This window comes from Pinus tabuliformis, chromosome Q, assembly GCF_031772625.1.
Source record: "Pinus tabuliformis cultivar Carrire ecotype Pingquan chromosome Q, CPIR1, whole genome shotgun sequence".
NCBI classification, from domain to species: domain Eukaryota; kingdom Viridiplantae; phylum Streptophyta; class Pinopsida; order Pinales; family Pinaceae; genus Pinus; species Pinus tabuliformis.
Window position 1 is genome coordinate 452,785,633 of NC_142296.1, and position 72,089 is coordinate 452,857,721.

Consider the following 72,089-nt stretch of genomic DNA (forward strand, 5'->3'; position numbering starts at 1 on the left):
CAGATATGACACAAAAATAATAGAAAAGGATTGATATGCACACCTTTCTAAGAATACCACTTTGGGAGCTACCTCTCTTCTCCACTCCCAACGTGGACATGGAATATCGGTAGTCATGAAGCTCCTAAAAGCAAAAAATATCAATGTTCACACTCTCTTTCTTTCTGTCTCTCTCTCTCTGAAATGAAAGAAAACATACATAAGGATGCATGAATGCATCATACATCCTATAACAACACTATCATGGAGAAGAAAGTTGATGATCACATGGGATCAATTCTTGTTTGCATCAAAGGTGAAAATAGGAACAATCAATACAGGGTTGGAGAATGGAGAATGCCTCATATATTTTACATTTATAAGATACACACATACTAATAAGATGCACAACATATGAGTCCATAAGGGATAAACATAATTTATACAGAGGAAGGTAATGGAGATATGATATAGTAGACTCTTAAAAAAGGGTATGTTAGGATCACTTCCAAGCATAGGCACCAGCTGCTAAGTAAAATTCAACAATGATTGTAACCCTTGAGACATTAGAGTCTACTTGTGACTTCGCATGGTAGTGACAAACCAGATAGATCTCCTTAGTACAAAAAACCATTGTCACATTGAGATAAGAACAAAATCCAGATATTGACATATTTTTGTTATTTGTAATCTTTTGTATAGTTAATTTACATCCATCGATCCTGTGAACATGGGTGACTATCTGTCTCTCCATTTTATGGATAGAAAGGAAAGGCCTTGTATGAGCAATATGTCACTAACTAGCTTTTGTATCCACAACCAAAATATTTGCTACAAAAAGCAGAGCATACATTCCCTCTAGTCTTTGTGCAGGCTTAGAAGCGCCACTTTTAGCAAGTTGTATCAATGGCTCCACCAAAGGTATCATCTGGTTGAAAAATACAAAGCAATTAATTCAATTAATACCATCTTCAAAATAAATTTCAAGATGGGCATATTTCATTTAAAACAAAATATTTAAAGCTATAAGATCATTTATAACTTTAAACTTTTGAACCATTAGAGCTAGACCACAATATTTACCCGTATCAAAATCTTTGAGTTCTGGCGTGCTAATTTCAAACTACGAAGGTGTGCTCTTCGAAAATTTTCCTTCTCTTTAAGTCTCATAGCAAAGAAAAAAGCAACATCATGTACAAAGCCATCTGTTGATTTTGCAATCTAGGAACCCAAAAACAACAATATTGCAATGCGTGCCTCGACATCCCTGTATTTTTTTTCCAAGAAAGTTACTAAAAAAATAAATCAAATAGTATACTAGAAAAGAACATATCAAAAAATAGAAAAAAAAAAAAAAAAAAAAAAACACACACACAAACAAACAAACCTGCACAGTGGTTGTAGGACTAGGAGTTATGTTCATGCACATCTTGAGTCCTTGGATTTGTCATTCAAACAGAGAAGTTATCCATTGTTTAAATATTTTTTCTAAGTTTCTCCTATCAACTACCTCCATACACAAATATTCATTTCTCCTTCTGCACCACTAAACATCTATCACCATGTAGAATCCTAAGAGAAAATTCAGGTGCCATGTCAAGAAAAAGGACTAGGAAACCACATTTGCACTCCTCCAAGGGAATAATTATGGATTTCAAACATCAACATCATAGCCAGCGTACATAGGCAGAAAATTGGATACAAATGCAAATGATGAAATGTCCATTGGGACTGAAATCTCTTGTATAGAACCTTTTTCCATCACAAAGGCCTTGGACCAGGCAGCTAATGCTTCCAAAATACCCTCCTTGTTAGTATTAATGAATAGCAATGTGAGACATTCAAAGCAGAGCACTTGACCTTTGATTCCTTTCACAACTTCAATAACAAGGCATGTGAGTGGCATGTTTAGCATGTTGTTGCCATTTTTCTTGGGATTATGACTTTCTACAACAAGTTTCCCAGGGGGCACTTATGTTTTGAAAGTGAACATTGGGTGTTTATCCTTGTCCTCCACTCTATCTTACAATTTTTAATCAACTAGTATCCCTTCATCATAAATTTATTTATCTAGGCAGTTGCTAGTCTTTCTTCAACAATGGCCCAAACAACTAGTGATTATCCACATCTATAGTCACCAACAAAAAAAACACCATCAACACTTATTGCAAAATCACCAAATTTGGCTTTGAAATTTGACCTGTTATCCCTTTCCATATCAAGCTTCTCTGCAATAATCTATCAAACCAAATAAAAAACTAAAATTAGAGTGAGGAGGTAAATGGAGAAATTCTAAAAAATATGGTGTGTATGTCCAGTATCTTTTAGACACAGAATATAAATGTTGAAAATATGTGTATTCAATGTTATGGATTGGGAAGGTTGCAATATCACTGAATTACTCAATTTTCCAAAGAAGAAAACATAGTCCAACAATGAATGTTGTCAACTAAATTCAGATTGGACCTGAATCGTTACATTGTGCTTATCAATAAAAATTTAAAGTTTTATATCACCTTAGTAACAACTTTGATGCTTAGAAAAATATAGCTTACCTGTTCTAGTCCAAGAAATCCCATTGCTAAGAAAACAAGTTTTTCTTCTATAATCTCCTTTGTGCCCTCCATCTCTTTCAACTAGAACTTTCCACTCTCATCTTTTTCCCATTTGACCTTGATCAATTCAAGCCCTTTATCATTTCCATTGTCATCATCTATAAACCTTTTTGTCAACACTTCATATGACTTGGGATCTTTACCAAACTTGGTAATAGCTTCCTAGTGGCCATAATCTACTCAAAAAACCTTAGGCCACTACCAAAAAGTGAACAAAGACCCATAATCATGGAATTGTACTAGGATACAACATGCTATAAAATAATAGATAGCTAATTTTTATTTAGATGAAGATGAATAAAGACAAGCCTAAGGCCAAAGATTCCCAAGAGCATGAGAATTGGGGGGTTGTGGAAGGAGCTCCAAATTCACAACATTGCTACATCCATGTCTTATGGTTGTTGTTATACAATCAATTCCAGTGTCTCCTCCTCTAATGATAACCACCCTTTTCCATTTTGCAGAAATAAAATTTCCATCTTGCAATCCATTGTCCAACAAACTCTTGGTATTTGAATGAGGGAACTCCATAGAAAAATGTATTCCCATTAATTCATGGTCAGGCATAGGAAGATCCCTGCAATTTATATATATATATATATATATATATATATATAATAAATTGACACTGTACAACAAGGGCCTTGACTCCTATGGGAAAATTCTGAATTAAAATCAAATATAGAAAGTGTACCTTGGTTTTGTTGCACCACATGCCAAAAGAAAAACATCATTTTGAGTGTGAAGCTTCTCCACAGAGAAAAGAGAGTCAACTCCAACATTTGCATTCATAACAAAATTAACACCTTCCTCTACCATCAGATCAACACGTTGTTGGATAACATCAAGTTTGTTTTTCATATTAGGAACTCCATACATCGTCAGACCTCCAATTTATCAACACATTCATAAATAGTGACAGAGTGCCCATGATATTTATTAAGTTGATCAGCAGCAACCAAACTAGTTGGCCCACTTCCCACTATAACAACTTTCTTCCTACACACAATGACCCATCCATATCAAGATCTAGTTCACCAACATCATAGAAAACAGATAGATTATTTTCAAAATGATAAGCATCATAAGAATGACATTAATAATTATAAAGGAAAGACACATACCCCATCCTCTTCTCAAGTGGACGTGGAACCATATAACATTCTTTGAAATATTTATCAATGATGGCACATTGAATATTTTTAATAGATACTAGATTTTCAATTATTCCTAGTACACACAAACCTTCACAAGGGGCGGGGCATACACGTTCAGTGAATTCTGGAAAATTATTTATTTCTAGCAGTCGTTCCAATGCTTCTCGCCAAAGCACTTGGTGCACTAATTCATTCCACTGAGGTATTTTTTTCCCAAGAGGACATCCACTATTATCTTGCATGGAGGAAAAAGTTTCACACATTCAAAATACAAACAAGTGTACAATCTAGAAAAACAAAAAATATACATGAACAAGGAATGTAATTAAGAATCTTTGCAATATACAAAAAGGAAAACACTCAAACAATGAATATAAGTTATAACATATGAAGTTTGAATTGTATCACTACATTATGTTTCACTTGCTATTTTAATAAATAATTAGGGGAAAATAAATGATGTATGGACTTTAACTTGATGACAAAAGCGGGTTCCACAATTCATACACCTAGCTGATTGTGTCTTTAGTAGTGGCCCTGGCTTGTTTTCCTCAACCAATTCTTTCCAATCATTCATATGTGCTGCAACATCTCTATATGCAAGACTCTCACTCTCATACATCAGAAAACCACTTTTGTAGGTCCTCGTGCCACCACTTTCTGTTCACTTTGTTGCAAACTAGATAGAAATGTTAGCCCCATGACCAAGCCATCACCCTCAACATTTATACAATTTAATATTTGATGACATTGTAAAATCATTTGAAAGATTCAAGGATTTTATATGGTGGAGTTAATATTTGATGATGATATACATGTTATACAATTGAAATTAAAATAAAATAAAAATGAGTTGAACTACATGAAAATGTACCTTGTAAGCCCTGTCATTTTTTTATGTTGATTTGAAGCAAGTTTTTCCATCCTCTTCAATTCATTAAAGGCATATTTCTTCATCTTGTCAGCATCCTCTTCTTCCTTCATAGTATTCCTAGCCTTCATTTCTTGGAACACTCTTTTATAGTATCATGGGAATACTTTCACAAACTTTGGGAGGAAAGATTCAAAATCAACAAGGACTTCACTTGCCAACTAACTATTAGAGTGATGTTGATCTTGTTGTATCATAATCTTCAATTTCATGACATTGTCTTCCTCTTCAACATTTTCAAGGTCTACCAACTCGAGATTTCATCTTGAATCAAAATTTCCATCAACATTAAGAACATAGGAAATACCTCCACTCATTCCAACTAAAAAATTCCTCCTAGTTTCTCCTAAGATGACCACAGTTCCACTAGCCATGTATTCACATCCATCATCTCCTACTCCTTCAACCACTGCTTTCACACCTGAATTCCTCTCACAAAACCTCTATGCTACCATGCCATTGAAGTATGCTTCTCCATTTTTTTTCCCCATGTAGAGAAACATTACCAATGAAAATGTTTTCTTTAGGATAAAACTGGCTTCTTCTAGGAGGGTAAACCATGATCTTGTCTCCTGATAAACCCTTACAAACATAATCACTTATGTCCCCTTCCAACTCTAGGGTAACACCTTAACAAAGGAATTCCCCAAGGATCTGACTTACACTGCCTGTTATTTTACAAGAATCATGTCTATGGGAAAACCTGTCATATTGTATCTTTTTGTAACTTCATGGCTAGGCATTGTACCAAAATATCTATTGACATTCCTTATGGGCATCTCCATGTAAGCAGGTATACCTTTCTCTAGAGTTTCCTTTGAAATCGTGATCAGCTCTTGGTCCAAGGCCATATCTAGACCATAATCTTGGGCCTGAACACAATATTGAGCAACTTCTGGGCGAATCTCCACTACAGGCCGAAGTAGCAAAGAAAGATTGATATTTTAAAGCTTTTGATTACTGCCTATAACCTATTTATCCGTATCTAGCATATATGTATGGCTGCCCATCTCCTTTACAATTTTGAAACCAATCTCAAACATAAGTTCACAAACCTCTTTGGAAAGCATGAAGAAGAAATTAATGACATGTTCTAGTTCTCCTGCAAATTTTTCCCTTAAAATAGGATCTTGAGTAGCAATACCAACCAGACATGTGCTTTTATGACATTTGTGCATCATGATGCAACCTAGACTAATAAGGGGTGATGTACTAAAACCAAACTCTTATGCACCAAGGAGAGAAACTATGACAACATCTCTTCCTATTTTTAGTTGACCATCTATTTGTAGAACTGTACAACCATGCAAATCATTAGCCACCAATCTCTGTTGAGTCTCTGCTAGCCCAAGTTCCCATGGAAGCCCAGCATTTTTTATTCCTGTCCATTGAGATGCTCCAGTACCACCATCATGTCCTGAAATAAATACATGATTTGCATGGCCCTTTACTACACCACTTGATATCACTCCATCTCCAGCTTGAGAGACCAACTTGATGAGCACTAGTATTGTAGAAAGGATGCTGCAACTCCTAGGCTACCAGCTTTACTTATCAACCCAGGGTTCGTACAAACTTGGAGGTGATAGTGCTATATGCACAAGTAAAAGTGAAGGTCCTACCTGTTGTCACTGTTCATCTGGTGAGAGACCCCAGAGGTTCCAAGCCAGACTTCTATAGAGTCAGAAGAATCTTGATTCTTTGATGGAAGAAGAGAAAATCTACTCTAAGAGAGCTATTCTACTGCAGTAATGAAGAAAACAACAGGTAATTCTAAATCAAACCATATCCTAATTCACCATTTAAATAGCTATGCTAAGCAGAATTGTTAAATCAAAACTAACCTAATGCTACTATCTAAGTTTCAAAAGTAAAGAGCATCAAACCATACTAAGGTGTAAGCAAGGAAACTAAACTAAATCTGTTTTCAAGCGGAAGAGCAATCGAAGATCGAAATCAGTGAAAGGAGGACGTAATGAAGCAGCAGTGCACGGGAACCGTTGGATCAGTCAGATCAATGAATAGGATTAACGGAAGATGAGACAGAAGATGAGCGGCGGAGATCTTATTGCAGGCGATTACGTTAATAGATGGATGGATCGATCAACGAATAGGATTAACGGAAGATGAGTGGCGGAGATCTTATTGCGGAGATTGAGTGAATAGATGGATGAATAGGATTAACGGAAGATGAGTGGCGGAGATCTTATCGCATGAGAGGCGGAGAACTTATTACATACTTTTTATTATATTTTGTTTATGAGACGAGTTAGAGTTTGATATTTTTCTTTGTGGTCTAATGTGCATTTAATGCAGGATTAAAGGATAAAAGCAAGGAATTTTGGCAAAGACCTTGGTCAAAAATCGAATGGGATAAGGGAGAGGAATTATAGGAGGTAAATCCTCCTCATTTACTACCCCTCCATTCGAATATTCCTCCATCAGCTCGGAGTGCAAACAACCAAATCATGAGGACTAGAAGGCAGCCGAGCAAGTGAAAGTCAAAGCACCAGTTTATCTCGAGTTTGGGAGCCGAGCCTCCCTAATTTTAAGGAATTCGTTGGAGACTTCAGTCGTATAAGTAGAGAGGCCTAGGACCTCAGTAGGATTCATATTTTTGATTGTAAAACTTTACTCTATTTTCGAGTTGCAAGACTTGTGACAGTTTTTGATGTAATCCATTGTTTTGATAATAAGAATGAGTTTTGTTTCGAGCCAGCATTGAGTTAACTCAGAGGACTGAAGCTCTTGGGTTAGGGCCCAACCCTAGCAGCTAAGGCTCCTCTTTATTGTACATGTATGCTAGCATAGATTCATGGTTTAATCGTTCATTTTCTTAAATAGTTGCATTTTCATTACAACAGTGTAGTGCATAGATTCATGGCTTAATCGTTCATTTGCTTAAGTAGCCACATTTCCATTACAATAATGTAGAGTAGATTGGTTGTGTTTTAGTTTGCTTCCATTTGTGCCTTATTTCAATTAGTAGGTTAGCTAGGAGTTCTTGCATGAAGTTTGTTGTCTTGATTCAGTACAAGGTTCATTTCATTGTCGTAATAAAAAGTATGTAATAAGTTCTCCGACTTCCTTAAAATTAGGGAGGCTCGGCTCCCAAACTCGAGATAAAATGGTGCTTTGACTTTCACTTGCTCGACTGCCTTCTAGTCCTCATGATTTGGCTGTTTGCACTCCAAGCTAATGGAGGAATATTCGAATGGAGGGGTAGTAAATGAGGAGGATTTACCTCTTATAATTCCTCTCCCTTGTCCCATTCAATTTTTGACCAAGGCCTTTGCGAAAACTCCTTGCTTTTATCCTTTAATCCTGTGTTAAATGCACATTAGACCACAAAGCAAAATATCCAACTCTAACTCATCTCATAAACAAAATATAAACAAAAGTATGAAATAAGTTGTGAGAATAGTAGGTTTGACTAAGCTAGGAGGTGAATTAAGGCCCATATAATTACCCAATGATGAGGCTCATCATCACCCCCCTATTGACAGTGTTGCTCATCCTCTGAGCAACTTAGTCAATGTCCATGTCCTTTGACATCCCATGCCTATGTTGTGGTCTCTTCTTCTTGTTCATAGAAGCCTGCTTTCCTTTCCTCTTCTTCCCTCTTCCTCTTTTCCTCTTCTTCTTTTCTCCCTTCTAGCATCCCTAGGAGTAGTGGTGGGCTAAGTTTTAGGCCTATCCAATTGACCTTCAACCTTTGCATTGATTGCTTATACATAGGTGTCCTGTTGAGTGCCTCTCTCAAACTTTGAGTTGAGTGATATTCTTTGATCTTCAAGCTGTGTAGCAATGTGTTCCATCTCTTGAAGAAGGCATGTATACTATCATCTCCTAGCAGCCTAAACATATCCTCAAAATGTGAAATTTCTTGCTCTTGGGCAGCAAGATATCTAGGTGCTAGCTGAGGATCATTTGCCATTAGATTATGGGTGTTGATTAGGGCCTTGGGATTTGATTGTTCAGCTCTGATGAAAAGAGGTTCTTTCTGCTCTCTGGCCAATATTATTTTCATCTATGCATCCCTTGACTCCTCATGGTTCATCCATGATGCCAAAGCCATTAATTGCAGATCTCCTAACTCAACATTAGTATCCCAAAAATTCATTTCTATGAGGGCCATCTTGTGCAAGTAAAACTTAGCCATTTTGGCCCTATCCTCTAGTGTACTTTGATCACAAAGATAAATAAACCGCCTGTAGTCCTGAAATGGCATGGTGCCCCTTTGTGCTAGTGTTTTAATCTGAAATTGTAGGCATTGTTCTTTGAGATAAAGAGCATAGGATTTAGCTGGCATCCTACACTTGATGGCCTCCAAGGAGAGGTTGGCCATACGTGCTAGTTGGTTTTCCCTTTCCTGCAGCTATCCTCTCTGCCATGCATTTTCCCTCTCAAGTTGATCTCTCATTATTGCTTCTCTGTCCCTTAAGCCACTTAGCTCTTTGTTTTTCTTATCTTCTTCCTCTTGTTGTTCTTTCTCATCTCCATCAATTTCTTCCTTCATTTCCTCTTCTATTTCAACATCATCCTCCTTCTCTTCTCCTTCATCATGTTCCTCTGTATTAGTTTCTTCTTCATCCATCTCATCCCCATCTAGCTTTGTATCTTCTTCTTTTTGTTTTTCCTCCTCCTCACTGACAAAAGGACTAACATCATAGGTAAGGGTTTTGATGTCATCCTCTGCTAGTAAGTCTCTAAATATTGACCATGTTATAGGGATCTGGAGGTTTTGGAGGGCATCCTCAATGAGGATCATGATCAACCCATGGTGATCCAATTGTTGGGAATTCCCTTCCTTTACTTTGTTGCTGGAGTCTTTGAGTGATTGCATCAAGAAATAGGGTGTGTTGAGTCTTTGATGAACTGGTGTTTCTACCCCAAATCTTAATTCTTTAAGAATCCTAAAATGGTAGCCATAAACAACATTGTATCTATGGAATGGAAGATGAGGTGACAAGGTACGGTGAATGAGGTGGACGGTAATGAATGAGGGTGGCAAATGACCTGGAGGAGATGAGATGGAGTGGATCGATCAGGGTGACCCCCTATGGGTGTAGGGAGTGTACGGGATGTTAATCAGGCTTGAACCCCCCGCAGCAATCTCAGGCTGTAGATCTCGGTTCAACACCTTGATGTCATGATCAACTACGGGGGTTGAGCCTGAGTTATAACTCGTGCTCATTGCTCCCCCACAAAGGACTTTATCTACCTCTCGAACCCACACTTACTTAAATCTTGTGCTATCGCTCGAACTTTAATATGGGTCGGGGCCCCACCTTACATTGGATTTGAATGCCATCAAAACTAAATCACTTATTTTGGACTCTTGCATCTCCTTTGATTTTAAAAAGAATTTCCTTTTTTCCACCTCACTATCTGCTTTGTCGAAGGTGGCCAAGTTAACGGCCACCTTTTCACTTATAAACCAACTACCTCGTAACCCTTATAATATTTTATCAAATGATGAATATGAGTGAGTGAGTGGGATACTTACCTATGGTCTCGATGCCATGCTGCAGTTGTCGAGGATCAGAGGTGTTGCTTTGTTTATTTGCTGCATGGTCATTCTGCTTCCTATTATCTGTTGTCTGTTGTCTGCTGTCTGGAGCTCCTGGATCATCCTAGTGAAGACCTGTAGCTGATGATTGATATTCTATGGGATAGGATGCTACAGGACCTAACCAACCTACGATTCACCCTCAGATTGCTCCCTGTAGGTTTTTGCGGGATCCTGTAGAAAACACAGTCTTCGCCTAAATAGAAGCAATGAAGTGAAAAAAAAACAATGGAATTGATGGAGAGATGCATGGTAAGGAGTGGAGGAGATGAATATATGTGAGGCAGGGTTCCCTTTGGATCCTCTCTTTGCTCCTTGATTGTCTTTCTCGCCCACCTGCAAATAATAATTATGTCTTTTCTCCTTTTTTTTTTTGAAAAACACCTAGGCTGCCTCAGAGAGGTTTTCACCCTAGATGTTTGCCCTGGGCGCCTCAAGGAAGGTTTTCACCCAGGGATCTTCTCATTCTTTTTTTTTCATCATCGGGCCACCTCACGAGGTTTTCAGCCCAAAGATGGGACTCGGGCGCCTCATGGAGGTTTTCACCTAAATCCTTATTCTTTTTTTCTCCTTTTTTTGTTTTTTCAGTGACCTGATGAGGGAGGAGCTGGAACTTGCTCCACCATCATCACTGTCTTATTGATATTTTCAATGAACTCTTGTTTTGATAAAGGCCTCTTGTAAATTTTCAATCAGTGTCCACTAACAAGCAATGGAATGGATTCTTCATCTATAGTTATGATTTGCATTGAACCATTATCATGGCATATTTCCACCACATAAGGTCTGAGTCATCTTGTCCTTAGCTTGCCCTTGAAGTCTTTATACCTATAATCATCTAACAATTCCCAATCGCCCTCTTGAAATTGCTTCTCCTTAATATGTCTATCATGCCATATCTTCCTCTAAAGCTGAACTATCTCTATATGTAGGAGGGCCTGCATTCTGAATTCATCCAAGCCATTCAGTTGGAACAATCTTTCTTTCTGTGCATGACTGAGATCCAAATCTGTTGTAGGGAAAAGTATCCGATTCGGATGACCCTATCCCACTCTAAGGGTGATAGTACCTCAGCAACAACTGTAAAGAAAACTACTTAAGGTTTACTTCTTTATGAAAGCAAGAGAGAATGAAGAAATGCACTAACCGTTGCCTTGCGCTTAATGTCGAATCCAAACTCTTCTCTTTGCTGCTTGCTCCCAGCTCCTTGCTCTTTTGCTGGCCCAGCTACAGTGAGATCCTGCAAAATAACAAAGAAGGAAACTACAAGAAGCATGCAATCATAACTGATTCAAGGATTAGCATAAATCAAATATACAATTATCACAATACATTATTGAAACAAGTGCATATAGAAGAACCTCAATAGCTTTTATTAATGGAAGAAGTAAAGTTCTGAGAAGGTTACAACCATTGAAGGCCCCAATCCAGCAACACCTCCCAGCAGAAAGAATTTCTCCTCTTCACCTCCTTCAAGCAATCACCCAATAGTTCTATAGTGAAACCAACAGCATATCATTACTTTGCACAAAATTCCAGCCTCCCGAGCTCATAGGAGAGAGCTCAATATATAGATGAATTGAGAAAGGATGAGTCAGCTTGCAACTGATGTGTAGCTGCCTTGTGTCCTCTCTCTCTTCAGTTGATCTTCAGTTCTTGAGTCCACTTGGAGAACCTTGCTTCCACTTGGAGAAACAGAGCCTCTGACTCATCACAAGGCGAAATCCCTGATCCAAGTGTCATTTTTGGAAGATTCCAGAGCAATGACTCAGTGTGCCACTTGTCCCATCTCGCTCAGCGCAGGTGGCCTTTGTTCTACCTGCTTTGCAACGCAGGTACACCATGGAGGAGTTGAGTTTCAGTGCAGAAGCCTAGTGGAGCACCTGCTTTGATTTCAGGATTGCTTGTTTTTTAGTGTTTTCAGGTGGAGAACTGATCTGAGAGCTGTTGGTTTGCTGACCTTGTTCCTCTAGGGGTAGGAACATCATGTTTAGGGACTTTGGATCCCTTGGATTATTGACAATTCATGCCTGATGCTGCTAGGCACAAAATTGTCTATAACAAAATCTAGCTGGGCTGCCATCCTCATTGTGTTATATTCAAACTCAATGGACATAAAATCCTTTTTCCCATAGACCAGCTCAAAGGGTGTAAATCCAGTGGTGGTCTTCCATGTTGTATTATAGGTCCAGGTGGCCTCAACTAGTCTCTCTGCCCAATCCTTCCTACTGTTGCTCACTACCTTAGTTAAGATGCTCTCCAGTGCCCTGTTGGTCACCTGCACTTGCCCATTAGCTTGTGGATGATAAGGAGTGGAGGTCCTATGCTTGATTTTGTGATGACTGAGCAGTTCTTCAATCATGTTGGAGGTAAACTAGCTGCCTTGGTCTGTGACTAGCTCTCTAGGGTACCCAAATTTGTAGAATACATTCTCCCTTAGGAACTCAGCCACCTTCTCTTCTGTTGCTGCCTTAATCGCCTTGGTTTCAACCCACTTAGTCAAATAATTAGTGCACACAATAATGTACTATTTTTTCTTTAAAGGAGTTTTGATAGGCCCAATGAAGTCCATGCACCACTTGTCAAATGGCTCGAAAGTCACTTGAGGCTGTAGGGGAATTTCATCTCTTGGAGTAGGCTTTCCCATCCTCTGGCACCGATCACACTGACTAATGTACTTTTTTACATCCTGATTAAGAGTGGGCCAATAATAGCCCACTTGTAACACTTTGAATGTTGTCCTCTTTACTGAAAAGTGACCTCCACAAGGCCCATCATGACATGTCAAAGGATGTCAAAAACTTCCTCTTCCCTTACACACCTTCTCAAGATTTGATCTGGGCCAAGTTTGAAAAGATTGCCCCCAATCCAGGTGAAGGGGGCACTTTTCCTAACTATCTTGCTCTTTTCTTTGGAGGGCAAGTTTGGTGGGAACTGTGCTGATACCAAATAGTTTGCTATATCAGCAAACCCATGGGGACAAAACTAAAATAGAAAACAAATGCTCGTTTAGTAACTGGTCATCCACCATTCCTTCTTCACCTGCAGGTAGATTCATCCTAGATAGAAATTACGCAACAACATTTTCCTTACTAGGCTTATCAACAATAGTTAGATCAAACTATTGTAATAAAAGCAACCATCTTATAATTCTAGCATTCACATCTGGTTTGTTCATTAAATATTTGATTGCAGCGTGGTCAGTATGCACAAATGTTTGGTAGCCTGCAATGTAATGCCTAAATTTTTTTAATGAATGCACAATAGCCAGGAGTTCCTTTTCGGTCACAGTATACTTTAGCTCAGCCTTTGACAGGTTCTTACTGATAAAATAGATGGCATAGGGCAATTTCTCCTCTACCTAACCTAAGGCTACTCCTATGGCTTTGTGTGAGGCCACTTTGCAGCAAAGGGGATAGAATTCAAAGTGTTACAAGTGGGCTATTATTGGCCCACTCTTCATCAAGATGTGAAAAAGTACATTAGTCAGTGTGATCGGTGCCAGAGGATGGGAAAGCCTACTCCAAGAGATGAAATTCCCCTATAGCCTCAAGTGACTTTCGAGCCATTTGACAAGTGGGGCATGGACTTCATTGGGCCTATCAAACCTCCTTCAAAGAAAAAACAATACATTATTGTGCACTGATTATTCAACTAAGTGGGCTAAAACCAAGGCGATTAAGGCAGCAACAAAAGAGAAGGTGGCTGAGTTCCTAAGGGAGAATGTATTCTACAAATTTGGGTACCCTAGAGAGCTAGTCACAGACCAAGGCAGCCAGTTTACCTCCAACATGATTGAAGAACTACTCATCCATCACAAAATCAAGCATATGAGTGCCAGTATTACAACAAGGATGCTTCAACTCCTGGGCTACCAGCTTTACTTATCAACCTGGGGTTCGTACAAACTTGGAGGTGACAGTGTTATATGCACAAGTAAAAGTGAAGGTCATGCCTGTTGTCACTATTCATCTGGTGAGAGACCCAGGGGTTCCAAGCCAAACTTCTATAGAGTCAGAAGAAGCTTGATTCTTTGATGGAAGAAGAGAAAATATACTCTAAGAGAACTATTCTATTGTAGTAATGAAGAAAACAATAGGTAATGCTAAATCACACCATATCCTAATTCACCATTTAAACAACAATACTAAGTAAAATTGCTAAATCAACACTAACCTAATGCTACTATCTAAGTTGCAGAAGTAAAGAACATCAAACCATACTAAGGTGTAAGCAGGGAAACTAAACTAAATTTGTTTTCAAGTGGAAGAGCAATCGAAGATCGAAATCAATGAAAGGAGGACATAATGAAGCAACAATGCACGTGAACCGTTGGATCAATCAGATCAATGAACAAGATTAACGAAAGATGAGATGGAAGATGAGCAGCAGAGATCTTATCGCCGTCGATTATGTTAATAGATGGATGGATCGATCAACGAATAGGATTAACAGAAGATGAGTGGCAGAGATCTTATCGCGGAGATTGAGTGAATAGATGGATGAACAGGATTAACGGAAGATGAGAGACGAAGATCTTATCAAATGAGATCGACTGAATAGATGGATGGACAGGGTTAACAGAAGATGAGTGGTGGAGATCTTATCATAGGAGATTAAGTTAATAGATGGACGAACATGATTAATGGAGGATGAGTGGCGAAGATCTTATCGTGGGAAAAAAGTGCGGAATGATGGAGTGAGTTTTCGTAGGTGGTAAGAAGTTTCTCGCGCGCCCTCAAAGTTGTAAGTCGTATTTCTAATTTTCACACAATTATCCTAAATGACACGTCACATGGGAAAACCACTTTTCTCGCGTGATCTCGAGTAGATATCGGTCGTGCAAGAATTCGCGTGAGATTGCGCGATGACCATTGGATCATGCGGGATTGATCAACAGTGGAGATCGACCAAGCTAGTTGGTGATTGGGTGACGCGATATTCATTGGATCGAGGACACAATAGATCGATGGTGGATATTTGGAGCACATAAAGTAGGTGGAAGAATTCATGATAGCCATTGGATCAAGCTAGACATATCGACGGTGGAGATCTGGAGCGCATAAAGTCAAGCATTGAAATGAATCTGACGGTGATTGGTTAGGTTTGTTGTTGATCAGATGGTAAGGAAATCTAGGGGTATAATCTAATCAAGACGTGTTTTATTAGCTTCCGCTTAAGAATTTCGTGCTAAAGGAAATGAGCATATGAGGAAAAAGTGATGGAAAAAGACGACAATGAAATGAACCTTGTACTGAATCAAGACAACAAACTTCATGCAAGAACTCCTAGCTAACCTACTAATTGAAATAAGGCACAAATGGAAGCAAACTAAAACACAACCAATCTACTCTACATTATTGTAATGGAAATGTGGCTACTTAAGCAAATGAACGATTAAGCCATGAATCTATGCACTACACTGTTGTAATGAAAATGCAACTATTTAAGAAAATGAACGATTAAACCATGAATCTATGCTAGCATACATGTACAATAAAGAGGAGCCTTAGCTGCCAGGGTTGGGCCCTAACCCAAGAGCTTCAGTCCTCTGAGTTAACTCAATGCTGGCTCGAAACAAAACTCATTCTTATTATCAAAACAATGGATTACATCAAAAACTGTCACAAGTCTTGCAACTCGAAAATAGAGTAAAGTTTTACAATCAAAAATATGAATCCTACTGAGGCCCTAGGCCTCTCTACTTATACGACTGAAGTCTCCAACGAATTCCTTAAAATTAGGGAGGCTCGGCTCCCAAACTCGAGATAAACTGGTGCTTTGACTTTCACTTGCTCGGCTGCCTTCTAGTCGTCATGATTTGGTTGTTTGCACTCCGAGCTGATGGAGGAATATTCGAATGGAGGGGTAGTAAATGAGGAGGATTTAACTCCTATAATTCCTCTCCCTTATCCCATTCGATTTTTGACCAAGGTCTTTGCCAAAATTCCTTGCTTTTATCCTTTAATCCTGCATTAAATGCACATTAGACCACAAAGAAAAATATCAAACTCTAACTCGTCTCATAAACAAAATATAATAAAAAGTATGTAATAAGTTGTGAGAATAGTTGGTTTGACTAAGCTAGGAGTTGAGTTAAGGCCCATATAAATACCCAATGATGAGGCTCATCACAACTTTATGTTGATTCTACCTCCTGGATTAGGATTCTGCAGTAAAATCCATCAAAATAGTCAAATACATCTTTCTCACCTTCTAGCACTGCAAACCTCATATCTTAAACATGAAACCTTACAACATGCAAAGGCCCCCAACATTTGGTTCAGAGGAAGGCAGATGGTTTTGACCAACTTTTGTTGACGATCCTTTTAGGAGATGTACATTTCATTGTTTAGGCTAACAAACATTGGAAATTGTGTGTGGTTCAAGAAAAGAGGGATTGGGAAGAAATATAATACTCAAAGAAGCCTCCAAATTCTAGACATCCAGAACACACACATCAAATTATAGTCTACAGTTTAGATGAAATTTGTGCCTATGCATTTCATGTCAAAAACAAAAATGGCCCTACTAGTATTTAAGCATAAATTATGAAATGCATTTTGCACAGATTAGTTGATAGAACTACATATAAATTTCAGGAACAAAGCCTTTTAATCTTCAACTAGAATGCCCAACCCATCTCCTTCTAGGATATCCCAAGGCATGCCAAATTCTTAGACCACTGTAAGAACTGAATAAAAATAAAATAGTGCATAACAGAACAATGTGTACATATTCTTTAAAAAGTAAAACGAAAATTCTTCCTTTAAGTCATTACTCTATAATTTCCTTAAAATCATAAATAAGTTGTGCTAGATCTTCAACGGAATAAATATCATGATGTGGAGGGCTAATAAGCCCCACATCAGTAGTTGAGTTTCTTGTAACAGCAATATCACCAATGACTTTATGGCCATGAATTTCACCACCTTCACCAGGCTTTGCACCCTGTAGAGGAACATTTAAAATAAATGTTAATAGCAAATATCCAGTCTAATGTAGGAAGGAGCCTTCACATGCATGCCTGAAAGTATACCATGCATAAAACATAATAAGCCTAACAACATGTCTTGGAAATAAGTGAAAATCGTGATGTTATCTCAGAAGATGTGCTCTCCCAAACTACCACCAGTATCATCTATGAAGTTCATTCATGTCTAAAGAAAATACAAATGAGAAGTTGGTCAAATGGCCAATGGAGCAGCCTCCATCACAGATGGAATTCTCAAACTTTTGGGCACATATACACATGAATGCATAGATTTTCCAGTCATCTTGTAGACCTTGAAACTTGATAAGAGTGGACAAAATTTCGGGAAGCTCAAGCACACAACAGAGAAGTAACATAACATATTTGATGTGCCAAGTGACACTGAATGAAGACAACTTTAATTAAAATTTTGAACCACAGGAGATAGAGGAAAAGAAGTTTGAACCACAAAATTTTGAAAATTTGGCTACAGTTAATAAAGAAATTGATGTTTTTAGTATTTCATGGTGTTTGTAACAGTGATAAGTGTCTTTGAGATTACAAAAGTAGTGTCTATGTCATGACAAAATCAGTGTGTATGTCTTCCAGTAAAAAGAGATAGAAATGAAGTTATGTGAAAAGCTAGAAAAGGAAAGTTCATTTATGGGAGAAACTAGCAAAATGATCAAGATGAGTGATTCATTATCATCCTCATATACATAAAACTGGTTTATCAGGAAATATAAATACTCTTCTTCTTGTTAAAAAAGGCCTGAGATTTTTTTACAAAAAATATATCAAAATGGGAAGTTTTCCCACTTGCAGCAAACTCCAGGCAAGATAGCATTCAACAAGAATGCAGAAGAGTACACCATAATTCCATAGCTAAATACCTTGGAAATATTGTTAGAGATGAATTTCACATATACTCCTTGAGGATACATGAGTTCACTAACTTTTTCTATCATATTCCTCTCGATCACCATGGTCACCGAGAAGACAACTGCCCATTTCCCACTTGACCCAAACCAGGCCTTGCAGAACACTATATACCCATCTCCCATCTTTGTACCCAAACTTCCCCCTACAATGCACCCTATCTCTAAACCAATGACACCCAAACCATAAGACTCTTTTTTCTACTTAAATATAATTTGTCTCCTAATTAAATACAAATGCAAGCAGTCCATCCCCAAAGCAATACCAATGGTTTTCATTTTCACAACAACTCTACATTTAGAGGGTGGCATAGAGTTTATGGCCATACCAGTTGCTAGAACTTCCTTCCAGCCCAAAAATCACAGTCCAACTGATAGAACAAATCAAGTTCACAGAACTCACTATTAAAGACAAGGATCTCATGCCTACAAGACAACCTCTAAAACTCAACAATTGGCAAGTGCTATTGGCATTACACTTGATCAGAGCACTAGTTAAAAATGCATTGGAAACAAAGCTAGTTCCTTTGTTGTCCACAACATAATCTCTCACCGTCCTTCTGGCTACCAAAGAGCTAGAGGAACCATCCATACTTAACTAGCCAGTTAGTACAATATTGATTAATGTTTCTATGAACCTTGGAAATATTAAGGAAGTTGTGTTGTATTTGTTCTTTAATTAAGGAAGCAGTCTCATATTCTTCTACTACTAACATTGACTACCCTTTTCCGCTCTAGGAAATGAAGTTAAACAAGATATCCAAACCCAATACCCTCACTTCTCTATCTACTTGATCTTTAGACCTAAGACATCTGATCTGCAACATTATCCAGTCATCATCGCCTGCTCCACTCATCAAATTGCAGATATAAGTTACTCTTTCTAGATTAATTTTGAATCAATATCAAATATTTCAGAGACTGCAGGGGAATCGACCTCTGAGTCACCTTTGTCAATCTCCCATTCTACACATGCGACAAGCCCTGGTTGCACCCATGAAATTCTTTTCCCAGGAAACACAAACATGGAAGTAGGCACATGACATCAAACAATCATTCAGAGTTCCAAATATTTGATGAGAAAGCATGATTGTGGTCTCTTCCTCTGTCCAAGACACAATGCATCCACATAGCCCTCCACATCCACATATCTCTAGAGTCTGCAGTGACTGCTGCAGAATTTAAAGGAAGGAACTGGAGTGAGATGGACTTCATATCATGGGCATGGTAGATATATTTCATGAATTCCTTCATGGAAGGATGGGACATGTTGTTATATTATAACAACATTAGGAGAATAACATGTGCTCAATATAAACCCACTTATGCCTTCAGTTTGGGACCTCTTTTGGTGGTTGGAACATCTCTCTCACCGATCTCTGAATCAAGCCTTCCTCCTAACAGGCTTGTAATAAATTTCCCATGCAGGCGATTCCCACTTCAGAAAAACTAGTGGTTCCCCTTACAGCTTCACTAAAGCTAGCCATTGCATCCACCCAAACATGTTTATGATAACCAACATAATCATGCATCGACTTCTTTCACTGTTGAATACCACCATTTCAAAAAACACTAGAGTGTGAAATTTTCCGAACCTCTGAGAATAAAAAAGCATTCATTGGTCAATCCATTTTTTTGCCTCCTTACAAATGCTAATTTGTTCCCTTAATGTTTAATTTTTCCTGTTAGTAAAGGAAATTACTTAAAAGCTTAGGGACAATTTTATCTACTTTTCAGTAGGAAAAGAAAGGCCTTACATACCAACTATTGGTAAAATGAACAAACCATGAAAGGTGGAGAAAATGACTCCTTGCAAATGCTAATTGTTGCCCTTAATGTTTAATTATACATGTTAGTAAAAGAAATTACTTCAAATCTCAGGGACAATTTTATCTTCTTTTTCAGTGATAAAAGAAAGGCCTTACATACCAACTATTGGTAAAATGAACAAACCATGAAAGGTGGAGAAAATGAGGAAGGTAAAATTATCAATGTTCCAATTATGAGGAAGGTGAAATGTTCCAATGTATTATCAATTATGTTTTGGTACTTCTATGCTTGTTCAACATTCTTATATCTATTTTTCCAATCCTCTCTTTCCCTACAGTATGCTTCTTAGAAAGTAGTTTAGTTTAAAGTCAGGAACTCATAACTTTGCAAAAACTACAATTTTAATGCCCACTAATTTTCTCAATCTTAACTTGTTCTTGCAAGATACGTGTAAGTCCACATACCACTAAAACAAAGCATATTCTCACCATATGTGGTGATCAAATATTTTCTACCTAAGGAATTCTTCCAAACCATAGACACTCCCTTTTACAATTTAACAAAAAATATTTTTATAACTTGAAAGTTGAGACAATAGAAAAGATATTTTTGGATATGCCTGAACTTTTTTCCTCCACATAACATCTTTTTTTTTCATTTATATAGTTTCTACTACTTTCCAAAACTATGTTATTTTCCCCATGACATGGGTAACACTTTGATGTCAATGCATTTTTGGTTCATAAACATTATAGTTTGAGCAAATGCCAAAACGATGACACCTAATCATAAGTGCAGAGCTAAAACTGAACATAGAAATATGGATGAAAGTAGTCCATGTTGAGACTTTCCACCTTAATTTAGATAATCCAAGCCTGGGATAGAGGCATTGTGTTCTTAGAAGGCCAGGCATATACACTTGTTCGTCCATTAAAACCCCTTTCATTTCAATTTTGGGCATGAAAAGGGCAGCAGAGAAGCATTTCATACAATTCTGAGCATCATTTGAAATAATTCCCTGTGGTAGTAGTCTCAAATCAGTCTACCTATGCAGTAAAGGATATTGATCAGCTAACAATGAAGCCCTCTTAGACATATTATGCCTTGGACAGTCTTCACTTCATAATTTATACCCTTGAAAACTCATTTTATAGCGTACTTGGAGAGTATTTTAATTGTGTCTAACAAATGAACACAAAGTAGGTTAATGGCACTAAGAGTTACATCGAAAGCAAACACTATGGGACTTAAAAATGCATAATAAATGGCTGACTATAATTAAAGGAGGTAAATAGTAGACTCTATTCCAAAAGAAGTAAATTGGAATCTACATATAAGGTAATCATGAACTTTTGCAATTCTAAAACTGAACAGAGAAATATGGATGAAAGTAGTCCATGTTGAGCCTTTCCACCTTACCGATCAATAAGTCATTCATTGTTATTTATAAAAGAAACCTACTCCAGACAAGAAAGCCTGTGATATTTGGATTTATAAAAGCAAACCTACTCCAGACAAGCCAAGCCTGGGATAGAGGTGTTGTGTTCTCCTAAGGCCATGCATCTACACTTGTTTGTCCATTAAAACCCCTTTCATTTCAATTTTGGGCATGAAAAGGGCAGCAGAGAAGCATTTCATCCAATTCTGGGCATTATTTGAAATAATTTCCTGTGGCAGCATCCTCAAATCAGTCTACCTATGCAATAAAGGATGCAGATCAACCATCACTGAAACCCTCTTGGACATATTCTGCCTTGGACAATCTTCACTTCATAATCTATACCCTTGAAAAATCATTTTATAGTGTACTTGGAGAGTGTTTTAATAGTGTATAACAAATGAACACAAAGTAGGTTAATGGAACTAAGAGTTACATCGAAAGCAAAAACTATGGGACTTAAAAATGCATAGTAAATGCCTGACTATAATTAAAGGAGGTAAATAGTAGAATCTATTCCAAAAGAAGTAAACTGGAATCTACATATAAGGTAATCATGAACTTTTTAAATTCTAAAACTCAACAGAGATATATCGATGAAAGTAGTCCATGCTGAGCCTTTACGCCTTACTCATCAATAAGTCATTTATTGTTATTTATAAACGCAAGCCTACTCCAGACAAACCAAGCCTAGGATAGAGGTGTTGTGTTCTCCTAAGGTCAGGTGTCTACACTTGTTTTCCCATTAAAACCCCTTTGATTTCAATTTTGGGAATGAAAAGGGCACAAAAGAAGCATTTCATCCAATTTTGGGCATCATTTGAAATAATTTCTTGTGGAAGCAGCCTCAAACTAGTCTACCTATGCAGTAAAGGATGCAGATCAGCCAACATTGAAGCCCTCTTGGACATATTCACCTTGGACAATCTTCACTTCATAATTTATACCCTTGGAAACTCATTTTATAGCATACTTTGAGAGTATTTTAATAGTCTAACAAATGAACACAAAGTAGGTTAATGGCACTAAGAGTTACATCAAAATCAAACACTATGGGACTTAAAAATGCATAAAAAATGGCTGACTATAATTAAAGGAGGTAAATAGTAGACTCTATTCCAAAAGAAGTAAATTGGAATCTACATATAAGGTAATCATGAACTTTTTCAATTCTAATATAAGATAATATAATGTTACTAATTTCCAACAAATGACCACAAAAATAGGGCAATGGGAATGAAGAGTACAACCAACATGAATACAATGTGGGAGTGCTAGTGCAACTCCTAGAAAGTGCCAAAAATAATATAAAGCAACAAAACAACATAAGTATAACATAAGAACATATGTATAGTAGACAAAATACATGTGGGAACCAAGCAAGAGATCAACCTTCAGATATCTATATGAATTTTGAAATGTTGCAACCTTTACACCTAAGCTTATTGTTGTTGAAAAGGAGATCATGTGCAGCATGATATTTCTACAAGTCTCAATCTAAACAAAGATTGCTGAGATCAAATGACCAGATTGATTTGCCAATATTTTCCCAGTCTACTGCTTGGAATCAATGGCCATGGATTGTTCCAGGATAACCTAAATATGTTCCTCAAACCAATACTAAAGCCTCTAATGGTTTCTGAATTATCTATAGACTCTGGTTGGAAAACCCTAATTGGAAAAATGGTGGCATAGTAACCTAATTGAGTACATTATATGATGACATAAGAAGAACAAGGTCTTTAAGAAAAAACATTTTCTAAATACACAATCATGAACACTCCTTGCAAGTGATACATACCAATTGTACAAACTCATTCCCATGGAAACTTACACCACTAACCATTACTTTATCTACTGTGCTATCATTTATAGACCAAGAATAATAGTCTTCCAGTAAGGGAGTTTGAAGCAATGAAACCAGAGTTGTCAAAGGTAGTCAAGAATAACTTCAAATCTAAAATGTGAAAAAATTCTTACAATACCCTAGTCTAGAGCTAAGTGGCCTTGAAGGAGCAACCTATAGGGTGCAAATGAACTCCCAATAAATGTCATCCTTAATGGCCACATTAATCTCATTTCTGTTTAAAGGAGATCAATGTGGTGTACACAATGCAAAATTACAAGGATATAAGTAATCTACAGAGGCACTCATTGTGCAAAGAACCAAAACTCATTATGCTCAACATACCCATGAGATAATTTGTAAATTCAATAAACTATTAGACACCTATGTTTCCGAACAGTTGTCTCCCACGAAATTTTTCATATGTGAATAAGATATAAATTGTATCTAGAGAAAAGAAGAAGCAACACCAAAGTTTGTGTGAACACAACAGAAAATTGATAGTTCAACTCATTATGAATTCAAGCATGATTTTGTCAGCCTCCTCCATGTATGCCAACTTTTTTCTTGAACCAAACACCCATACTTTAAAACCATATAGCACTATAGGTATCACCACAGCAGCCAAGGATTTGATCTCAGATGGGATGCCCAAAACGTGAAGTTCAAAACACTGCCTATTTAAAACTTCATGGGGGGCACTTTGGCATTAACATAATTCAGACTTAGGTCACATGCTAAAAATTCAGCCTAAATTGAACTCTCAAGAAAATTGAAAGGTGGGATATGAAACCTCACCCTTATATGTTACATGAATTCTCAATAGCATATATTATACTATTACAGCCAAGATTATGGCTTGTGTTTGCTAGCTTATATATTGCACTTATTTGTACCCACTACCCAATAGATATTTCAACATCACATAGGTGGATGCACTCTACATGTTACTTTTTATTAACTGACACTTATTGCATTTAACAGAGAAACAAATGTAGAAATAGTAAAGGCTAGCTACATTTCATTTTGAACATCGAAACTATAATGATTGGGGAAATAATAATGACACAGACAAAGCAATGACATCGATTAACTAGGATGGGTAAAGGTGGGGATAATAGCCTCCAAATGCTACTGAGGAACAAGAACAAATTAAATGTAAATAGCCAAATATCTATATCAAATGTAGGTGTTGGGATCTGATCATATGTTTCCATATTCGTGTCCTACATTATATGTAACTTCTTGATCACAAATCTAGCTAAACTTTATTCCCAATTTGAAATGAGATGAAAAAGGTTAATTTTGGTCACATTTATCTAGAGAATATATGTGTCCCTTGGGTTTCTCCTCTAGGCCACTTAGATCTAAATTATCCTTCTATGCAAATCACTTCCTCAACATCTTTATTACCCTAAACAATTGTTCTAGCAACAATCACCATACACATTTTCAACTTAAGCCAATATGAATCTCTTGATATCAAAACTCTAAAAAGGTAAACCATCTTATTCATCAAGATCAACATCTTCATCACTCTTCTATCTAGAAAAATAGATGAAAAATCACTTCATCCTTTGTTAGCTTGTATTCCATCATATTTGAGACATATTCCATTGCTAATCTATAAGAGTCACGGGAGGATTCCTTTGACCTATGAAGAGGTGGAACACCATTTAAACATTTCTTACATGTGACCACCAAACCAACTTAATAGCCATGACGACTCAACCACTTATCAACATTTCCATACTAGTCACTTTTCTGAGAAATAAAACCTCGTGGGAGATATAACACTACCCACTTCACTTACCAGGTTCTCCTCTGGTTGCAAATTACTTATTTATAATAGAAAAGAAACCACATTCCATTGTCTTGACTCTTGAGAATAGAGAACTAGATAAGCTAATCCTAAGGAAAAGACAAATAATTCTTATTGCTTCAAACAATCTACTTCTCTTATTGAAGAATAGTGAAGCTTGGACCCTAGAGAGACCCACAGATCCAATGTAGAAGATCCCTACAACAACCATCAAGAAGAAATGGGATAACTGTTATAGATTTTGATTAAAATATCATCATTGGGTTATTCACCTCTTTATGGAGGAGATTGGAAAACTTCCATGGCATAAATATGCACAAAAATACAAAACTACTTCAACTCAACCAATGAATTAAGGGATATGAGGTAGGATAATTAGTTTCTTCATTTCTTGTAAAACACACACTAAAAGACACACAAGTAGATCAATGCAAACAGAACCTAACAATAGGGAGTCCAAAGTCAATTTCTCGATTCACCATACTCACTACTCCATCGAAATTCAAAGGAAATGGCCTCTCTGAGTGCTCATTATCACCTGCAACATCCCCCGCTCCTTTCCAACATTCACTATCTAGCATTGAGGAGATTGAGTGACTTGAGGTTCTGACCCATTCCACTCTTCAATGCCCCTAGTTTTCTATACCACCCCACTTCACAACCCTACTCCACGAAAATGAAAAAACATGCCCATGGTTACAAACTTATTTTAGAAAGGAAATCATATAATAACCCCGTTGAAAGCCATTAAACCAATGACATATTCAAATCCATCATAGCGTTTAAGTTATTCTATGCAAGTAAAATCCAATACTGGATATGACATAATAACACTTAAACATACATCATATATGGACAATGCCATTCCAAACATCTCCGAAATTCACCTCAACATTACATAAAATCCTCGGGAACCTTAGGCAAAATTTATTAAAACAACAAGGAGTGACCTTAAATGCAGATTTCCACCACATTCAAAATAAAACCCTAGAATTGAAATCTAGCAAATGCAGTCAACATGTGGGAAAATCTAGCAAATGCAATCAGCATTTGGGATGATAAGATTTACCTCAGGATCGGGCAGCACAGACTCTGGATGGCTATTTTTTGCCAAGGTGGGACAACAACAGTGGAAACAAACTCTAAAATGTTAAAACTCCCACCAAATTAATAAATACGTGGAGGGAAATATAAAAGGGAAAGTAAAGCAAACTCGTGATCACTAAAATGGGTAAAAATAGGGCTCGATAAATACAGGGAAACAAGGAGGGCTTTGTTAACTTTTCACCAACACCAAATGCTAATAAGGAAAAAGGACCACTTCCCAATGTTCAACTTTATTCCACATTGATACATACCCCCTTCTCATTCTATGTATACTTATATATTCAATTGTTAAAAAATAAATTAGCAATTTCACCGAGAGGTGCAAAGGAACACCGAAAGGAGGAGCCAAGAATGGAGAAGGAAACTATCTCCTTGTGCTACATATTAGGGTACATCATCAATGCTGCCTTATGGGGTGTACAATGCCACACTGAAGGGGAAAAACTTTCTAACCTCTATACCTTAGGAACCACTCCAGTCCTTGCAATCAAAAGGGGTCATGTCAATGGATGTAATCTATACTTGAGTCTTACTTTTCTATAGCATCCACAGATGTTATAGATGATAACACATCCAACAAAATGCCATGGATTTTGGGAATCAACAAGTGGTTTTCCATCTGTATGTTATGAGACCAAGTTATGAAATCGGATAAATAAACAAGGATAACAATTTTTTTCTGTCCTTTTAAAGATAGAATAAATTTTGATAGTCAATCTGACTGTTGCGACAATTCTCTGGACCAAGTTATCTCTTAATGGGCCTAATTTGATTCTTTCCCCAAAGATTGGAGTCAAACTTGAGTCAACTTAGCCCTGGAGGAGTTTGGTAAAGAGGCAATTAAAAGACCAATATAGTGCCAGTGGGAGAAATACCTCAACTCCAACCCAAAACAAAGGGGAATTAGAATTATAACCTAAAAATATATACTTTCAAGTTTCAACCATTTTGCCGTAACAGAGCATCAACGGTATCAGGAGAAGAGTGGCTCACCTGCTCAAATTGGTTTTTGTCAATCTTTTTTTCCAGCTCATTAGATATCAAAACGAAATGCTTGCGATGTGAATATGGTATGGTTTCCAAGTTTGAGATATAAATACTAAGAACCAGACCCAACCTAAGAACTGCGATAACCAAAAGTTGTCATGGATTGTCAATCCATCATCGCGACCCTCTTGGTCTAAAGTGTTGTACAATTTATCTATCCACATAGTAGAATTACCTTTCCTACCCTATACTTCAAGTCCAATATGGCCCAAAGCAGTGATTGAGAGCTCTCCTTCCTTGAATCCCAGTCGACAAAAGAGAAGGCTTACTAAATTTATCCACCTCCTTGTTTAAGGTTTTCCACAAGGCATTTGAGGGATGTTCCCCATATTTCCAGCATTTCCTTGTAGCAGAGCTGTCACCTTTGTTTACAGTGCTAGAATACCTGTGACCTAGAGCTTTTACGTACTCCAAGGGACTTCGAAAATATCCGCGTGTTATACAATCACCACCCTCTGATGACCCAATTGCACGACCATGAGTGACTCTACCATTCAAACTGAGAGGTGAGAAGCTAATGGTGGAAACCCTCTTGTACACTAAATCAACATCCTGTTCAAATTTGTGGAAGTCTAATCCACTATCATTGTGAGAGAAATACCATGATACGTAGTAGAAAAGCGGCCTGATAACCACACTAGGATTCTATATTTTTGAAATGTGACTCAAAATCAAACCCTAAAATCAAGCTACGGTCTCTACCAGTGACCATGTGTTGAAATTGATTTTAAGATTTCACATTTCAGAGAACGATTGAAATCTTCACGAGTTCCACTAAATGATACAAGAGTTCATGATAGTGCAGACTCTTACGCGTTGAATACAGAGGACAACTCTGAGAGCAAAAATTCCTCTTCGTTGAATAATCCTCATGTCTCTAAAGTCTACATTCATATCCTCATGACTCTAAATAAGCCTCATGTCTCTAAAGTCTACATTCAGTGATTCAATTCGTATTGGCACTAGATGTGAAGAAGAGGAACCTCAGTGGCATCGTTTGGCAGTCAAAATTCTGGTGGTTGTCCTATGATTTGATTCATTTCCAGTTCCAAACCTTGAACCAGACCATTTTCACCCCTAAACCAGTCAAACTGACTAGTTTTACCTAATTTGGTCCAGTTCTGATAACATTGTTTCATTCTTCACATTGCACACCCCCTGGAATCAATCACTAACTCACCCACTTAAATCAACACATTCTCCCAAACATCATTCTTCATGATGGAATTACAATCCTCCACCATGGCATTTTTCTATACTTGCTCATCCACTACTTCCTCATAACTAAAAGGCTCCCCATCAATTATGGAAGAGATCAATGCAACATAATTCAAAAACATTTAGGAGGTTGGTGCACTCAAAAGTATATCTTTGGAGCTCCAACTTTCTTATGTGCACCCCGCAAGTCTAGGTAAGACACCTAGGCTTCCTAGCTACACTAGAAGGTTATGAAGCATCAATCCACTTTCAAAACCTTGCTTATCTGATTTTAAAAGTTTTGATTTCTCCATATCAATGTTTAAGACAGCAAGTGTTTCTCCCTCCTCATCCTCCACTAGAGGCTCTTGAGACCTCGAAAACCAAGCATCCTCATCGAACTTCACTTCTTGACTCACTACTATCTTTCTCTATGATAAAATGTAGACTCTATAAGCCTTGAAGGCATCACAGTAACCAAAAAAATTACCCTTCCAACCAAAGAAATCGATTTTTTTCCTCTCCTCAGGAATTTGAATATATACAAGACAACCAAAAAAGTGTGATACCTAGGGTTTCTCAGCAATTAGAGCTTCCTTTCATATTTTTTCCTTCAATACCCTAGGAGAAAATTTATTAATATGTAGATAATTGCATTGCATACCTCTATCCAAAGTTACATAAGGAGATCTAGGTCATGAACCATAACTTTCATTCTCTCAACGATGGACCTATTATTCCTTTTAGCAACCTGTTAAATTTAGCAACTAGGGCCAAACATCACCTTGGACAGCTCATATGAGGCAACTAATATTTTTATTGGAATTCTCTCTCCGAGAGGTGTATGATTGATCTAAATATCATCCCATTCTGAGATGTACAAATGGAATTATGAATTTATTTTGATTATAGACAAATTGTCAAGGTCGGTTAACCATCTAATGTGCACCCTCAAGGCCAGAACGTTGCATATAAATACAAGGAGCCTCCCCCTCATTTTTTCATCTCACTCACACTCATTCTTCTCTCTCTCCTTCGTTGATTGGGTATGAATTTCAGAGGTAGCTCTCCACACGTCCGAAGAAGGACTATACTTTTATGTTCTAGCCATTGACCAGTGTTGACCAAAATAACAAGAGGTTGTTTTGACTTAAGTTGACCAGCATTGACCTATTTTAATTGCAGTTTTGTGTGGGGGATCTCTGTTTGGGTAGGTTACATTTCTGGGCATAGAAATTGAGGTTTTTTACCACTGTTTGACCAACATTGACTACAGAAGGGTTTGTTGCAGTGTTGACTTTCGTTGACCATATTTTAGTGGACCTTTTTAGACTATTTTTGGGCTAATTTGACTAGGTTTTGGAGGCCAAGTTGACCAAGTTTTACCGAGTGGTTTTAGAGGTCAAAATATGCCCTGTTGACCAGTGTTGACTTTCTGGTTAGGGATTTTTGTTACTGTTGTTTGACTGGTTAGATTTAACTATGATTGGGCAAGTGAAAATTGTATATTGTACTCTCTCTCTGCTAAACTTTTGAATAATTATAAGAAGAATTGATCAACGGTTTCCCCACATTGGGGTTTTTAACTTTGTCCCTGGTTGGTGCCATATCTTTTGTCCTTTTGTCTTGGCTTATCTTCTACTGTTATTGTTTATGTTCTATCTACATTTTACTATCATGTTGATGTGATTGCTAAACTGGATATTGATATTGGGTTAATAAGAAAATTGAAGTAAAATTTCTCTTAAGCATAGAACATACCATTGTTATCTAAAATTAGCATGGTATCAGCGTTGAGGTGAAGACAAAGCCCAAGCAAGAGTGAAAAGAGAAATCACTAAGAAGATCAATCACTAAGATCCTTTAATCAAGGAAAAGATTCAATGGCGTCCACATCCTACTTTAATTCTAATGACAAACTTCATGATAAGTCTGATTATCATGCATGGAAGATGTCTCTTGATTTGACTTTAGAAGAGAAAGATGTTATGGACTATGTGCAGGGAAATATTTCGGAACCTCCTTCTAATGCAATCGTTGCTGCTAAGACAATGTACAAGAAGGGTGAAGTCAAAGCAAAGAAGATCATCAGGGATTCTATTCATAAGCATTTAGTTTCTTACATATCTAATTTGAACACATCAAAGGAGATATATGACACGTTGGTTGGCATGTTCAAATCTAGAAATGCAAACCAAGTTCTTTTCCTCAAGAACAAGCTAAAGGATATAAAGAAGGGAAGAAATGAAGACATTCAATCCTACTTCATGAGGATTACTGAGATAAAAAATTATTTTTATCGATTGGAGAAGTTATTACTGATAGGGATCTTACTCTCATTGCCCTTTGAGGACTCCCTTGTGAAAGGCATGTGCTCAACACCATGATTCTTAACAAGGACAAGATTCCAAATTTTGAAGAATCGTTGACCAGATGTTCTCAAGAATAAACAAGGATGATGGAATTAGATATGCCTTCAAATAGTAATGATCCTATTGCATTCTCCACTCATGCTAAAAAGAAGAACAATGCAGGTTCAAAGAAGCAATATCAGGAAGTTCGGGTTTCAAAAATGGAAGGAAGGGAAGATGATTCATTTGCAACAAGTTTGGCCACTATGCTAGGGAGTGTCCTAATAGAAGGGACACAACTCATGATGGTGACAACCACAACAACAACAATTTCAGGGGCAACACCAATCAAAGGAATGGCAGATTCAACAACCAAGGAAAAAGGAATGCTCCCGCTCCTCATCAAGGAAATGGTCACCCTCCCAAGAGATAAAGAAACTCCAGGTATGATGAATCTAATGTTGTTGATAACAAGAAAAAATAACTTTATCTTATATCTTCCCTATCCACTAAATCTCCTCCGAACACTTTGGAAAATCAGTTGATTGATAGTGGTGCCTCAAGGAACTTCACTAGGTATAAGGAAGCTCTTTCAAATATGATTGAAAAGGATACAAATTTGGAAATTATCCTTGGAGAAAATTCCACCTATCACGTGAAGGGAGATGGGAATGTTACTCTTCAATTGAATCAGGGTAACACCATTCATCTACAATCAATACTATATGTACCCAGTCTAAAGAAGAATCTGGTATCTATCTCGGCGATGGAGGACAAAGGATTCAAGGTGGCATTGATTGATGGAAAGGTAAGTGTGTGGAATAAAAATTTCAGTTATGCATTTACACTTGGCTTCAAGGTTGATAGCCTATATCAAGTTGGAGGAATTCCATTAGGAGCTATATCTTGCGACACATCACTTCAATCCGAATTATGGCACTGAAGGTTTTCTCATCTACATTAAAAGGCTCTACCCAATGTGAGGAAGATGGTGACATGTATGCCCGAATTTAAAGTAGAACATGAAGGTGTTTGTCAAGGGTGTGCCGAAGGAAAGAATACAAGGGGACCATTCCCCTCAAGTGATAGCAAGACTACCGACATATTGCAATTGATTCATTCTGATCTATCTGGTATGATGCCCGTGAACTCATATAGAGGATATTTATATTATGTTATCTTTATGGATGATTTCTCTCACAAGACTTGGATATATTTCTTGAAGAAGAAGGAAAAATCATTCTCATGGATTTGTTCTTTCAAAGATTTGGTTGAAAATCAAATGGGAAGAAGATCAAAATATTGAGGACCGATAATGGAACCGACTATGAATCAAATGAGTTCAATAATTATTGTAGAGAAGTTGGCATTAAGAGGGAGAATACTACCGCATATACTCCTGAGAAAAATGGTGTTTCTAATAGGAATAACTATTCTATCATAGAAGCCACTCATGCCATGCTTCATGATCAAATCCTTTTGATGTTCTTATGGGCCGAAGCTGCAAACACCACCGTGTATGTTCAAAATAGGTGCCCTCATCAAGCGTTGGACTCCAAAACTCCTGAGGAAGTTTTCACTCGTAAGATACCTGAGTGGGATTCGTCTTTCTGAGAATCCTGTGTTTCATGACCGCTCCAAGCATATTGATATCAGTTACCACTTTATCCTAGATATGGTACAACGAGGATCAATAAGGCTCCAACACATTGGGATTGATGATTAGGTCACCAATATTCTTATGAAGCCCCTGGGAAGGTCAAATTCTTAACCTTATGTGAACGACTTGGATTTGTGGAGAGACTCTCTTATGACAGTCCTGTATGAGATGGATGTTGAGCTCTGGGAGCTCTAGGGGGCTTGGGGTACTTTTTGGAGCGATGAGTGACTATAGGGTGAGTGGTTCACCTTCCCCTAGTGGTGCGCGATGTACAGGGTGAGTGGTTCACCTTCCCCTATGATACCCCATGTTGAGATATGCATAGGATGAGTGGTTCACCTTCTCCTATGGCATATGAGCAGGATGAGTGGTTCACCTTCTCTTGTCGACACATCCTACCCATGTAGTCCATGACTCATACAAAGTACCTCTTGTAGAAAGTTTGGTACAAATTGTCAAAAAGTTTGGCAGATGAAGTTCTCCCTAGTTGAGAGGCAGTGTTAAATTTGGCAACTAGGGCCAAACTTCAACTTGGAAAACTCATATGAGGCATCTAATATTTTTATTGAATTCCTCTCTCTGAGAGGTGTAGGATTGATCTAAATATCATCCCATTCTGACATGTACAAATGAAATTATGAATTTATTTTGATTATGGACAAATTGTCAACGTCGACCAACCATCTAATTTGCACCCTCAAGCCCACAACGTTGCATATAAATACAAGGAGCCTCCTCCTCATTTTGACATCTCACTCACACTCATTTTTCTCTCTCTCCTTCGTTGATTGGGTATGAATTTTAGAGGCATCTCTCCACACGTGCGAAGAAGGATTGTACTTTTCTATTCTAGTCGTTGACCAATGTTGACCGAAATTGTAGGAGGCTGTTCTGACTTGCATTGACCATCGTTGACTTTTTTTACTACGGTTTCATGTGGGGGATCTATATTTGGGTAGGCCACATTTATGGGCACAAAGATTGAGGTTGTTTGACCACTATTTGACCAACATTTATTGTAGAAGGGTTTTCTATAGCATTGACTTTCGTTGACCAGATTTGACTGGACCTTTTCAGACTGTTTTTGGGCTGATTTGACTAGATGTTGGAGGCTGAGTTGACCGAGTTTGCCGAGTTGTTTTGGAGGTCAAAATCTGCCTTGTTGACCAGTGTTGACTTTCTGGTTAGGACTTTCTATTACTGTTGTTTGACTGGTCAGATTTCACTTTGATTGGGAAAGTGAAAATTTTATATTGGACTCTCTCTCTACTAAAATTTTGAGGAATTATAAGAAGAATTGATCAAGGGTTCCCCACATTGAGGTTTGTCCCCGGTTGGTGCCATATCTAGTGTCCTCTTGTCTTGGCTTGTTTCTACTATTATTGTTTATGTTCTATTTGGATTTCACTGTCATATTGATGTGATTTCTAATTTGGATATTGATATTGGGCTAATAAGAAAATTGAAGTAAAATTTATCTTAAGCATAAAACATACCATTGTTCTCTAAAATTAACACAACCCCATTCTATTGTTCGGTATAAGGCATTGTGAACTCCCTCTTGATACCCTACTTCTCCACAAAAGAAATCAAACTCCTTTGAGGGACACTCTCCTCCATTATCAAATCTCAGTGCCTTCATCTTCTTACTTATCTAGTTCTACACAAGGTCTTTGAACTATTGGAACCTATCAAAGACCTTTGAGATTCATAAAACAAATCTAAGTTTTCCTATTATCAACGAAAGAAATGTAATAGATATTCCCTGTCAAGAAAGTTGATGACATTGGTCCACACACATCTAGATCAAGAACTTCTCTCAATCTATGCTCACTACTTGGGAAAGCAGTATTGGCATGCTTTTCAAGAGCATGGTGAATTTTAGGGGAAAATTTTAGCCCAAGGGCGAAATATAAGGGGTTTTTCTATTTAAAGGGGCAAAATTTTTATAAAACACCCATTTCATATATTTAGGCCAACTTTTATTTAAAAAATAATTATTTTTTTCATTTTAGCCCCAAAAAAAAGGGACGAATAAACTATTAAAAGAATCATTTGACCCGATTCGCTTGGTTTGGGAGGTTATATTCCATTACAATCGCCCGATTTTCTACTTTGCAATGTTAAATTCGTTTTCAATCACCCATTTTCTGGTTTGGAAGGTGGTTTGGGAGGTTGTATTTGGTCCCAATAAATACAAATATAAATAAAGTGGAGGTATGATAAATAAATAAAAATATAAATAGAGGTATGGTAAATAAATAAAACCTCCTTTTAAGAAGGCTCAAAAAAGAGGTTTTATTTAAGTGAATCCTATGGGCCAAATACCATATTTATAAAAGAGGTATGGTAAATTAATAAAAATATAAATAAACGAGAGGTATGGTAAATTAATAAAAATATAAATAAACGAGAGGTATAGTAAATAAATAAAATATTTTTTTATATTTACTCCAAAAGTCACCTTATATTTAAGGACACGAAAGGGTGTAAATAAATAAAAATATAAATAAAGTGGAGGTATGGTAAATAAATAAAGCCTCTTTTTATACTTACTCCAAAGGTATGGTAAATAAATATAAATATAAATAAACTAGAGATATGATAAATAAATAAAACCTCTTTTTATATTTAGTCCATAACCCTCTTTCTATTTAAGAAGGCTCAAAAAAGAGGTTTTATTTAAGTGAATGCTATGGGCCAAATACCATATTTATAAAAGAGGTATGGTACATTAATAAAAATATAAATAAACGAGAGGTATGGTAAATAAATAAAACATTTTTTTATATTTACTCCATAAGTCACGTTATATTTACCAACACTCAAAAAATGGGTTATATTTAGGTGTAGCCTATGGGCCAAACAGTGTGCCCCAAATACCATGGAAAAATTACTATTAATACCATGCAAAAAAAATTATTAACCCTAATATTAGTATTAATAAAAATAAAGATGGCACATGGTATTGATCGATGGTATTCACGTGGAATGTAGCCTATTTAAAGGGGGGAATTAAACTAGCATAGATCCATCTTTACTCTGGATCTACTATGCTTCGAGAGATCCCTCTCGGGGCTTGGTAGATCAAGAGTAAAAATGGATCTTGTAATTTAACGTCACTTAAACATTTTAACTTCGTTAAAATAATAAAATAAAATAAAAATCAATTATTAATTTTATTAATTTTTATAAATTACTAATAGTAGTTTTTAAGCTCTGGGTTTATGATAACCCATGGTATTGACTCATGGTAATACCATGGTATTCATGTGAGCATAGACTATTTAAAGGGGAAATTCTATCAGCTTAGATCCATCTTAATTCTAGGTCTACCAAGTGTTGAGAGGGATAAATAGATTTCATCCCTCTAAGAGTGGTAGATGTGGAGTTAAGATTGATATAGGTTGGTTTTTATGATAATGAAGATATTAAATAGACTTAGGAAATTATATTGTAAAAAACATCTTAATGTGAATGGTTAAAGCTACATTTAGTCACTTCACAAAATTTAGTAAAAAATACCAATATCTCCATTAATATTGGTTTTTTTTATTTAACAAAAAAAAATCAAAACAATGAAATCTTATCACTCTTCCCACATCACCCTCGCAGAAGAGAGATAGTCGGTACCCAGATTTCCCACCATTTTTCAAACGTTCTCAATATGATATCTTCATGTAAAGGTTAAGGTACTGATGTTGGATTAGTTGTTTGAAAAATATGCCACTGCACCATATTGTCCTAAAAGGCGGAGATTGTGCACCAAAAAGGAAATTAATCCACATGTTACAATGTTGTTAAAAAATGCAAGATGTATGAAGGTAGTGAATTATGCTAATAAGAAATTTAGATTGGGAGAGACGTAATTAAATTTTATTATTTAATTGAAGATTTCTAATTAAAATAATAATAAATCTACATTTATATATTTATATATTGATTGGAAGACTTCTGACGATGGTCACTTCTTTGCATTAGATCCCATTCAGGCCTTTGGGATACCTACTACTTTCTTATATTATATATTTGGGGCTTGCTACTTGTTGGTGTGTTGGGGTAAACAAACTTGATGTGTTTTTTTCTATCTCGCACTTGGATTCTATGGAATAAGAAAGAAATTTGATAGCTTGACAAAAGTGGTAGAGAAAAGATTAATCTCTCATACCTTGACAGAACTGGTGGTCAAGATGAAAAGATTAATCTCTCCTACCTTGACAGAAATAGTGGTCAAGATCAACGCCTACAAGAACTTTGTTGTGGAATATTATCAAAACTAATAGAAGGATATGAAAGAGTGTACAGTAAGAACCTTGACAAAAACGGCCACTGAAACTTGCAACATTGTTTTTAGGAAGAGAAAATTATGTTTCTTTTTTCCAAACATGTATGTTATTATATTACAGTTTGATGAATATGTTTTCCTATTATCATATATGGTTTCATACTTTAACAAAACATTTTCCAAGACTTCACAATGTTTTATTATTCAGTGAAAGGTTTACCAAGATCTTACAAGATTTTATAATTTAGTGAAAGATTTGTCGTGACTTTACAAGATAATATAATCTGGTGAGAGATTCGCCAAAAAAATTATATATACATATTATATTATTGATAAAATTGCCTCCCATTTTTCCTATGTTTCATGGGGATTCGCCCATTTATTATACATATAAATTTAGGGTGGTTCTTAAAATTTTCCATGTTCAAGAGCACATCCTTTACCCCCTCCTCTATCCTATCTACCTTGAAATCAAGCAATCTTTCTACCCTCTCCTTAAAGAGAGGTAAATCTCCATAGTTTAAATGACCTAAACATTTATGCCAAAGCTCACATAAATTGTCATTGCTCTATACCAAAACTCCATGCTTCATAGGGTATGCTAGCAACTCATAAAGGTCATCCTCATGCACTCCTCTAGCTAAAATTCAACACAATCAAGGTTGTGCTTTATGATTATTACTCACCAATCATCAATATCAACCATACACTTGAAATCTATTATACAATAAATCAAAATAAATTGAAATCTATTATACAAGAAATCAAAATAAATTGTTAAACCAGGGACATACTATACCTCATGTAGCTCAAGAACCTCTCCTATTGGCATGTGGGATGAGATGGAACTCATCCCAATGACTAAGTACTTGAAATCATCACCAAGCTCCACCTACATGCTAGAAACACCTTCTTCTAGTCTAAAAAAAGTTCATATATTAGCTACCATGTATCTCAAAGATCCATTGTCTACATACTACCTAAACACCCAAAACAATGTTGGTGGAAAGACAAGACACATGGAAAAGGTTATTTCCAAGCTAGATGCAAGACTACTCCTATGGAATATTTTGCACTTCCTCCAAGTTATTTCTACTACTACTACATACCCCATCCCTTCTTCTCAAGACACTAGGAGGCATATTAACCAAACCTATGGCACTTAAAGTACTTCAAATGGCTCAAATATTTCTGCCCTTAGTTTGAAGATCATAAGCCTTCCTCTTCTTCTAACCCTTTCCAAATCCTCCCTTCTTTCCTCCTTTCCTCACCATTCCAATAAGGGTTAGGTATTGAGCTCTCTCAAAACTAGCTGAAATCATCTCTAACCTTTTGGCTCCTCTCAGATAAAGCGGACCCACAAGTTTTCAGAAGTGGGTAACTACTCATGAGCACAAATACACTGAAAAAAAATAATTTCACGATGGACCAAGGCCATTTAGATTGATCTAAACTAGCTCTCTCATCAAGTTGTCCTTGAATGGAACCAAGTTATCTCTCAAGCCTATGATTTTCATTGAATAACTTGCTATAGTATTGATTTTGCTTGTGTAGGTTACTACAAGTCATCTTTCTCTTTAGAATATTTTTTGGAAGACTAGGAAGACATATTAAGTTTTAACATTTTGGTACAAAATGACCAAGGTATAAAACATCTCCTTCATCATCTTCTTCTTTGCCATATGAGGGGTCAGTGATCGTTCACAGAATCAAGGAAAATTCCTTTGCCTTGAACAATTTCTTAGCATGTTCTTCCAACTCCTTGAGATCAATGAACAGTGCAACTTTCATATCCACAAGATGCCTAGTTCAACTTCATCCACGAGATTTTGCAACTTGCATTTCCTTAGTAAAATGTTAGAAGCACCCTCTAATATGTCACACTCTCAAAGACCAAAACCAATCATAACTACAAACCCTAAAAGAACACTTGAAAAAATAGACCAGAGAAAGGAAATTAGATCTACAACCTATTGCAGGGGTATATTGATCCTAGAAATATCACCAAATAACCTATCACAAATATGAATTTTCTTCGTTCACTGAAGCTTGGGCATCATCCTACTGAAACCCTTTGATAACTCCCTCTCACAGTTAGTATCCCATTACATACGTAGTTCTAGAGGATTTTAGTGAATGTGTTCTGATACAATGCTAAATTTCGGACCATGGTAAATAAATTATGCACTAAAATAAATCAACCTGAAGAAAGGTAGATTAAAAACCAAAAGCCTCAATCAAAACGACAATATTGAATATGTTGATCTACAAACACATACTGCTGGAAATTACATAATGGTGAACAGGCAATACAAAACACTAAATACTGCATGCATCTTCTATTTACAGAAAAGTAGAAAAATTGCATTTGCCAACATTCAAACTAAAACTCTCCAACCAGTACAGTGGTGCACCCTAGGCCTCTTTTATAGAATAAGATACAGAGAGAAGATGCAATGTATCTAGTCATTGTCATGAAGTCCACAAGGTGACTCAATCAAACCCTACCCTTAATCTACTCAACAATGGATAAAGTGCCAGATGTAGCTCGTCTTAAGTGGAGGACAATGGTCACATGCATGCATGCACACCCCTCCTTTGGATTGCACCTCCTCAACCCCTTGTGACTCAATCAAACCCTAACCTTCATCTACTCAACAAGCACACCCTCTTGCATGGATAAAGTGCCAGATGTAGTTCGTCTTAAGTGGAGGACAATGGTCACATGCATGCATGCACACCCCTCCTTTGGATCTGCACCCTCCTCAACTCCTCATGTGAGTAACCTAGCATATCTAGGACTCTAATCCCCACTCCAAAAAAAGATAATGCATTCACAAACAAACTTTGAAATAGAAAAGCTAACTTAAGTGGATCAATAGTCTAAAAAAATTGTTGGAAGAGGTTATCACATGCATACTAGAGGCATGCATGCACCCTTACTCTCTCTCCCTACATAACACCAATGTCGTCCAAAGAACACTAGTCTTGCACCACCATATTGATCTGTTGTTCCCTCACTCTAACTTCACTAGAATCAAAGTAGCCTCTGCTAGAACTATTGTTCCATAGAGAAGGAGAACATCAACAAACTAAAAATCTAATGCTGTAGGGAGTCGAACTCAAGAATAACTAAGGATTTAGATCCTTAATTAAAATGAAAAACTAGGGCATTTGACAAGGTGCCACCCACGTCACTGATTAAATTTCAATACATGAAGTTGTATGAAGAGTTGTAGCAACACATGGGCAATGCAAGGGGATCGACCCATGATGAATTACCTGTTGAGTTGTAGCAAAGCACGATCATCACAAGGAATTGAACTCTAGACAAAATTCATGATGATATGGATCCTTAATAAAAATGCCAGGCCAGGGTATTCAACAAAGTACCCATGTCATGGGCCCTGACCCAGGTTCAGTGTTAGTCAGCTAAGTAAATCCCTACACTACTGGCCCTTTCAGCATCAGTCTGCGGAGCGTGGACCGAAGTCTCACCCGAAGCAGTATGGGGGGATGCAGGAACCAAGTTTATGCACCCTGAGATGGTCGTGATGTCGGTTTTATACCTTAAACCCTTCCTTTGCGCAGATCGATAATCCTTTTAGGATTATCGATGTACTTTCTCTTTCGTCTCTTAGAACCTCCGCGAAGGTATATGATCATCCTTTGCATAACCCTACACGATGATTCAGGCACTTACACGCCTTTGTAAGTATGTCACTGTATAAGTTCCCGAATTAGCTTAAGTGTTCACCAAATTTACCATGCAGTTAAGATTATCTTCGCGTAAACATACATCATTAATTGCGTTCATATAACAAATAGAAACATATACATTCGCGCATCAATTTAGCATTATAACATAAACCCAAAAATTAACATAACATAATCACATGTGATCCACAGAGGAAAAATACACAGTAATTTCAGAATACTCTCTTTATTGATGATTCAGATTTTCAATACAGACTCGATCTTCCCTACGTACACAGCTGCAAGGGCCCGCGCACTCAGCTGCGGACTTCTACCCTAGGCCTCTGGGCACTCAGCATAGAGCCTCTTCCTACACTAAGACTCTCACTCCTAGCTCTTTACAAACTCATCAAACACTTCTACTTCCTTTTTCTTCTTTTTTAGACTCCTCTAAGACCTCCTTTTTATACAATCCCACGGCTCGTGGACCAAGGGTGGATCTCTAAAACTGACACAGCCTATCTAGACTAAGGGAGGAAAACCATTTTTGACTCTTGATATCTTCGCTCTCTGTGACCACAAAATACAAAGACTTTACATTTCTTTATACAAACTTCTGGCCTTCTACCCCAAAACTTGGGTTTTTAACCCCAAAATTGACCCCCAGGGGACTCATTCCCAACAGGCCCCCAACACAAACATGGTGACTTGCCCTCGAGTGACTTGGCTGGCGCAGAGATCTTGTCGTGAAGACCTCCCAGCTCGACTTGAACAACTTCTACCTTGGCAGTGCATTGTGTTGATGCTTGCTTCATTTCCTCGACCAACTTCTCTATCGCTGGCCCTGCGCTTTCTGACTTAATCTTCTGCTGAGTCTCCTACAAACTAGCCATCTTGCCTTCAATAGTGGCCATGATCAAGTAGGCATCATCCAACAAAGGCTTCAAGTGAGCCTTCAGCATGGCTTCCTTGTGCTTAGCTACATCTACCTTCTCTTTCAACGCCTTGGCCTCCTGCAGCTTAGCTAACCTCTGCGTGATGGCGAAAATGCGCACTATCTCTTTGAGTTCATCATAGCACTGTTGCAGCTCCCACACTTTTGTTTCTAGCCGCTATACAGTAGGATCTTCTTGCAAGCAGGTGACAGTGGCTGCTCAAAGAGCATGGTACAGTCCTTTACTACACTCTCTATTGTTGCTACCACGTCTTTCGCAGTGGTCTCGTGCTGCTCTTTGATCTCTGGCAGCATCGAAAGTTCGGGCCTTCAGCTGCAACTCTCCAATTTTTAGGTTCAGCTCCAGTTGAAACTTGGCTAATTCAGTTCATGTGTCGTGTACTCCAGCAACAACCTTCCAAACCCTCACATCTATCGGCTCAACCACAGGAATGACCAAGTCTGGGACAGTCCTGAACGCCTCAGCCATGGCTACGGCAATGCATTGGTTCTTGTATGTAATGTCTTTGACAAGGTTAAGGGAAGAGTCTCTCTGCATGGTTAGCTAGGCGTTGTTGACCTTATGTTCACTGATCACCTGTAACGCACGTTGTTCACAGGCCCGAAGTTCTGTGATCACGTCGTCCTGCAAAAGGTGAAGCGCCTCATTGGGAAGTGCGGCCAGGTTGAGTCCAACTCTTTTGAGGGCGCTGACAGCGGGTCTGTCAGCTTCAGTCTCTATTGTTAGTGCTCCATCTGGTAGCACTATTGCTCAGGGATCCCTTCCGCGTGGCATCCCTACGACTTCTAAGGTGTCAGGTGCTAAGCTGGTTGAGGTTGTGTTGGTTTTTATTTGTGATGCGTAGATCTGTAGCTCGCGCAGACCCATCTGTATCGCACCCAATGCCTACTGTTGTTGCTTCTCAAACTGCTGCAGAAGTTCCACAGTGGCATCCCGCACCTTATAACCTATGTCATTTAAGTCCCCCACTTTTAGGGTGATCGGGTTCAAAGACGTCTTGCTAGTCTTGGACTTCTTCTGCGACCCTACATTCTCTGGATCTCTGGTGCGCTTGGTGTGGAATGGAGTCGTCTCCAGGTCCACTCCTTCCTACTCCGTCTGATCATCCTCTTCCTCGGTCTCTGGGGAAGGTGACTTCTAACTCTGGTCAGAGCTGCACTCCTCTTCACCTGTCTGTCCACCCGACTGCTGCACGGCAACATGCTCTGCCTTGGCCTTGTCATTTGCCTCCATTTTCCTCTTCACTACCAGCTATTCCATCTTCAACTTGGCTTCCTCGCTCTTTCGCTGCGCAGTGGTCTTGCTAGATCCCGTTGTCGAGTCAGTGGAATTGCGCCAATCTTCTGTCCACTAATCGAGGATTGTTGCAATTACATCATCTATGGCCAAGTATGGCAAGTCGTGCCATTTCTTCTCAGGGTCCTTTTGCGCCCATATTGAGACATGGTGGAAGTTAGCCTTGAATTCCATGTATTCCTGCAACTTCTCAAAATTTGTAGGTGTCAGCCGTGGCTTGCGGTTGATGGCCATATGGATGCTCATTTCCATAAAGATCTAGAATATCTTGTTGTCCTTTATCCGCTGAGGAACCTTCGTCGCCTCTGGTAGGTCCGGCACAATCGGAGGAAACTAGCCATCTTCAGGTATCTCCCATGCAACCAGCACTATGGACAACAATATCCATGCATAGTGGAAAGTCTTACTATGATCTTGTGCCTCGCGGAAATTTGCAAGGAACTTAATGCAGAGGTAGCACGCCCAGTGAAATTGAACTCCCTCCTCACACTGGGCCCCCAAATCTATCACTGGTGTCGGCACTTCATCTACGCGACACTTCCACATGACCTTCCTTGCCAAGATTTGCGTCGCCACTTTGACCGCGGGGTCACAGATACTCGAAATGGCGTAGCCGCGCGGCTTCTTTACGAGCTTGAATTTTTCCTTCATCACCTCGGCAAGTGCATGCTCGCCGACCTTTCTGCCAAACACCATGGCCAGATTTTCTCCTATGTATGGCAGCCGCATGATCCTATGGATTAGCATGTCTGTGATGGGTATCGGCTCCTCCAGCCACAGACACCCATCGTGCACCAAGCACATCAGCTGCTTGATCACTACCATTGTGATAGGTGCACGGTTGTAATGTGGCACCCATAGCAGGTTTAGCAGGCATGCCTTGTCCATGCCTTTTAGCCACTTCCTCGGCTCTAACGTGGTCACTCCAGTATTTTTGTGGAAGACACGGTGCATAATTTGGTCATTCGCTAAATGAGGGAGGTGCTCTGTGTCAGCTAAGTCCCAGTTCTCCAACTTCAAAAGGGGGACACGCCCCAAGCGCAGTCCCTCAAAGACAATTTGGTCCGGTAGGAGGGGTGTGTGCATGGTGACCTTACTTTCATCAATATCTTTGGGCACTTTGGTCTTTCTCCTGTGCGGAGGGATGTATTTAGGCAGCTTAGAAATGGGGTCCGATCCTTCAATTTCAGCGTCGTTCGTTTCCACTGCAATATCCTCATCAACCATGGGGATTTATTCGACCTCTTGTTCCTGCTCTAGGTCAATCATTTTTGCCTTTTCTTGCGCGGTGGGTTTCCGCGATTGTGGATGCCTTCTAGATGATTCACGCACCGGCGACTGCATTTTTTGCTTGTCCTTCTTCGGTTTTGGACCCTCCTGGGTCAACGTAGGCCTTGGCCAGGGTGTCCTGGGGGATTTAGGCACTTCTGTCGGTACTTCCACAGGCACAACTTCCGGGGCAGCTCCCTCTGCTGCCATAGCTACCTCTGGAACAACTCCCTTGGTTGTCACTGCTTCAATGCTCATAGCTTCTGTGAGTGTCGACATGATGCTATGCAACAACTCCTGTGTCTCCTTTGGCAATGTCTCAAATACTGAACTTGCTAGAAAAAATTCAAAGTTTTCACGGTTCATGTGCGCCTGAGAGCTCAACAACTCAATTCTCAAAATGCCAAGTGTTTTTCGCTGGGCAGCCACTTGTAATTTATAGGCACTTTCAAGTTCAAATCTGACCATTCCCCCCAAAATCGGTTCATTAATGCTAGATTGGTGGTAGATTTCCAAATATCTGGTCCATAAACTCCGACTTAAATACCGCCCCCCACTCCCTTTGGCTGTTTTTTCATCGTCAAATCATGAACAGTGACTTTAACGGTCACTTTTCGATTATCCTGCGCGGTATTCCCTTTGGTAGCGTAGCTCCCTGCGCTTCTGCGGGCTCTGTGACATTTCTTTGTTCCGAACACTTCCCCAATCGTGCAGCTCTCCGACTCGGGTAGTGTAGTTTATAGTCTCGTGCTTCCTTTCAGCTACCTGGAGTGCTAAGACTGGGCTTCCCTCATATAGTCACCTAGTTGGATCACCGGTGTATGGCTTCAATCGCCTTCCATTCACCTTCTGTGGGAAGGGTTCTCCATTCAATTTGACCAGTTGAACTGCTCCACCATCGGTAATCTCCTTGATGACATATGGCCCTAGCCAGTGCATCCTAAATTTCTCTGGAAATTTATCAAATTCACTGTCATATAACAAGACCAGATCATTTACCTTGAAGGTGCACAGTTTGATGTGCCGATTGTGTCATTCCTTTTCGTGCTCCTTTTGAACTTGTTGATGAAATCCAGCTAGAAATCGGTCCTCCTCAAGCTCTGCTAGTTGTGTGAGCCTCGCTTACAAGGCTCCGCGATCTACCATTCTTGTGAGTGTCTCTATGTGCAGACTAGGTACAATGTATTCCATTCGCATCACAACTTCTATGCCATACACGAGTTTGAAAGGCATTTGCCTAGTCAGCGTCTTTCAAGTCATTCTGTAGGCCCATAGCACCGCAGGTACGCGCACATCCCAATCATTTCTCTAAGCATTGCAGACCTTCGTCAGTGCGCTCTCCAGTATCTTATTGAATTCTTCCACTGTCCCATTAGCCTGTAGATGATAAGGCATACTTTTCTGATGATACAACTGAAATTCTTCTGTCAACGCGCTGATTGTTTCATTAAGAAAGTGTGTACCGTGATCGCTCATCAAGATGTTTGGACAGCCAAATATTGTCAACACATATTCAAAAATAAACTTTGATGTTGTCGCGCCTGTACATTCCTTCACAGGATGCACCTCTGTCCACTTGGTCAAGTACTCAGTCACGGTGATGATGTACCGCAACCTCGTCTTCTTTCCTTGAGGCTGAATTGGACCCACAAAGTCAATCACCCATTTCTTGAATGGTTGTAACGTCACCTATGGCATCAAACGTAGCTCATCTCTTTGAGATGGCCTACCAGTCCTTTGACATGCGTCACAAGCCCTACAATATGATTTTGAATCCTTATGCATGGTTGGCCACCACAACCCAGCACATAGAATGTTCTGCATTGTTGCTTTCCTTGCATAATTTCCTCCCACAGCTCCTCCGTGAGCCTCAGTGAGGATGTTGCTTTGTTCAAAGTTGAGCACATAATGTCGTAATATTTCGTCTGACCCCATTTTGTACAAGTGCCCTACAATGATAGAAAAGTATGTCGCATGCACTACTAGTTCCTTCTTTTGTTGACTTGTATAACCTTCCGCAATCGATCCTGTCGTCATGAAGTGGATAATATCTTCAAAGTGACTGTCGGCGATACACACTACAAAGAGTTGCGCATCAAGTAGTCCTTCCTCCAAATTAGTAGGTTCCTCTCCAGTTTCAATGCACGATAGATGATCAGGTCCCGCATTCAGTCGTCCTAGCTTCACAATAACTTCAAAGTCGTACTCCTGGAACAACAAAAACCACCTACATATTTCCACCCCAACACAGGCTTATTGACCAAGTACTTCAATGCGGAATGATCCGTATACATCTTAAAGTGTCCACCCAACAAATAGTGCCTAAACTTCTGGAGCGCATACACCATAGCTAATCCTTCGCACTCTATCATGGAATAATTTTTCTTTGCTTTAGACAACTTCCTACTTGCAAATGCTATAGGATGATCCAATTCTCCCTCACCTACTTTTGTTAGTACAGCCCCTAGCGCAATACATGATGTGTCCACGTGCACATGAAATTCCTTCTTCCAATCCGGGAAGACTAGGATCGGCGCGGTGACCATTTTCTCTTTCAGCACATCCAAGCTCTTCTAACATTCATCATTCCAACAGAACGTAGCATCCTTTTTCAACAATTTCTCCATAGGCGTGGTGATCTAGGCATAGCTCTTGATGAACTTCCTATAGTATCCGGTATGCCCTAGATTTGTGCGCAGCTGTTTCACATTCCTCAGTGCCTCCAAGTTGATTATCATCGCAATATTTGTAGGGTCTACCATTAATCCTTGTCTGCATACCACATGACCCAATAGGATCCCAAAAGGGACACAAAACAGACACTTCTTCAGATTAAGCATGATCTGGTATCTCCTACATGTATCTAGCATCAACTGTAGGCTCGCCACATGGCGCTTGACCAATCCAAACACTGTCCAATCATCAAAGTATGCCTCCATAAGTTTATGAATGAAGTCTTTGAATGCCCAATGACTACACGAGAAAAGATCGTTGGCGCATTCTTCAGCCCAAAAGGCATTACGATGTAATGAAAACATTCCCATTCAGTCACGAAGGTTGTCTTGCTTCTATCCTCAGGCGCAATCTTGATCTGATGGTACCTCGAGAACCCATCAGTGAAAGAGTATGCTTCTTGGCCACCTACATTATCTAGGACCTCATCAATAAACGGGGTCGGGAAAGGATCATGCACACATGCGTCATTCAATTTTCAGAGATGTACACATATCCTTATTTCTTCATTCTGTTTCTTTTCCTAAACCACCATTGGGCTTACCTAATCAGATTCTTCCACCGGTTCAATAATACTTTCCGCAAGCATCTTATCTAACTCAGCGCAAAGCCTTTCCTTATACTTTGGATTGACGCGGTAAGGTCTTTGTTTCACAGGTTTCACGTTCGGTTTCAGGGTGACCTTCATGACACCCAGGTCTCCTATTATTCCCTTTAGATCATAAAACTTTGTGGGGAACAAATCTTGATATTTGTGGAGGATCTCAACGACCTTATCTACTGTCGTGTCGTCCCAATAGTCCCCAATCTTCGCAAATTTCGTCTCTGCTTCTGTGCCAATGTTGATCTATCTAGATTTTAGCAGTGTGGTTGTGTCTGGATCCTTTATCTGTAGTCCTTCAACCTTGTGGTGACCCTCGGTTTCCGGAATATTAATCTTTCTGGGATCCTCGTCTTCTTCTTCAGCGGTCACGTTATAGCATTCCAGCGCATGGTTCAGCTGGGTAGTCCAATTAGGTTGAATCAGGTCCAAAGGATCCTGCAGTATCCTAAAGATCATTGCTTTAACCTCTTGTAGCGCCGCGTCAATACAGTCAAACCCATCCTCAAATCTGAACATCATTATAAACCCCTGCCATAAGATGTCCCATTCTTCAGTGCCATGGCGGAGCTCTGTTTCCAAGTACCAATTCATTGGTATGACATCCAGGGTATGACAAAATAGATGCACCCACTTAGGCTTGGGCTCCGCTCCATAAGCCTTAGTCCATTTGGCTAGGTGGTTGCGCGGATCATCCCTTCCATCATACATGTCTGTCATCTGTACTTTTGACTGTCAAAAACGTACTCATCATCCTCCTATATTTGCGCCAATCACCGAAATTATCCTTGTGCGTACCCCACCATCTTGCAGGCATAGCATGCAACGCCTAATCTAAGGCCTGGAAGTGATGCTTCTCTGGTACTTCTCTTCCAAATGCATCCAAAAAGCAATCAAATTTAGTTATCCCAACATAGTGAGGTAGATTCCTTACCTCTGATGATACGTAGCACAATGACTTGGTCATCATATTACAACGTAGCGTAGATACTTCATGCAGCCGGTTCTGCTGGTGCTCTAGTTCTTCATCTGAGTTTAATGTGCTGGAGATCTCGCAATTCCATGCAATACGTCCGTCTGCTGTTGGATTTACCCAATCCTGGTCTCGCGCCGTTATCTTATAAATTTGGTCCAAATTGTCATCACTTTCATAATCACAGACCGGTTCTGTATAATGCGATCCTTCTATAGGATCTAGTAGCACGACTACGTGGAGCGATTTCTTTTCAAATATCATCTTTCACTTCTTTACGTTAATTACCCCATTCATGTTAGTGGCCCAATCAATCCCAAGGAGCACAGGGTAGGGATCACTATCATCCACAATCTCTATTACTTCAAAATCCGCCAGTGTGCTTGCACCTTCGATGTCAACTATTACTCCCTGCAGCCTCCCCACTGGGATAATTTTTTGTTGATTCGCCATCCTTAACTAGATCGGAGACCACTGGAGCGCAGGTCTCCCCATTCTTTCCCATTTTTGTTTTGGAAAAACATTCACGTCGGACCCTAGATCCAAGATAACTTGGTCCATTTCGTATTCCCCTATCTGCGTGGTGAGTCTTATCTCACATCCAATCCTTGCCTTATGCTTACCAAGCTTTCTAACTATGCGTGGTTCACCAATAGCGTCGTCCTTGAAAACACATCAATTGATCAACTCCTGCAGTCCTTTCATAGCCTTATTATCATGGGGCAGTTTCATGCAGGTCTCTAAGAACGTGGTAATCATGGATGGGTCCATTTCTTCAACTAGTTTCTCCTGACTTCTTGAGGTAGAGGCCTTAGCGAAGCTTTTCTTTGCTTCCATAAATGTTTCTTTCGCACACTTCAGATCAAACTCAATCTCCTTTTCTGGTTCTTTGCAGAACCACTCACCTTCCGCAGGTTGCTTCCCTTTATCCTCACCAGTCATCGTTCCACTCCGTAGCATAATGTTTACCTTAGGGTCTTCCTCGCAAGGCTCAACCCTCATCATCTAGAGGTTTTGCGTCGGCTGCGGAGACTGTGCCCCCTTTTCGCAAATCTTAGCCAATAATATAGGGAAATCCTTAGTCGCATGGTCAAACTGAGTACAGTAGCGGCATGACAGTCACATCGGATTCAGACAGTCTCTTGCGTAGTGTCCTGGTCCTCCACAATTGTAACAAATAAGCTGCCCTCGGCCTCTACCAGGCCTCCCTCCACCTCGGCCTCAGCCACGTCCCTGATACTCACCTCGTGTTCCCCAAACACCTTGGTCTGGAGGTTGTGTTTCTGCCTGCACCCTGTATGTGGGTGCCTTGTCCATCATTAATTTTTAGCTACGACAATTGCGCTCATCATGACCTATTGATTGACATAAATTGTAGAAGAGTTGTTGTGGTGTCTGTATGAATTTCTGCAATGAATGGAAATTGTTGGTCGCATGTTTCCCAGCTACCTGGCATATAGCTTACCATAGTGTGAGCCCTGCACTTGGCCCTGCCACAGCCTCTAGCCTTAGAGGCATTGGTCCCCCTGCTGCAAAATAGTTCGCAAATACTGGACAATGATCCTTTTCATGCCCCTGACCTTTGCATTTTTGGCACCAAACTTCTTCGCGTACCTCCGGCTGAGCTATTCTGTCTTTCTTTAGACTTTGCATTTCGAGGCAAATATTATGCAACTGCACATGAATCTGTTGAACCCCCAGATTAGCATCCTTCATTCGTGTCTCAAGCAATCTCATCATGATTTCTAGAGCTTTTGCCTGGGTCCCAATCTTCTATTGTGATAGCGCAACCCTTAGGTGGGGCAGGAGCGAGGCCACGCACCATTTGTGGTGCTTCCCATCAGTTAGGTTCATGTTGGATTCATAGATCGTACACTTCAATATTTGATCCAAATCCTAGGGTGTCTCCCAAGGCTTCATCATGATCTCCTTGAATCCCACAATTGATTGCACTTGAGACTTAGTTCTAATGAATTCTCTATTCAGCGCATTCTGGATATCTATCAACGTGGACGTTGGGTTATCAATACTGTACTTAATGTACCACGTTAGTGCATGGTCCTGCAAAGCAATAACCAACATGCCTTTCTTCATTTGGTCATCTGTGATACCCTGAGCTTCCCAGACAGCCTTCGCGATGAACCAAAACTAGTCTGGATCTTCATTTCCTACGCCCTTGAATATAGGTAGCATGAAGTTCGCCATATTGAACACTGGTGGAGGTGGCAGTGGTGTGGGCAATGGGGTGAATGGTGGAGGTGAGGATGGAGGTAGTGTGGATGGATGGGACGAGGATGGAGGTGGTGTAGGTATTCGTGGGAACCCTTATCTTATCAACTGAATAGTGTTCAATGGAGAACACAACACCGCTCCTTTGTCGTCACTCAAAGGAGGTTCAATCAGCTGGCTATACTCAGGACCTTTTCTTCCTCTGTCCTTAAAAGACCTTCCACTTCGCGTAGCTCCAAACATCAAGGTAACTGCATGACCTGATTTTCACACAAGAGCATCTTAATCCAAGTATTTAGTGATTTCAAATACTTACCTCACGGTCCTTTGAAGAAGCAGTGCTCTGCTTCACTGTAACTGATAGAAGTATCGACTGCGAACTTTGTCAGAAATCCTCATATGATGCGGTTGATCCAATGGTCGACAATGCACACGATCTTATCTTCAGAGGCTTCAAATCTCCACATTAACTCCGGTGTCCAAAAAATCAGATTTTCAAGCCTCCACCTCCCTTGGTTGTTTGCCAACTTCATGATCCACTCATATAACTCAACCGAGAAGGAACAAAAGAAGATTTCATGTATTTCTGTGTACAGATATCTGTCCAACCACTGTTCTTTCATTAATCGCGGATTCATGTTCTCTTGCATTGTGAATTCGTGGATCTTTCTATCCAACTAGTCTTCGATCTCTTTCTTAGTTGGATTCCAATGATGTGACATCACACATCTCGTTATGCAGATCCTGGTCCCAGCAACAGAACCATTTGTTGAATTGAGGCTTCTGTGATCCATATCAAATTTATGAGAGATTTTTCGGCGTAAATCATATGATATTTCATTTATCAACGCGTTTCGAACCAACAAGTGTGGTTCATCATTAGGACAAGTTGAAGAATCAGATCCAGCATTGCATGTTAAATAGTCCCAGTAGAACCTCCAACGACTATAATCCTACACGATGATAGCCGTTGGAGGTTCTACTGGGACTATTTAACATGCAATGCTGGATCTGATTCTTCAACTTGTCCTGACGATGAACCACACTGGTTGGTTCGAAACGCGTCGACAAATGAAATATCATGTGATTTACGCCAAAAAATCTCTCATAAAAAACGAAACCATTTATTGGCTTGATGGGCCCTAACCCAAGTTCAACGTTAGTCAGCTAAGCAAATCCCTACATTACTGGCCCTTTTGGCATCAGTCCGCTGAGCGTGGACCGAAGACTCACCCGAAGTAGTATGGGAGGATGCAGGAACCAAGTTTCTGCACCCTGAGATGGTCGTGATGTTCGTTTTATACCTTAAACCCTTCCTTTGCGTAGATCAATAAGCCTTTCAGGCTTATCGATGTACTTTCTCTTTTGTCTCTTAGAACCTCTGCGAAGGTATATGATCATCCTTTGCGCAACTCTACACGATGATTCAGGCACTTACGCGCCTCTGTAAGTATGTTACTGTATAAGTTCCCGAATTATCTTAAGTTTTCACCAAATTTACCATGCAGTTAAGATTATCTTCGCGTAAACATATATCATTAATTGTGTTCATATAAAAAATAGAAACATATACATTCACGCATCAATTTAGCATTATAACATAAACCCAAAACTTAACATAACATAATCACATGTGATCCATAGAGGAAAAATACATAGTAATTTCAGAATACTCTCTTTATTGATGATTCAGATTTTCAATACATACTCGATCTGCCATGCGCACACAGCTGCAGGGCCCCACGCACTCAGCTGCGGACTTCTAACTTAGGCCTCTGCGCACTCAGCTGTAGAGCCTCTTCCTATGCTAAGACTCTCACTCCTAGCTCTTTACAGACTCATCAAACACTTCTACTTCCTTTTTCTTCTTTTTTAGACTCCTCTAAGACCTCCTTTTTATACAATCCCATGGTCTGCGGACCAAGGGTGGATCTCTAAAACTGACACAACCTATAAAGACTAAGGGCGGAAAACTCTTTTTGACTCTTGATATCTTCGCACTTCGTGACCGCAAATGTAGAGACTTTACATTTCTTTATACAAACTTCAGGCCTTCTGCCCCAAAACTTGGGTTTTTAACCCAAAATTGACCCCTATGGGACTCGTTCCCAACAGAAGTCAAGAAGATACAATAACACAACTTGATGAATATCTAATGAGATTATTGTTTTTAAATATACAAGACTACAAGCTGATGAATATCCTATGTTTTTGTTGTCTTGATAGATGGCCCTTCGTCTATAGATGCCACAATGAAGGGGTATATATTAGTTGATATAGGTCGCATTTGTGGACCATTAAGGTACAATCCATTGAAATGTGCCACATCCATGGGTTGTCAAGATTGCTAGTACTTACACCTAGCTTCAAATGCAGCGGCTAACTCTATCGGCGATATTAAAGAAGAAACATGTCTTTGGGGGATTTTGAAACTAGATCAATGCTCTAATTTAACCACATACGTAACCATCTCGACAAGAAAATGAATATCCAGGCAAAATTTAACACCTAAGAGTTGTCAAATGTTTTTCCCCATTGCAGTGTTTCGTGAATAACCAAACCTCGCAGCTCATGGACAACCAAATCCTTATTTCTTGGATAACCAATACCTGACAATTGCAATAATATTTAGTCTTGAATACCTAACATTTTTCAAAGTCGTCTGGCATTCTTGAATACCCAACATTATTTAAAGTTATCTTTTGGCCAATGCGATAGATGCAAACCTAAATTTGATGAAAATGAGGAGGAATTCCTCTGCCAAAATTTGTGCCACCAATCTGATTCCATCACCTTCTCTTCCCCATCTCTAGATTTCTCCATCTGTCCATCTGAATCCTTCTGTTTCTCTTTATTCCTCCCTTTCAGAACTCTCCTGGGAGGAGCCATGTTGCAGAGCTAAAATAAAGAATTGAGAATGAGCTTCTGAAAAAAATATATAATATATTCTTATGAAAAAACACTAAGGCGCTAATTCATTTAATTCTCGATGACAACAATTCCAACAATTCTAGAAGGCTTGAAATAAAAAAGAGTACCTGCGTGGAATTTGAAATTGGGGATGCAAGAAATACAGGAGTTGTTGTCGCTCCACAACAAGCATATAGTGTACGTTGTCGACAATAGGCTTATAGTGTACGCTCTAAAGATATATAGTGTGTAGACATGGCACCTCGTAAAGAACTTAGTCATATAGCCTTTAAACATTGCTTGAGCCTTTCTCTGGAAGATGGATGGAGCACTCATTTAAACACTACGATCGAGGATGGAGTTCACATTTAAACACTCTGATTGAGGATGGAGTAAGAGACTAAGGGAAAAAGTGTTGAATTTTGATGGGAGGGAACCAAAAAATGGATCGAAGAGATTGGCTGGGTTGAAATATTGGCGGGTTGAACAGTGTTTGCCTAGCCAACTCTGGAGAAAATTCTTTCCGGCTTAATTAGGGTGAAATTGTGGTTTTGGTGATAGTTTTTGAGAAAAAAATAGTTTATATATATATCTTTTTATTTACAACAAGGATATTAGAAATGTTATTTCTTACTAAGGTTAAATTTTTTATTAAAATTATGGGAAATTACATGTTGGTTTAGCAGTGAATTTTCCTTTGTTATTTAAGATTCGAACCTATGGCCTTTCAAAGTTAATATTAGTCTGTATGGTTAGGTTATCAAAATAATAGTTGAAAAATAAATATTAGTGTTGTCTATCTAATAGAAAAAAATACACATTTTTTAATCCAATTTTGTTGGGAAAAATAAATTTTAAGGCTTTGATTAATCTAATATTGTTCTTGTTTTTCTGAGGTTTTAGATCTAATCAAAGATCCATAAACACTTTTAAGCATGGTAGGGCCATAAGCGAAACTATGATCCAAATGTACCAATAATCCATCATTGAATTCCATTCTAAATCATGGCTATAAATTGTTACATTATGTCACGGGGGCTTCACTTAATGAACCTATTATATAGCATGTGCATTCGTGGCATACAGAAAAATACCCTTAAATTGACAACATATTGGAAAATACCTCTAAAAATCATAGTATGTAACCCCCTACCAATACAAACCCAATACAACTTCCCAATTTAAAAAACCCCTACTTCACTAGATTTGTAGGTATCCATTTCTTCATCAACATTTTTTATACCCATTTATATTTTTTCATTAACTTTGAGCTCTATTTTTTATACTTGCCAATATAAAAACCCTTTAACCCCTATTATATGGTCAATATATTATGTCATTTTTTCCTCATTATATATCCCCCAATATGAATGCACATGGTATGGTATTGGCTCCTCATTGGAGCCCTCTTGGATTTTTTGTGTCATTTAACCTATGTCATAAATGGCGATCTGGGATGGGTGACCTCCCAGGAAGTCTTGGTTACCGGATGCAAGCCCCGGAAGTGATGATTGATGCTATGTGTTTCATTTCACTAGTTTCAATCCCACTTCTTCACCCCTGTGAGCATCACTCAATACAATGAGTGCTAAGTGGACTATTCAAAAATCATGAGAAGTTAGTCAGTTATGACTACCTCTCATGGAAATGGTCATAGATGAATGACTTAATTAACGCAGTTGAATCCCAAACACTGATATCTAAAATATTGCACTACGAAAACCCTATACTTAAATTCAAAAGAGTGAAGGGAACTCTACTTGAATGGTTCATGAGGCACAATACTTGCTAAGGTTTTGCAAATGGGGTAGCAAGCTAAGTGGGCTTAATTGTGGGGAAAACTCCACAGTTAAGCGCGCTTGAGCCAAAGGCGATCTAGGATGGGTGACCTCCCGGGAAGGCTTGGTTACTGGGTGTAAGCCCCAGAAGGTGATGATTGACGCTATGTGATTCATTTCACTAGTTTCAATCCCACTTCTTCACCCCTGTGAGCATCACCCGATGCAATAAGATGCAATGAGTGCTAAGTGGACTATTCAAAAATCATGAGAAATTAGTCAGTTACGACTACCTCTCATGGAAATGGTCATAGATGGATGACTTAATTAACGCAGTTGAATCCCAAACTCTGATATCTAATATATCAAGTAATCAATTATTTTTTTAATCGTCACTTTGGTTTGATCTTTAAGAATGTAAGAATAATAATGTAAATTAATAAAATATAAAAACCCACTTTAACTTTGAGGCGAGAGGTTTGTCATGTTATGGTTTGCTAGCAAGTTGGAAAACTTATTATAATGATTTCCCAAGTTCAAGTCACAACCTGAAAAATTGTGCTCCTATGTCAACATATTCAACACCAGGTGTAAGTCCTAAAATAAATTGACAATGCATGGATACGGTGAATTTTTTTATCGTAACTTAGTTTCTATAACCATTTTAGTGAAGAGAAAACATGGGAAAGGGGGGGGGGATTTGAACCTTGTGCCTCTCACTTGCAAGAGTAATGACTTTCGAAGCACCCACTTAATATGGGTGGGGACGAGAGAGATTTGTTGAGTTGTGGTCTAAAGATAAGTTGGAGTTCTTACATTAATGATGACCTGAGATCAAGTCTCAATCCCAAAGTACATGCTCTTGTTTGCTTTTATTAAAGGTTGGGTGGAAGTCCTAGATAGAAGAAGTTAATGGCCCATGGATGTGGCCATAATATTTCTAACACCAAATAATTATGGCCTTAGTCGTAGTAATCATTTCAATGTTGAAAAAACATGGGGGGGAGATTTGAACCTTACACATCTCTCTTGCCAGAATAGTGACATTACCAATTGGTTATGATAATCCTCCATAATTTTGGTGGGCCTTAAGGATAACATGGGTAGACTTTAATCTAGATTTCTATGTGTGGTCAATGTTATGTGTGTCTCACACACTACTAGGCTACCCATGGCTACCTTAAGGTATTGAGTAAATATGTCATTTGGCAGATGTTGAGGAGACCATGGGTCAACATTGGTCCATATATATGTGGGAAAGGGTTGTGTTATATGTGCATTGCGCATTCAGCCACTACCTCTAAATGTTTGCATTGTTGCTTTTAGTTCTTAATGTTTGCATTGTTGTGTATGTTCATAATGTATGTTCAAGCTAGATAAACAATTAATTGATATCCAAGTTAAAAACTAGTATCCTGAGTTCAATGGATATGACCCTGATAATAAAAAATGTAGATATGCATAAAAATTTAAGTCTTCAACTAAATAAAATGTGTCATCTACTAATTAACCAACATTTCTCCTTGCAGGTATTCTTCATAATGTATTTGACCCAGTTGTAAGCTCACTCCCATTTTGGATAATCTGTCAACTTTTGAATTTAATTCCCTGTGAATGTGATTAAAGGATATAACCCTGAAGATTCTAATTAGCTCCATAACTCTAATCATCCATTGATCCAATAAATAAGTGTTTAAGGAAGTATAACTTTTTAGCCAATCTATAATAGCCTTTGAATCCCCTATCATTTGTAAGTTTAGATTGTTGAAGTGACACAATTAAAATGACTAACATAAATGGATAATTTGTATTATTGTAGTACTTGTTAGGTAGTCGTATTTTTGTTCTTAGAATAAATTAGTCATTCAGGTTAGTCATTTTAAGTTGTATTATTAATTATCTAGTCATATATTTTAACCTAGGACTAAATTAGTTGTTTATGTTAGTCGTTTTTAGTTTTGACACTTAAGATTGCTCATTTTTGGTAGTATTTCACCTAGAAAACTTGTGGTGACTAACTTTTTTAGTCACCTAGTCATTAATTGCTCATTTTCTACTAGTGTATGACAGGTTTTTTTGTTTTACTTGCATTTTTAGTTCTCGTTATTTTTGCTGTATTGGGAACATGCTATCTGTCAGAGTATGCATACTAGCCAATAAATTTGGTAAGAGTGAGGCCAATAGGATTTTGGGAAGATTTATGTTGAAATGTAATATTTTAACTTAATAGAAAACCTTATATTCACAACAGCAACAACAAAATTTGTTTTCCTTGTCTTTCATAGTATATAACAATTAATGTACCCCCCTACCATCACTAACCATCCATGCAGTAGCAATCAAAATTGATGACATGCCATCCATGCAGTGGAATTAAATCATATTGGGATTATGTACACAATTTTTCATACGATAAATTAATTTCCTACAGTAAAAATATATATCTAATTTAATTATAACACCATAAAATTCAAAGTGTAGTGTCATCCAATCGTCATTCGTACTTTTCCATTTGTGCCATATTATTGGAGTAGTTTATCCAGACAACAATTTCTCCCATAAATTATGTTTGGACTCCAATTTGGATGACAGAGAATGGTTAAAATTTTATAGGACTCTAGCCCTCCATGCATCATTTTATTCCTTAGTTTGAGTGATGAGTTGACTTGATGTGAGTACAAGGGCTAACGGTACCTAGATTTATTGTGATATAGTGCACCTTGCATGATAGCAGTACCATGAGGATGATGTTCAACTAGTAGGAGTCACAGACCTCGTAGGATGCATAAGGTTCACTTGCAGAAATTGAATCCACAGCATTCATATTGTAAGCTAGTTTGAAATTTGAAATCAAATTAATTGATATATCTTTTCTACCAGTAGGAAAAAATTTCCATTTTAATTAATTGCATTTTCATGTGCATTCAATATAGGGTATTTTCCACTTACCTTCCTACCTCAAACTCTTTGGCATCCGCCATTTTATATGTAATTATAGATTCCTATATGATTCTATGCATAGCTAAGTATAACCAATCCAACTATCAGCTCCCAATGTATCCACTTGGTTATCCAGATCAAAAATTATAGGAGGAAGAGTGATTCTTCATTGCAACTGGTTTATCACCATTGTTGTGTTTTATGCTAGAATCTCTAGGCTTTCTTTCAAGCATGTCTGAGACGCTCAGAAAACATGGCCGAGAGCCCAAAATTGTTGTCATGCTCTATTTTGGATGACGGAGAATGGTTACAATTTTATGGGACTCTAGCCCTCCAAATGACATATATTTCCTTAGTTTGAGTGATAAATTTCCTTGATGTGAGTACAGGGGCTGATGGTACATTTATTTATTGTGACACGGAGCATTGTATATGGCAGTGGCACCATGAGGACGATGAATAGCTAGCATGAGGCACAAACCTTGCAAGATGCATAAGGCTCATGATGAGCCTCAGTATTGCAACAAGAATGTTGCATCTCCCAAGGCTACCAACTTCAATTATCAACTCGGGGTTTGTACAAACTTAAGAGGTATCGGCACTATATGTGCAGCATACAATGTGTCCTTCATTCCCTTCCATGATGTAATGGAGTGAATGTAATGAAATCAAATCCTAAAATAATTTCATAAATGGAAATGTTACTTTGAAAAGAAATTAATCCTAGGTAAGAACAACAAATTGTAATTGAAATCATAAGAGCATCAATTCAAATAAATAGGCCTAATCTATATTGTCAAAAAGGCATGTCCTAATTAATGTTTATTCTTCCTCAACCATTGATTTAGAGCCTAGGGCTCATGATTAAAACCTAAGAGAAAAAAACCAAGCTTTTTGAGTAAATATAGACAAGTATATATGTGCCAGAAGAGTGCTACAAGAAGTTACAGGTGCTGCTATAGGAAGTTACAGGCTGCTACGGGAAGTTACAGGATTTGCTATAGGAAGACATAATTCACCGAATGAAAAATGAAATCAAATCTAAATTGGATGGGACAATTTTTTTTATTTAATAGGATGTATTAGGTCACCATTCCAAGTGGAATCACTAAAAAATACCGTTGTTAACAGATGCTAAAAAATAGCAGAAAATTACTAGTGTAAAATTTAGAAATTTGAGAACTAGTGAGATAGTCAATCTATCAAATGCCGAACATGTTCAATTGAAAATGCGGCAGGGTAAATTTTTTTATTGAATCTATTTTTTTATGATCTAATTCAAGTGGAATCAACTCAATTGAAGTTCATCAGCATGTTCTAAAAAATAGCGGAAAATTACTACTATTTGCCACAAGGGACTTCCATAAATTTAGATTTGGGAATAAGAAAACTAATCCAAGTATCTCAATGATTACTGTGACCTTCAAAAGCTGTTCCAAGGATGAAATCATGCTTGTGATCTTGAAAAATAACTAACTTCAACCATTTAACCCAATCCTACAACAAGAAATCATCAATACTAAATGCAAAAATAGAAAAAAACAAGAACAAGAGATGCATGTGAATAAGAAGTGAAAAGAAGAAAAGTAAATTATATAAAAGGGGTCTGAGGCTCCTGGGATGTCCAAGCCCAAATAAACTCAGAGTCCTATGAAGGATACCAAGCTTTAGAAGCTGAAAATGGCACCAAACTTCATTATTTCCATCAATACAATTGCATCCCTGCAAGAAATGTAAGTGGAGCTGCAAAAATATAAGTTTTCTCCACAAGAAGACTAAGAAAAACCAACCCCTAGAGGCAAATTCGAATTGGTAATTATACAATATGATGAGGAATCATTCTTTTTAAAAGGAGGAAGCTTTCACCTCCAAAATCTCTTAAATAGTGGATCTAGTTCCCAACACTAGGAATCTGCACTAAATGACAGGGAATACATTCCTAGATTTTCTCAATCATTGTAACTCCAAAATTTGTGCAATAACTTCAGAATATATTTTTGATTTATTATCCAATATTGATTCTCATGTAGTAGGGAGAAAGTCCCTAAATTATCTTCTCCTCCAAATATTCATAATCTGCCCAATATTCTCACAATATTCTACAAAAATAAACAATATTAGGCACAAATATGAAATCATCTCTAAACCTTCCTAATGAACATATTAAAGCTAAAAACATTATTAAGTGTAGAAGGATAGGTTTAATATAGCCTTCATGTGCCTAAGAAATGTTAGATGGGCCTTAATTTGTGTCTAATTTGGAGGCCCATCATACCCCCCTACTAAAATTGTTGCTCATCCTCTAAGCAACCTATCCATCCTCCTTACCCTGTTGTTCTTCATGTATGCTAACATGTTTCATGCTTTGTTTGTTGGTCTATTTGATGCTCTTTCTACTGCTCTTCTTGCTACTGCATTTTTTCCCTATCTCAGTTTCCCAAGGAAGCCCTAATGTAGGTTGAGGTTGCTTCTTTCCCTCAAGTGATTCTTCAACTGTAATGAGTTTTATTTTTTAAGGAAACACCTTGCTTTTGTTTAATCTTCTAGGCCACTTGTATCTTGTAAATTGACTGCAAACTCAAGTGCAATCTCATCATCATACCCCCTTACCTTTTGTTTGCAGCCTTGCCATTTCCTTTTAATATTTCCTTGCATCCCAAGGCTTTAGGCTGAAATTTTCCTTCCTATAACACTCTTATTAACTTCCTGTAGCATTTTCTCAGCCTTCATGTAGCTTCATGTAGCAATTATAGTCTTACTTTAGCAATCCAGAGAGGGGCTGAAATTTGATTTGTGAGCTATTGGGATGATGGAGAGTGGTGAGTACATGAGCTGAAAACAACCTGAGTCATGTAGAAACTAATATTTTCGTGCCAAGAAGTAGTGTGTCCACCTTTTATTTTGTTTGTTTATTTAAATATTTTTTCTTTTCTTTTTTTTTTCTTTTTTTTCCATTATTTTTTCTCTTTTTTTTCAACATTTCTCTACCTTTTCATTACATGAAAAATAAACACAAAGTGCTTTGAGTTAACTGAGTTGGCCCTCACATACCCCTTCACACTCCTTGTCTTCCATCACGACTAAATGATTACATCCCGCTTTCTCAAGTCCTTTTACCTTTTGTCTTGTCCTCTCTCCCATGTGCGGGTGTCTTGGTGGAAGAGTGAAGTTAATTGCTAGATAAGGACAAGGTTTCCTTGCTACTAATCTTGGCTATAAAAACCTTTTCCTTCATATACTTGTAATGTTTTTCAAGCTAAAATAAGTTTGTAGGAAATGTTTAAAGGATTGCATACCTGAGCCTTACCCTTGATGTGTTTTTGTAGGTGATATTGAGGTTGCTGATATGAATGTTGAAGTTGCATTTGGTGGTCTTGAAGCTGCTATTAATGATCTTGAAGTTGCATGTGACAATCTGTTGGAGATCTTATTGCTAATAGCCTTGAATCTCGAGATCTCTTAGGTTTTTTTTTTTTGTTGCTGCTTCACATCCTTGGCTAAGATGTCACTACTGAGCTTCATAACATGATGATTTCGGAGGTGTTGACTTCCTTTGTTTGTTGATGCATAGGCCTTCATAGCATGATGATTTTTCTGACTGATGAAATCTTTTTTTTGCAAGCTTCTTCCTGGTGTTCAATCTATTGTTGTTGGATATGATGGATGAACTTGCATCTTCTCTTCAGGGATGGTGTGGCTGGATCTTCTATTTTGGAGCTTCAAAAAATCTAGTTCAATATGTTGTTGGAACTGTGCAGGCTACTATGTGAGGAATCATTTTCCTGTAGCAGTCATTTAATTCCTCTTTTAGACCTCATTACTACATGTGGTACTGATGGAAAACCATAATAGGTATAATTATAGGGTTAAAATCATCAAGAGGTGGTGTAGGTGGTGGAAAAGCTGATGACAAACCTTTTTCTAACCTTTTTTTATGTAAGGTAGAGTGGAGTTTGAAGATGAATTTTGGCTAGATGGAGTGGATGAGTGATGAAAGTGGTGTTGGGGGACCTCTCTCAACCTTCACTAAAGAATACATGACCTTTTGACCCCTTTCTCCAATCGGATTGCCTCATGTATCTTCTTCTCGACCATCTTGTAGTGCTACAGGATCTTCTTATAGCAATTCAAGACAACCTCCTTTAGCAGACTTGTTTTATGCACATCCCCATAAGAAAATCTTGGCCAATGGATGCGTGAATCTCGAGAAAAAATAAAAAAAGTGCGTAGGTGATGGAGGTCGATTTCTCAAAACGTGTGCACTAGCATTTTCTAAAATTTCTTGAGCATGCTACCATCATCCAAATGCATATCCCCGTGAACCAGCTCGGTAAATGGATGCACGGATATCAAGAAAAAAATGTTTGTAGATGATGGAGGTCAATTTCTCGAAAAGTGTGTACCCGAATTTTCTAAAATTTCTTGGGCATGTTACCATATTCCATATGCATCTCCTCCTAAAACAGCTTGGAAAATGGATTCACGGTTTTAATGATATGATAAAATCATTTTCAAGTGTAGGAATACTTCCAATGGAGCCACTTGCATAACTGGATGACAAGATAAAATCATGTGTAGGCTCGAAATATATTCTTTGACATGTACCTGAATGTAAGATACGAAATGCTTTGACTGAGATTAGATTAGGAATTATTGAAGAAGAGTGTGTTGCTGCAACTTAATGATTGTCTGGAACCATATTTCAATATAGTTGTGATGCCCCTGGTCCACTTATTTGGATCATCTTGGATGTCTTCTTCTTCCATGAAATTTAGATCTTCTTCTTTTTGTTGATTATTCTCTTGAACACATAGAGGATCTAATGGGGAACATGATATAACTCCTCAATCTTTGATTATGATGTCTTCTCTCCATCAAGTGCAACCCATGATCCTTTGGTCTTCTCGTTTGAATCTTCTCTTTCTGAATGTTGTCCTTCAATGACACCAAGAGAGTCTATTTTTTGCAATACTCCTCCTGAGCTAAGATGAATACCATTTAGACCAAGAGGAGATGTTAGGAAGTGTTGTACCTCAACATTGTAAGTGTGTTGAGTTACTTCCTTGTGTGGGTATGGAAATGGTGGTACACATAGTCAAGTGGGAGTGGATGTTTGAGATGGATGTGATTCGGGTTGTGGTTGTGGTGGAGGTGGATGGTAGGGATAACATGGAGTTGGGTATGGAGGATATTGAGGATATTATGGATGGCTCCCATAAATTCTTTGTCAAACTTGTTGCCAAGATTGGTTTTGGGGTTGATATGGCCAACGTTGCCAAGGAAAAGGTGTGTTCCAATTACTTTGAGATGGATGTGCATAACCTTGAAATTGTGAATTAGGCTCTTGCATCATACTAGGTTGACTAGGCTGCCATGGTCCTCTTGGAGCTACATAACATATTTGCTTTGGTGATTGACTTGCTCCATTGTTCTCTTGGTAAACTTCCTTCAACCTTCGTAATTATGGGAAATATTTAACAACATGTGGTTCTGCATGGACAACACAAATATCAGCATCTTGCTTTTGCTCATTTTTCATTCTTAACATTTCCATTTGTTTTCTTAGATTGCTAAGAATTTCTATTTTAAAGTCATCAAACAAATTTCCAAGTTTAGCTTGACTTACCAATCTTGAGGTTGGTTTACTTACCGTTTCCCTTCCTCTTGATAAGCGCTTGCATGTTTCACAAATTTCTTCAAATGATAATTGGTATACATCACCTCTACTCATGAGATCAAGGAGATCAATCCACTCATCCCTAATTTTTCTAATTAAGACAGTTTTTTGTGTGTCAGATCCTAAATGATGTAGTTTGTCATCTTAACATTTCACATGAACCTCTCTATTAGATCCTCAAGGATCTCATCTTCTTTTTTATTCATTCTAAATATTTCTTCTTTAAGATCATGATATTTATATTTTTCTATAAATATCTTTTGCATATCATTCCATGATCTTATTGAATTAGTCCCTAAATTCATGAACCATTTAAGAGCTATATCCTTCAATGTTGCTGGAAACAATCTCAATTTTTGAGTTTTTAATAAGTAACCATAAGATCTACAAATAATTTAAAATTCAAAGAGAAATTTTTTTGGATCCTATGACCTCATACCATGTAAGTTGGGAAGGAAATATGGAGGGATGTTCTTAATATGAACATTGATATCAGTATCTTGAATGGGAAATCCGAGAGTATCTTCCTCATTGTCATCATCGCCACCCATTTCTCCTACCATATCTGTCACCTCTTCTTCTTCTACCTGCAAAAGAGGATGGTGATGTGGCTCTTACAGCACCACATGATCAAATGGGGGCGATTTGGTGTTGGAGAAGTATTTTTAATTTTTTTTTTGAATAAGAATGCTAATGCAACGAAATTTTCTATTTTTGAAATGAAATATGCCTAATGCAAATCATTTTTATTTTTGCAGAAAGTAAAAGAAATGAATCAACTATGGAAGAAAAAAATGTTTACACCTCTCTGGCAACGGCACCAAAAAGTGATGAGCCTCAGTATTGCAACAAGAATGTTGCAACTCCCAAGGCTACCAACATTAATTATCAACCCGGGGTTCGTACAAACTTAAGAGGTATTGGAACTATATGTGCATCATACAATGTGTCCTTCCTTCGCTTCCATGATGTAATGGAGTGAATGTAATGAAATCAAATCCTAAAATAATTGCATAAATGGATAATGTTAATTTGAAAAGAAATTAATCCTAGGCAAGAACAACAAATTGTAATTGAAATCCTAAGAGCATGAATTCAAATAAATAGACCTAATGTACATTGTCAAAAAGGCATGTCCTAATTGGTGTTTATTATTGCTCAACCATTGATTTAGATCAAGCCTAAGAGAAAAAAAACAAGTTTTTTGAGAAAATATGAGCAAGTATATACGTGTTAGAAGAGTGCTATAGGAAGTTACAAGTGCTGTTACAGGAAGTTACGGGATTTGCTACAGGAAGATATAATTCATTGAATGACCAAGAAGATAAAATCCAAGTTGGATGGTACAAATTTTTTTATTGAATAATATATCTTAGGTCTTCATTCCAAATGGAATCACCAAAAAAAAACCATATTAACACATGCTAAAAAATAACAGAAAATTACTAGTCTAAAATCTAGAAATTTGAGAACTAGTGAGCTAGTTAATCTATCAAATGCCTAGCCTAATCAAGTGAAAATTAAATGGGGTAAATTTTTTTATTAACTTGAATGTTTTTATGATCTAATTCAATTGGAATAAACTCAATTAAATCTCATTAGCATGTTCTAAAAAATAGCAGAAAATTACTACTATTTTCCACAAGGGAGTTCCAAAAATTTAGATTTGGGAATAAGAAAACTAATCCAAGTAGCTAAATGATTAATGTGACCTTCCAAATATGTTACAAGGATTAGATCATGTTTTTTAACCTGCAAAATAACTTACTTCAACCATTTAACCCAATCCTACAACAAGAAATCATCAATACTAAATGCAGAAATAGAAAAAAAAAACAAGAACAAGAGATGCATGTGAATAAGAAGCAAAAAGAAGAAAAGTAAATTATACAAAAGGGCTCTAATGTTTCTAGGATGTCCAATCCCAAGGAAAATCAAATTCTTATGAAGTAGACCAAGATTTAGAAACTGAAAATGGCACCAAACTTCATTATTTCCATCAATACAATTACATCTCCACAAGAAATGAAAGTGGAGCTGCAAAAATACAAGTTTTCTTCATAAGAAGTCTAAGAAAAACCAACCCCTAGAGGAAAATTAGAATTGGTACTTATACAAGATGACGAGGAATAATTCTCCTTGAAAGGAGGAAGCTTTCCCCTCCAAAATCCATCAAATAGTGGTTCTGGTTCCCAATACAAGGAATCTGCATATTTTCTCAATTATTGGGGCTCTAGAATTTGTGCAATAATTTCATAATATCTTGTTGATTTATTATCCAATATTTATCCTCTTGTAGGAGGGAGCAAGTCCCTAAATTATCTCCTCCTTCAAATCTTCATAGTCTTCCCAATATTCTCACAATATTCTACAAAAATAAACAATATTAGGCACAAATATGAAATCATCTCTAAACCTTCATCATGAACATATTAAAGCTAAAAAACATTATTAAGTGTAGAAGGAGAGGTTTAATATAGCCCTCATGTGCCTAAGAAAGGTTAGATGGGCCTTAATTTGTGTCTAATTTGGAGGCTCGTCAGCTCGCTCATAGAGATTGAATCTGTGCCATTCATATTGTAAGATAGTTTGAAATTTGAAATTGAATTGATTGATATATTTTTTTGCGTGGGAAAAAATTTCCATTTTAATTAATTTCATTATCATGTGTATTCAATATAGGGTCTTTTCCACTCCCCTTCCTACGGCAAACTGTCTTACATTTGCCATTTTATATGTAAGTATAGCTTCCCATATGATTTTATGCATAGCTAAGTATAACCGATCTATCTATCATCTCCCAATGTATCTGCTTTGTTATCTAAATCAGTAATTATAGGAGAAAGAGATTTTCTTCACAGCAATTTCTTTATCATCATCATTGGTTTTTGTGTTTGAATATTTATGCCATCATTCAAGCATGTCTTAGACACTCAGAAAATATGGCCAAGAGTCGCAGTCTCTATTAGGGAATCCAAATTCTTCAATGGCCAAGACAACAACCCATTTCTTCACTTACTGCTATTGGGTGAAATTCTAGTAGCATATGAAGAAGAACATTATCCTAGTGAGGATTTCAGATGTGAAGGCATGAGAAGCACGGAGGAAGAGGTCAATGCAGCATGTTCCACGTTGTTCAGCCCCAACTCTGGGGATAAGTCCCTAAACTTAAATATTTGTAGCGAGCATGAATTTTGAACCATCATTTTGGAGTCAGGGATTGATCTTTGTTATCTCCTAAAGGCTTTAAATGACAAGCTTAGCATTCCCACGAGTCCCATTCTGGACATGAAGGATGATGTATGTAAATTCCATGAGTAGATATTGACCACCTAGGGTTTTTAGGAAAATTTGAATCTTAAATGCTTGGATGAAATTAAGATTTTCGAGGACAACTTTGGAAACAATCAAAATTTTGAATTGTATGAAGATGCTTGTGATGCAAGTTAGCTACAGGATTACATGAACAAATATTTTTCACTAAAAGATATTATTTAGTTGGGATTTTTTTGTAGCATGGGTACTGGAAAATGTCGAGTGCATTTGATCAATGGCAAGAATAGTTATGACTACACTGTCATGGCCATAACATCGCCCCTCTGCTATACTACAAATCATGTCATTTCTAGGGGTTCTTAGTGCTTTCCTGGCTAATACAGACATTGTTCACGAGTAGGAACATCGTGTTCCAAGCTCACAAGCTCTTGTTCAACTCTTGTGAGCTTGGAATGAGATGTTTCCACTCATCAAGAGTGCTCATATTAGTAGGGAAAGTGCTAATCATCCCTAGAAATGTCAGGCTTTGTAGTATAATAAAGGGGTGATGATATGGCTATGATAGTGTGGTCATAACTAGCCTTGTTATTAAAGAGTGCAACTAGAGTATAATTTGTGAAATTTCATCTATCACAGTAACTGGAAATTAATTTTCTAATTGTTAATTTATTTAACAATTTAATTGTTATCTGCTACGACAAATACCAAATAATTCAAACTATGATTTTCACAAATAAACTTCGAAAGAAAATAACTTTGGCAACTGAGAAAATTTAACACATACACACACACACACATAAATTATACATAATTATTTTTGGATACATTTCCCTGGAAAATCCCAATGTGGGAAAACTAGTGTAGCAGTGAGGGTTCTTATTATTATGCAGCAATGAAATTTTGAGTAAAATCTAGATACCGAAAACTGGAAATCCACAGCAAGAAAATCTTACAAAGATATTCCCTAAGAAACCCCGGCACTCATGTTGCATTAACTCACGTGTTCTTGCACTCGCACATTCCCGCACTTGCGTGTTCCTACACTTACGCGTTCCTACACTTGCTTGTTCCTCTACTCGTGTGTTTCTACACTCGCGTGTTCCTACATTCACACATTCCTGCACTAGGAAATACTTAGCCTCTTGTTGTTGCCTCTCCAGATCTAAAAATATTCCTCTAGATCACTCTCCCTACCCCTCACTGACATTACATCTTTCTCTACCTTGAACTCTATTATTGCTAGCTCGATCTACAAAAGGAACTGTTGCTCAAGTGCCTCATCTCCATCACCACATAGGTCCCTTGTTATATCTCCTATTGGGACTCCTACGACCAAGATTAAATATTAATCAATGGATCATATTATTTCTAGATCAATCCATGTGATTTTCTAGAGAATTCTCTCCTTGACTTAATTAGTTATGATTAATTAACCAGTTTTCCTAAGTTTAGACTTAGGAAACATTAAAAAATAAGTTAATAATCTAATTAATCCATCTCTACGTGGAATTTCCATAAACAATTTATGGATTATGTAGATCTCATGTATTCTAGCCTCTCCACAAACATTTGAGACTAGAACACATTTGATGCTACAAAAACTAACACTCCCTCTTAGCGAGGATTGTGTTCTAGTGTTGCACATCCTACCACAACACCCTATCTCTATACCATCTCCTGTCGCGTTGTTGATGTTTGGCCATACTCCCCACCAACCATTGCATAACTCTGATGATGCATCTGTGTTACTGTTGACACTTTCATACAGTTTCCAACCTTTTGTATGCACTGTAACTCCCTCTCATTTGTTGTTGTTGCAACCACAACTACTACAACTGAGAAGCATCTAACATACTAAATAATTTGTATCTATTGCATTTGTCTCCTAAGTCCCGACTGCTAATATCCATTGCATTGTATACTAAAGAACTTGTGCTACTGCTGACTATGTTATTGTGCCACTCTGCACTGCTACCAACACTGCACTGTACTCCTCAACATCTGGCTACTGCTAGTTTGCAACTGTCACTCTAGAATCTGACTGCATCTTTGACACTAATTCATCCTACTACTGAATATTGTGAGCCCCCGTAGCAAGGTAATGATCCTTGAGGAGTAATCCTCAAGGATCCTTCCCAAATCTCTGTAGTACTAAACTATAGCTCCATGTCGCCCCACCTCACTCATGAAGGTATAGCTACAAACAGGGAAAAATATGATCTACTCATATTGTTGTTGCTACTGCTTTGTTGATGTCTTTGCATTGTTACTGCAACTACTGCAATAATTAATCTGATCTCCCCAGATCTAAAGCACTAGATTCCATAGGGTTGCTCCCTCTGAAGCTAGACTCTGAGTATCGATATCCTAATGGGAAATCTCTCTTCTCCCTCCTAGAAACTCGCATTGTACTCCTACACTAGAAACTGGAATGTGTAGTTCTGCGCTAGGAATCTCTTGGCCAGAACTGCACCTACATACTGCAACTGATCAATTCGCACTTCCTCTATCATTGCATCTAGCTCTGCAACTATCTTTCTGAAATCTAACTGCAACTAGATTTGCAACTGTCTAATGGAAATTTTCATTTGCTGACATTGAACCTGCTACTATGATACTGTGGGCTCCTGTAGCAAAGATGATGGTCCCATTGCAACAATCTAGAACTAATCTGATTGATCTCCTTGTTGCAACCGCATTGGACCCTACCCAATATGGCACGCTAGAGTCTTATACTCCTCCTCAACTTGGATCTGGTGCCCCAAAATCTCCTTTCAATCCTAGTCCCTCGCTGGAACCCTTCCTTTATTTGCAACTCACACTTCCTCCGATCAGCAACTGGAAGTCAGTATGTTTCCCAAATCTACATTCTTGCTAGCTCACATGGCCTCATCTGGAAATCTCATACAATCATCCCTGCAGAGCTACAAAATCTGGATACTCAAAACTGGAGAAAGAAACCTTCAAAATATCCTTCTTTCCCGTTGCTCGGCTGTTGAATCTACTACTTGCACTCCCTTCTAGAGTGAGAAAATATGCTCACATAAACTACCAATATGCAATTGGAAAAGATAACTTCTGAAACTCGAAGTTCCCTGAAAGAAATGTTCCCTCTATTGTGTGTGCTTTTCTCTTCCACCTGACATGGATTCTGCTATTGTAACTGTTGCAAAACCCTATGCATCCAACCAAAGAATATGTTGAGTGAAAATATGAGTTGTTGCTACTCCCTTTGACTACTAGAATCACTATCCCAGACAACTCAACTTTTCTACCAACCTACAACTGAAAATCAAACCCTAGCCCTAGTAATTTAGCCTACCTGTCTGGGTATTACGCAACTTTTGATAATTTCGACCTGTTGCTCCCTTTGAACAACGAAATTATCTCCTATGCTATTGAGATTCCTAGCTAATCACTCATGCTCTGATACCATGTGAAAATTTCATCTATCACAACAACTATAAATTATTTTTTTAATCTCTAATTTATTTAACAATTTATTTATTGTCTCCTATGACAAATACCAAATAATTCAAACTATGATTTTCACAAATAAACTGCGGAAGAAAATAACATTGGAAATTGAGAAAATATAGCACACACACACATAAATTTTACACATATTTTTGGACAAATGCCCCCGGAAAAAAACAATGTGGGAAAATTGGTGCAACAATGAGGTTTTTTATTATTATGCAGCAATGAAATTCTGAGTACAATCTGGATGCTGAAAAATGATAATCCACAGAAATAAAATTTGGTAAAGATATTCCCTAAGCAACCTCGACACTTGCATTTCCTACACTCGTGTTCCTACACTCGCATGTTCTTGCACTCACATTCTGACACTCGTGCATTCCTATACTTACGCATTCTTGCACTCAGAATAACTCAGCCTCTTGCTACTACCTTTCTGTATCTAGAAATATTCCTCCAGGTCATTATCTCTACCCTTCACTGACACTGCATCCTTCTCTGGCTCGAATTTTATTGATGCTAGCTCGATCTACATAAGGAATTGTTGCTCAAGTGTCTCATCTCCATCACCACATCGATCAATTCTTATATATTCATGTTGGGACTCCAACGGCCAAGATTAAATCTTAATCAATGGCTCATATTATTTTTGGATCGATCCGTGTGAATTTCTAGAGAATTCTTACCTTGACTTAATTAATTCTGATTAATTAACTAGGTTTCCTAAGTTTAGACTTGGGAAACATTAAAAAATAGGTTAATGATCTAATTAAGCCATCTCTAGGTGGAATTTCCAGAAACTATTTATGGGTTAGGTATATCTCATGTATTCTAGCCTCTCCACAAAGTTTTGAGACTAGAACACATTTGATGCTACAAAAACTAACATAATTCCCCTTCGTAGAAGCCCGTTATGAATCAAATATATATATAAATAACATAAATAACTAAAAATAATAGCAATCATAAATAATGAATAATTAACTAATAATTAGTGTTGAAGGGTCATGTCTCTAAGGACATGACCATTCATGAATGGGTATCTACCTGGGTATATAATTGGGACCCTCAATTGTAATCAAATTATCTCATATCTTCATGTACATATTGTTGGTGTTCTATCTACAATTATTGTCAGTGATGATAATACATTGAAGTAATTGTTGCAAGCATAGAACATACCATAAAACTTAACATGGTATGAGAGCTTGTGGAGAAAGGCCTCAACTAGGTATTAAATTTTAGGGGTTGTTACAATCTTTACGTACAACATATTTAATTTTTACTCCTACCTAAAGAATGCAAAGAATTCCATAAACAATGGTGGCCAGTGATTCCTGGTAATTATGTCTAATTACCAAAATAGTCATTTTTGTTTGAACGCTCTTGAAGGCTATATATGTCAATATGGAATAAGGCATAATTGAAATTTTATGATTCAATCATATATCTTTTGAATTTAGTTTGCTCAAATAAGATTGGTTAAGACCCTCTTTCATAAACCTTAAGTGGCATTGGAAATAAAGAAGTAACAAGATTGAAGAGTTTCCAACTTGACATATTACTTGGTTCCTAGCTTGATAAAGT

The 72,089-nt window shown here is 37.9% G+C and overlaps 1 pseudogene; it reads right to left on the reverse strand.

Annotated features, from left to right (window-relative positions):
• Positions 1 to 1,926: 1,926 nt before the first annotated feature.
• Positions 1,927 to 43,863, reverse strand: LOC149220154 (glutamate synthase 1 [NADH], chloroplastic-like; annotated as a pseudogene).
• Positions 43,864 to 72,089: the final 28,226 nt, after the last annotated feature.